Here is a 72,089-nt window from a genome sequence, read left to right as displayed (position 1 = left end):
CAATGTTCCTGAACTTCGAATTGTACCACATTTGTTTGAAAACACGGACCATCGCATCTCTCCCTATGTGTGAGTCTCCATGTATCAGTCTGGCCATCTTTCTTTTTCTTCTTATTCTGCAGCCTGTTGCAACCCTTTCAGTTCCTCCCAAGTTGATACATCCTCAAACACCATAAGTTGGCAGCTGTTTCCGACTCCCCCCAATTTGATGTTCAATGACATTCTATGTCTTGCATAATATTGGGCTACTTGGTCAGCATATCTGTTGCCTGCTGTCACATTGTCGTTGCCAGATTTGTGAGCAGCACACTTGACCACTTCCAATTCTTTTGGTAACTGAATTGCTTCCAGTAGGTTGTGTGCCACCTTTCCATTTCTGATAGGGGTACCTGAGGAAGTCATGAATTCTCTTTGCAGCCACAATTGGCCGAAGTCATGCACAACCCCGTAACCATACTGGCTATCAGTGTATATGGTTACTCTTTTGTTTTTCCCATTTTTACAGGCTCTTGCCAATGCAACCAATTTGGCTACTTGTGCAGATTTTACTCCAATTAGGTAGGATGTTTCTATTGTCTTTTCTAGAGTGACCACAGCATAGGCAGCACTTAGACCTCCATCCTCATGTCTTAAACATGACCCATCTACAAAATATTCAAGGTCTTCTATTGGCAAAGCTGTTTCCTTGATGTCTGGGCGTGGTTTAGTGCTAAATTCAGTCAGATCAATGCAGTTATGCTCGATCTCTCCCTCAACTTCTGCACCCTGTGTATTAGGTAACAAGGTAGCTGGATTCAGTATGTTACATCGGGAAATCGTTACATTTGCTGCACCCACCAGGATTCTTTCATACTTAGTCAGCCGACTAGGTGTGAGGTACTGGGTTTTTGTCCTGGTCAGTAAGATTACAACAGTGTGTGGGACATATACAGTTACCGGGTGTCCCATGACAATGGACTCACTTTGTTCAAGACTTGTGCAAGTTGCAGCTACTGCCTTCAGACATCCAGGCAATCCAGCAGCCACTGGATCTAAGGTGGCAGAAAAATATGCCACCGGACGTCTGGTCAGACCATGGATTTGGGTCAGGACTGAAAGTGCACAATTGTCTCGTGTGTCACAAAACAAGGCAAAATCTTTTGAATAGTCAGGCATTCCCAATGCAGGAGCTGAGCACAGACAATTTCGTAACTTTATCCAGGATGTCATGCTTTCATCATCCCACTCAACTGGATCCTTAGCTCCTTTCTTGGTCATTTTTATTAATGGTTTTGCTAGGACTGCAAATCCCACAATCCACCGTCTACAGTATCCTACTACTCCTAGAAACATTCTGACTTCTTTCTGAGTATGTGGCAATTCCATGTCTCGAATGATGCTAATTCTTTCTGAAGTGACTTTTCGGATACCTTTTTCTATCTGGTGCCCCAGATATTTCACTGAATTCTTACAGAATTGTAACTTGTCTGGTGATACTTTATGTCCTCCTTTACCTAAGTGATTCAATAATGCAATGGTATCAGTAACACAGTCGTTCCGACTTTTAGACGCCACCAAGACGTCGTCTATGTCGTGACCAAAACCGATTCTCTAGGCAAGATTAGTGATTCAAGACATTTTTTCAAAATCTGATTGAAAATCGAAGGACTCTCTGTGTACCCCTGAGGGTCACGATTCCAGACGTAGACATAACTGTCAAATTCAAATGAGAAAAGAAATTTGCTGTCTGGATGCAATGGGATGGAAAAGAATGCTTGACATAAGTCAATGACGGTAAACCATCCAGCATTCCATGGAATTTGGTACAAAATCACTGCAGGGTTTGGCACAATAGGACAACAAGGGACAGCAATCGTGTTTACCTTGCGCAGGTCCTGCACTACCCTGTACTTCCCACTTGGCTTTTTGATCCCAATTATGGGCGAATTACAAGGACTGCTCATTACTTCCTGTATGATGTTTGCTTCTAGCAATCTTTTTATTTCGATGGCAACTCCGGCTTTCACTTCTGCACTCATTTTATACTGCTTGGTATTTGGGTAAACTGCATTTGGTTTTATGGCTATTTGAATCGGGTCTACATTTGCCATTAGTCCTACATCTTTTCCAGTGAAATCCCACACCTCTGGTATCACTGTCTGTTGGAGCTCTTCAGGTAAGTCTTGTATTGTTAATTTCTTAATTTCGGAGTCAGGCCTTAATAACATTAATTTGTACAGTCCATCTTCATCTGGGGTCTGAATTTCAACGCCTTTTGGTGTGCAAAAGATGGTACAGTTCATTTTGCACAATAAATCACGTCCCAATAAGTTCACAGGACTGGAATCACAGACGACAAATCTGTGCATCTCTTTAAAATTTCCTATGGAAATCTCCATTAGTTTAGTTACTGGAGTACTAATTATCTGGTTTGACACACCCACTACTTGGATTGCTTCTCCCGAGAGGGGTAGGTTTGGAACGTCTGCTGTTCTCACAGTAGAACGGGTAGCACCCGTGTCCAATAGAAAGGTGACGTCATTTCCTTCAACCTTTCCTTCAATGTATGGCCCTGTCTGGTCTACCGGTAAGAAGGCGCCAAGTACGCACTCCTCGTCCTCCCCCCTCAGGCCCCGTCAGTAAGGTTCATCACAGAGGAATATATCATTCAACAGGAATTGCGAGGTTGCTGCATTTCTATCCTCCCTTTCTTCCCATACCTCGACCTCCTCATTCTGCTGATTTTTGTTCTTATAATGAGGTCTAGGTGCACGAGGCAACTGACTCTGTTTTACCTGTGGCTGGGTCTTTCGTGGCCCCTCTTTCTGCACCTGTGGATTTAAATGATTATTTGGTACATTACCAGTCTGTAAATTTGGACATTCGTCTCTCCAGTGCTCTATCTGACCGCACCCATGACAGGGAAATTTCTTCATGGCCTCTTCTCAACTCATTTTAACTCGGGGTTTCCCTCCTCCCCCAGAACTTGTGTTCAGGGTATTATTATTCATTTTACTTAACTGTTTTTCTTGTTGTTCCGCCAATTTCACTTGAGCCCACATGACTTTGTCCTTTAAGGCCTTTCGCTTATTCTCCATCTCATCTTCGCAGTACTTGGCGTACTTCAGGACCTCATCTACGGGTTTACCCTGCCAACAGATTTTGTTATCTCTAATCCACTGGGAGATCTCAGGTCTAAATCCCAACATGAATCGATAAATGAAATGAGTCATATCCTTCATTTCAATATTATCGATTCCACTGTAGGTCTTGAATACCTGTAACAGTCGTTCATAATATGAAGGAACAGTTTCATCACGATTTAGGGTAGTTATATCTATGCGGGTCCAATCAGTTTCTTTGGCTGGCACTTTCCCTTTCAAATATTGTATTACCTTGTAATACTGCCTCGTTACATTCGGAGAGGGAGCTCCTGTTCTTGAGTCTCTTTCATACTCGTCACTGGGCCAGTCAACTGCAATTTTACATTCTGTCCATAAAACTACAGATACTACAATGTCGAAGAACCCATCTAGGTCCTTCAGGAGGCATTTTTGAACTTTGACGAATCTCTCGACCTGCCTATACCACTCAACAGGCTTCTCTCTTAACTTCGGGAAATCATTGGTAAAGGACACAATATCCTGTCGGGACCATGGTACATGTACATATTTTCCTCCGGGCACTTCTCTCATGGGATACAAAGTTTCTGCTTGATCGACCTCTTTTAGGACATATTCAGAAGTCTTTGGTCTAGCCTTACTGTCTTCGTTTTTCTTTGCCCATCTGGCTTTCCATTTGTCTAAATCTCCCCATTTCTGTAATAGGTTCAGCAATTCTCTTATCTGCACCTTTTTCCCCCACACATTCATGTTTTCTAGGTCTTTGTCAGAAAATTCTGCTCTGTAAGGTTTTTGTAATACCTTGGATCGGCTAACATCTATTCCCATATCAGCTGCTGTGTCCATTAGTTTCTCATGGAACACTCTGGTGTTTCGGGTAAGGCTTTTGCATATGAACAACAACTCCTCTTCACTAAGTGTATTTAACCTGACCAGTCCCACATTCCCAGCCATCAGTTCTTCCAGCTCTATCCTTAGCTTGAAAATATCTAATGGTTTTGGCTGGGGAGTTATCTTTTCTAATTCTATGTTCCATAGATCTATTTCTTCCGGAGTCACTACTGTGGCACTTCGAATATCTGAAGCTGTCTCTATCAGGACTTCCTTTGCACTAGTCTGCGTTCTTGTTCGAGGTACACTGCTCTCTGGTTCCCTTATGGGCAGATCCAACAGGGAGACCACAGATTCGCATTCACTTGCCTGATCATCAACGATGAGAGGCTCTTTTCTGGGTGGTGCTACAGTTGGTGTAATAACTGGCGTTTTTGGACTAGCCTGTCTATCCCCATAGAGAGGAACAACTGGACCAATAGTCACTGGAATTGTCAGAGCTTCAGGACTAGGATTTAACAGCGATATTTTCTGAATGAGTTCATTTTGCTGTGTAATTAAGGCTTCCTTTTCTTTTTTCTGTAAAACCTTTTCAATCGGTGTTTCATATATTACTTCTGGAACTAAAGGAGGATACAGACTTGGAGCAGTTGGAACTGTCGTTCCTGGTCTCTAATCACCAAATGGCCTACAGTTTGGGAATGTTGTATCAGGCCTACAAAATCCCTCTTTACCTGCTGCATCTGTTTCACTGGCCCTTCTTTCTCTAGGGTGTCGAAAAAACGGGTTTTTCGAGCTCAGGGACCTAGATTCCTCATCATACGGTGGTGGATTTTTCATTAATAAATCCTCCAGGTATTCATCTTCTGAATCACCTGTAGACATTAGGTGTCGGGTTTTCTCTGTGCTTTTTCCTCCTACAGGTTCATCTACACCAAATACTGGAAATAGTCCCTCGACCATCATATTCTGTCTCCACTGTTTCATCTTTTTCTCTTTAGCATCTCGCTGCAATTTTGGGTACCATTTACTCACTCCCTTATCCATTCTGGGTCTGTCTCGCTCTAAAGCCTCAATCTCCCATTCTTCTAAAGCCTCTTACTGAGTCAATCTTGGTCTGGGATGTAAGTCATTCATTCGGGTCCTCAAATTAAACAAAATTCTACTGTTAAAGGTACCATCTAGGGGAAATGCTAGGATTCCGTCATCTTCGGTGTACTTTACCCAATTCTCCAGCCATGCACAGGTATGATACCCTTTGTCAAACATCATAAATGATGCGGGAGTATTAGGTGGTGAAATAATTACACCCTCTCTAGTTCTAATGGGTTTGTCTTTCTTGAAATAATTCTTGATCTTGTCAGCTAATGACATTTTTCTCTTGTTTCCGCATATATTGTAAGGTCTACCTCTTAGCATCTGCTCCTTATGGAAACCTAGGGGCATATTATCAAGGGGGTTTATCTCCGCTTTTTTGGCTTTAAAAGCCAAGAAAGCAGAGATAAAATTCTCTCCCTATTACCTAGCTGTCACTAACACCAGTTAGCTACAGCTAGTAGGAGATAGCGACCATCTTGGGCCCCACTTTGCATGTCAGTGATATTTATCACTAATGATATGCAAAGTGGGCGTGCCAAGATGTTAGCGACTGAAAACAGTCGCTAACATCGCTATCTCCTATTACCAACTTTTGGAGATATTCGCGCTAAGCGCGAATATCTCCAAAAGCTAACACCTGCCCTGAGCAGTTCTTAGCCATGTTATCCAATGGGAGGTGGATAACATGGCTAAGAGCATTAGCTCGGTAATGCATGAATATCGCTGACTTTTCAGCGATATTCATGCATTGCGGTGATTTTTATCGCATTTGCGATAAACCTTGGTAATACCAAGGTTTATTTGCGGTAAAAATCGCCGCAGCTCAGCGGTAAATTTTTGTCTCTAACCAAGCAATAGCGATAATTATCGCTATTGCTTGGTAATATGCCCCCTAGATTTTTCAGATCAGGTAAAAATTCGGGATACCACATACACCTCGTCAAGCTATCTTCAAGCTCAAAGTGCGTAATTTTGGTTACAAATGTGCTTCCAATGCTAGCGCGTCTTATAAATTTCACCAACCAATCAACACTGAGATTGTAAATAATTTCAGCCAATGGGAGCGCGGCCTTTCGTGAGACGCGTTTCTCGCGCTCCGGCACTCACCCCTCCTTTACAATACCAGCTCCGAAACACACCCGCTGTTTTAACCAATACCAGCGCGGCACAGAGTGACGTCAGTGCAGCTCCGCGACTGACTCCCTCCTTCACAAGGTAGCGGAAACTTTGATTTCTTTTCTTTTAAAGTGCAAGTGCTCTATTTAGTATACAACGTATAACATTCGCCACTATACTTGAGTGTCTAAAAGGAAAGATTTTGATTCACTACAAGTAAACCTCTTTTGTCTACTTTTCATACACTACGGATAGACCCTCCTGCCTACCCTTCACACAAGCATTAGAGAACCCGCTACTTCTTCGACTCATCCATTCTTTCCGGGATATATACTAAGTCTAAAGTTTCGCCAGCGAACTCCTTTGCTATCACTCAAGCTCCGATGAACCTACTACTCCTTCCTTGTGTGACCCTTACTAGGTAATATCACAACTGAAGTTTGACTAGCGAACTCGTTGCTATCATTTATTCAGCTATTCATTCAGAAAATCCTAATTAGCGCTTCCGGTTCTGCCTAACCATGCACTAATCTTCCTCACAGCAAGTGACCTCACAGCCGAGTGGATTCTGCTCACCACCCGCTATTCAATTCCCCGGGGATTCCAGACAACATAGAACAATCACTAACAATTTGTTAATCACATTCAATAATATAGCAGCATTTCATAAAATAATACTTTATAACATTTCAAAACAATAGCATTTAGATCGATCGATAACTGAAAGAAAATTTTATTTTTAGCAGCACATTTTATTTTTCACGGTTTCATCAGCAAATATCTTATCTACCTATCTTAACTAGTCCTAACCATAGCTCTGCTACCAGAAAATTACTGATAGAGCGCGCAGGTCACCCGACTCTTTAATTTACCAAATATACGCACTTGGGCCCATAACGTTTAATTTCTGTGTTTTATGACTCGGATGAACTTACACACCACTATCAGTAATTCTTGTTCCTCACTATTATTTTCATGTACCTGACTTACCAATCCGGTTCACAGATACCTATGATCACGACAGATCAGGAGCTAGCAGGGGTAGGAAGATAATACTAGACAAAATACCATATACATTTGAATAACGATTTATACCTTTGCAATAACCACAAACGCAAGAAGTTTTCAAATCTTTATCTAGTCATCAAGAATATTTCCTTATGCCATGAGAGTGAGATTTACACAGATCAAACTATCAATAACTAAAATCAGAAGCACAGTGTAGCTATGAATCAAAGTAAATAGCATTTGAGATTTGAAATTCAAAGGTTGGGAACAAAAGAACATGCTATTATAGTCTATAGACTTTCAATGTTACTAAAGGCGGGTAAAGAGAGGGAACATACTAATCAAGGTAACTCTCTTAATAGGCTATCAGTTTAAGTGAAACGTCACTCCTGTAAGTTTTATATCAACAAGTACTTATTCTCTAAAGGAGGGTAAGAATGGAACATACTACATACGCAAACAGATTGGAGGTTTGACTAAGGGTAGGGAGAAATATGGAACAGCTTTATATGAAGACAGGGAATAACATAGGCAAGTTTGCTTTATTTGGAAAATAGGAGAGAAAAGATTTTGAAAAGACGAACACCCACACAAATTATATTTACCTAGAACAAGATGAAGACTACCCTGGCCACGGGTCAGTTGGGAAAGGTGGTAAAGGACCCTCAAGGACTTAGGATGCCAGTAGGCGAGCAGGTACAGCTCATGGACAGTCAGGACAGAACCACCCCAGGATTCGGATCAGGACTGGGCTCATCAAAGGGTACGACCAACACATGTAGCTTCGGATGAAACGCCTGCGCTACGCCCTCCCTGCAAGGAATCTGCCAATAACCCCGATTGGTTCTCGAATCTCCCAGCAAAGTGCTTCGCCAGCACGTAAGGTCTCTCCACCCCAGACTGATTTTGGTGGAAGTTACGGACAGAGTGCTCCGCAGCTCTCTGTATCAATCACCTATAGAGTTCGTAGGGTCAGTGACTGGTCAGCTCTTCGGGCAAGTCGGACAATTTCTCTAGCTAAACCTAGGCTAGTTATACTGTTTTCGGGTCAGTGGACCACCCACAAATGTTGCAAATGAAAGGATCCCCAACTTTGGATTGGACACGAGATGTGGTTAGGTCATTGTCACCACCTAGAATTTGGTGTTCCCACAATTAATATTCAATTTCTTGAACCCACCCCTTCCATTCCAGTTCCCATGGCATAGGAATATGAAGACAATAGCGTACAGAGTGCAAGTATTACATTGTTACAATTAAAGGTGTAGATTCGAGTCTTCTCGCTGGGTCGTAGGTCGGTTCCCAGGAGCATCTCAGCTTCGGCAGCCAGCTGGCTGAGTTCCACTGCTGCTAGACTCGAACTCTCCCATCACGTGGTGTGTACCACACGGGTTTCAAAGATTGAGAAGCGCACCGCTCACAGGCCCGTATTTGTTCGATACATAAAAAGTAAGCGAAAACAATTTAGAAACACAGAAAAAATGAATACACTGTATACCAGGATTGACTATACTATATCCCTTATTTTGTAATAACTATAGCATTAGAAGTTAAGCAGAATGAAACAGCAGTGCAAAAGCAGCTGTGGCAAGCGAGTTGCATGTTAAAACAAAGCGGCCATGTTTGCAATACTGCGCATGTGCGAAATAATCCCTCCAGACCTGCGAGTGCGTCACATCACGTGGGTATAACCGACGCATTCGCAGACTAGAATCCTGCAAAGCAGCGATCAGTCAGTAGGCAAGCGTTGTTAGGATTAGCAAACACATAGGCAAGCGTCTCTGGGACACCCGCGTGTAGTGTAAAAGTGCAATATTAATAAACGAAACAAGTTGATTATAACGTTAATGATCATTCGAGGTTCATGAGTACAGCAAGTTGCGTAATGTGCGAATCCTTGATCCATCACTCTCAGAAAACCAAAAAACCCAGCACGAAAAACAGGGCGGGCGGGAGGGTAAAAGCTCGCGACCAGGGTCCCCCTCCGACTGCTGGGTCACTGCCACCAAAATGGTGGTCAGTGACCCAAAATGGCCTGTCTTAAACCACCCCCAGCCCAACCAGCCCAATGGCCAGCCCAAAGGTAGCCCAAACCCCCGGATCCAGCCCAAGCAGCCCAGGAAGCCACATGGTCTGCTAAACCCACCCCCTTTCCCTCCGGGCCCCAAAACAAACCCGGGGTGGCAGGCCTCCCGATGGTCGGCCGCCCCCCCCCAAAACCCCATTATTGCCGCAGTTCCGCTGTCACGTCATGTGACTAATTGTTCTGCTCCCTGGCGGCCAGGCCCAAAAATGCCTGCTATGTTTTTGCCGGGTCGACAACATCCCAGCCCTGAAGGCTGTGATGTCATCGGTTCGTCAAAGACATAGCTGGAAGGCCCAGTCTCCACCCTCTGATGGCGTGGAGGTTAAGTTATCCCCGGGCGTTTTAAATGCAAGCCTGGGATCGCTAACCCTCCACGTCAATCAGAGGGTGGAGGAGAGCTTTTCACAGTGTCACCAGGGCGCCGTGAGGGGGTTTAACTTATGGAACGGATAATTCCAGGGACGCGGTTGATCTGGAAAGCAGATCAACAATATGTTAGTCATTGTATCAGGTTCTATGTTAACGATTAACGGTGAACATCAGTCGAAAAGACCGGGGCGATGTAAGTCTTACCTTGAGTTGAGTGTGCCAAGGAACCCTCACGACGGATCACTGTGTTCAGGGTTATGGACACGTGATCCTGAGGCTGGAAGTGAATTATAAACTGTTGTGACCCAATTATTGTAGTCAAATGGATTGAGAACTGATTCATTACGCTCCGAATGTTCTTTCTCACCGCACGTCTGGTGAGCATTTCCTCTATCATTTACACCCTTTTCACTTGCGTTTCGTACAGGGTGAATAGGATTACTCAAATTGCTTGTCTGATCTGACGGTATATAAAGATTCTTATAGACACCTTTTCTCTCCCTCATATCACCAGATACTTTAGAACGACCTAAGTCACCCTGATTGTTCCAAGCCCAGCCGGGTTGGAATTATCACCGGCTGAGCTGTAAGCTCTATGTTTTTCTCTTTTCTCACAGCTTGATATCATTTCGCTTCACCCCCCCTTTCTCTCTCCCTCCATTCCTTATTTCTATGCACAGCCTCCACGTGCACTTACCCTTTAAAGACATTCATTTTACTACTGTCCTTTACTATTTTAATGCCCACTCACAGGATATATTTTTTCCTCACTACCTCTTCTGTCTGTTTTTCCATTTCCTTTCTCAGACGATCAAGACATTCTGCGTCTATATACAGGTATAATGACCTTTGTCTTTCACATCCTACCCAACACCAACGCATGGCCCGGATTTATTCTCACTCTTGTACATAGGGCATATCGAACCTTACTTTGTTGAGTTATGTGCACACCAACTATATCAGCACTTGCTGTCACCAATTTTGTACGTGCATCCTACACATGGATTTACTCCACTAAATGGTGTTGTAGGTTTCCACTAATTCAGCTGCACTCCAGTTCGAAATAAACAGCTGCATTTTGAGATTCTTTTAATGTTGAGTGATGATGTATGTATCACTGCTATCCCTTTTATCCTTTCCAAGACCTGAGGAAGTTGCAGAACTATTTTCCACATGCGACAAAACACGTCGGCTGGTTTTCTTCTGGTCATTGGCTTTTAAGAAAAATGAAAATCTCCGAAGATATTTCCTTCTTTGGATGGCTATTATACTGTAGTGCTTGTATATATTTACATACTGTCTAAACCTACTATTTATACGTGTCTAGGTCAATGTTTTAGGATGTGGAGGGGGTTGATCTTTTGTGCCTGTGGTGGGCTTTGACATTCTCTGGTGTTGGGTCTTTGAGGTTAGTGCATTTTGGGAGGATTGCAGACTTTGTCTGTGCCGCCTCAGTGTGTGGTGGCGGTGGGTGGTGAGGCCCTCTTGAGGCTCTGGACTGCATGTTTAGTGGCTCCATGGCATCTTTTGTTCTTCAGGTGTGGCTCTGGCTGGGCTCCCTTTTCTGGTGCAGGCTGTGGTTCGACTTTACACCAGGTCAGAGCAGGTGTTAGTTTCTTAATGCTAACGCACCTTACCGCCTGTTTTGTGATCTTATCACCGATCTGGCTGGTAGTTGAGAATATTGCGGAGTGGTGTTGTCGTGGCTTTTTGCTTGGAAATGCCTACTCTGCATCTCATTAGCGATAGTTGCAGGGGCTCATCTGTGGGGATGTTTTTTACAGCAGCTATCGCAGGTAAACTGGTGCTATGGGCTGTAAACACCAGCTTGTGAATGGGGCGATAAATTTATCGCAACTTTGGCTGTGATAAAATGCCGTTAACTCGGCAATAGCTGCTTGAAAATATGCCCCAAAGTTTTGAAAAAAACATCAAAGCAAAAAAAGAAGTGCAGACAGGGCTGCTGCCAATGCCAGACCTATTAGCTTTGCCAATGCTTGTTTGCTAACTTTTCCCTCATTGGCAAAATCAATATGGCAGGCTTTAATGTGAAAAACATAAAAGTGTCAGAGGGTCTATACGGTCTATGTGTGGTTCATTAAACTAATAGAACAGTGTCAACTCATCTAACAGTGATAAAGAATATTGGTGGATACCAGTGATCACTCACAGGATATCCATCAGTCACCACACGGAACCGCCCTTCATCATTTGGCATTCCTGTTGGCCACAAAGATTGGTACACCACTGGCTCAAACGGGGGGTCAGTTGGTATAACCTCCCAAGAGCCAAGTGATGGCCAATAGTGGTAGAGTGTCACAAACTACCCATCAATTGGATTAGTGGGTGACTGATTTGCAGTGCTGTGAGAAAAGGTGTGTGAAAAAGTGAGTGAAAAGTATAAAATTGGGCGAGGGAGCAGAAATAAGGCAACTTTATTAGGTTCTATGCTCGCTCCACCAATATTAAAAAAGCAGCATAGGTAGATTTAACAAATATCTACTCTGATGTAAAGATGGTCAACATGTTTCAGCAATCTACTAGGGACTATAGAGTCCATTGCTTTCATCAGGACCGGTTTGTATTGAGATGCTACTGCAAACAGTGAAGTGATGGATAAAAATCAGTGACAAAATATTTGCATTGCTGCAACATGAAAAAAGATCACCTGATGCTATAGGTATATTCCTTTGTTTGCAGAAGATATATTCGTCACTACAAGACAAGAAAAAAAGACACAGACTAATACATGTAAAATGACCACATACATATAGACTAAGCATCATGTTTGTATTGCACATTGAGCTATAAATCAATATTCTTGATTTGATCACACATTGGTTTCACATTTTCTACACATGTGGACATATAAATATGATATTCTCATGTTGCTGAATTACTCCATCTTACCATTATAGTTGGAGCAAATGGCTCCACCCTGCCTGGCAACGGCTCAGGACAAGAGGGAAGCACCGCTCTAGTAAAGGAAGCAAAACACAAACACACAAGTATGTAATTGCCTCTCAGTCCAACGGAAAATAAAACACATAGAAGGTACCTACAAGGAAATGACTCATATGGAGTTGATAAGGGACCATTGGTGTTTTGAGATGACCCAGGCGGGAAGATAATGGACCATACTTGATACATCACAGATGTATCTTCTCTCGAGAGATATATCATGGAGCTATTTTCAGGAGTTTAATGGCAGCATAGTCACATTTATCCTAGGGTATGTATCGTTTAGAAATTTGCCTGCTTAGTAATAAACGCGCCGAGGTATCGCCATTACCCCACATTGATGTTGCTCGTGGCATTTAGGATAAACAATGTGAATCTCGGCGTCCTAGATGTCAGAGTAGCAGTTAGCCCAGAGAGAAAATCACTGACGTATGAGAGACATCCGCCAGCGTTAGAAACCTAGTCTATAAAAAAGGCTAAAACCTCGCGCTCCGCTTACCTCTCCGTCGGTACTCCTACACCTCCATCTGAGCCGGTTGGGGAGGTGCCGGAGCGGAGACGGCAAAGTATATTTAAGCTGTGTCTTGATTGGTCGGCCACGGTCACCTGACCGGGTCGTCGTGTCATAGAAGGTATATTAGGGGTATATTTGAAAAGACCAGATATTCCAATCAGATTCTTAGATCTAGGTATTCAGAGAATAATAATGCTCTATTTGTACATCAAATACAGAGAAAATTTGACTACTATGTGGCTCGCATCCTCTGACAAATGTGGTTAAAGAGCGGACCATGGTATATCGTCATTTAAACCACTCTTATTGGTCTTCAATTTCAACACCCATTTCTGTTCTTTGCGGAGAAGGAAATTAGTGTGGTCTGTTACATGGGAAGGAATATATGGTTGTTCAAGCACAGTCCATGAGAAAGCGGTGGGGGCATGTTGTTTCTCAAGGAAGTGTGTAGTGAGTTTGGTTGCCTGTCTCTTGCAACGGATCGTACTCTTGTGCTCGGAAATTCGTAATTTTATTTTTGGAGTTGTCATTCCTACATACTGTAGACCGCATGGGCAGGTAATCAGATAAACCAATTTCTCGCTATTACAGTTGGTGAATCTGACTTGTCTCCAAGGTCTATTCGTACCAATATCAATCTCAGTTGACCTGGTGGTTTGTGGGCAAGCTTGGCAAGACCCACATGGATGATGCCCCACCACTGGTGGAAGATCCCAGATAGTGCCAAGAGCCCTTGGCACTTTCATCTGGGGTCTGGTATGGACAATACGATCCTTCAAGTTTGAACCACGTTTGAAAGAAAACAGAGGTGACTCGATTGTTCCTTGTCCAGAGTTTAATATGGACCAATGTTTTTTCACTATCTTCTGTATTTTGTTGGATAGGGTCCCAAATGTGCTAACACAAGTCAATCTGTTTGATGCAGCTTTAGGCACTGAAGGTTCTAACAGGGCTTGTCTGTTGTTGTTACTTGTCCGTTTGTTTCACCAGTCTCGGAGGGTATTTTCTACATTGAAGTTGGTGTTGTAAAGCCTTTGCATGTTTCTTGTAGCTTTCTTTGGTGGAGCAATTTCTCTGTACCCTCAGGAATTGCCCATAGGGTAGGTTCTCTCTAAGGGATTTATGGTGATGGCTATCAAAACATAGCAAGGAGTTTTTCGCCATTGGTTTTCTTTATAATTCGGACTGAAGGCCTTCAGATGTAGAAAAGATCCTTAAGTCTAAAAAGGCGATCTCAGTTCTACTTGCTTCTATTGTGAAGCGGAGAAAAGTATTCCTGTTGTTTAACCAGTTGAGAAAAGACATAAGTTCCTCATAAGGTTCCTCGCCACACAACCAGTATATCATCGATATACCGTTTCCATAATCTTATACAGGTGACATATGGATTGGTGTCAATAAGGACATGCTCTTGCTCAAAATGGTGTACATACAAGTTTGCCAAGCTGGGAGCAAAAATGCTCCCCATGCTTGTTCCGGAAGTTTGTAAGTAGATAGTCTCCTCAAACTTAAAGACATTTTTCTTCATGGCCAGAGTGGCACAGGCCATGATGAAGCTCACAGGAGTGATGCTATCTAGATCGCGAGCCGACAAGAGAGAGGAGATGACATCTAAAGTCTCATCTTGTGGTATGGATGTATAGAGTGATTCTACATCAAACGATACAAGATGGTCATTGTCTGCATCAAACTGTATATCCGGAAGTAGGCGAAGCACGTCTGTTGTGTCTTTAAGATATGTGGGCATTTCTTGCACCATGGGGCACAAGAAATGATCGACGAAGGTGGAGAGAGGTTCCAAAATGGACCCAATGCCCGAAATTATCGGGCGGCCTGGTGGTGGCCTCTGTGTTTTATGTACCTTTGGAAGGCAATAAAAATAAGGCATAACTGGATGTTCTGTAACCAAAAAGGCTGCTTCCTGCCGAGTAACCCACCCTTCTGTGAGTGCTTCTTCCACCATCTCAGTAATTGTTTTCCGCATATCAGTAGTGGGGTCTTCTCCTAAAGGGCAATATGCCTGTCTGTTGTTAAGTTGTCTCAGGCACTCGTTCCGATAGTCACTGGTATTCATCAGGACAATTGCTCCCCCTTTGTCTGCCGGTTTGATGGTAAGTTCTGTATTGGCAGACAAGGACCTCAAGGCATTCTGTTCAGCTTTGGAGAAGTTGAAAAAACTTTCTTCCTCTGTAGAGAATAGTGTTTCAATGTCCTTTTCTACAGCCTGTTCAAATGCTAGTACTTGCACTGGTACCATATGCGGGCCAGGATTGAAAGTAGACTTCTTCTTGAGACCAGTGTTGCTATTTTCTGAGTCTGGTTCTTTCTGATCTGATTTAGAGAAGAAGAACTGCAAACGGACCTTGCGAAAGAATTTGGCCATTTCTACGTTTGTTTCAAAGTGGTCATTTCTGACGGTGGGCACAAAACCTAACCCTCTGTTGAGGACCTTATCCTCCAACGGGGTAGTGGTGTAGGAGCTCAAATTGATGACGAGCTCGCCTCCACATTCACTTGGCCTGTTGTCTTGTTCTTCGATGCATTGCTCCTCAAGTTCCTCGTTGAGGGTGTCAGAGGGCTGAAGTGCACCTGGGGTTGTTGACCTCTTCTGCGTCCCCGGGGTCTTCCTCGGCCAAACCCTAAAAAAGGCAGCTGTCCACCATAATTCCCTGCAAAATGCGGTGGTGGGAAGGGACCCATCGGTTGTTGAAAGGGACCCATAGGTTGTGGGAACATTGGATTGCCAAATTGCCATGGGCCGGGTTGCCACCATGATTGATTTTGATTTTGGTTGCCTCTCCAGTTCCTCTGGTACCTCTTGCCTCTAGCTCCCCTTTGGTAATTGCTTTGATTTGAGGAGTCAGAATCCGTCGAGTTATCTTCAGAAGATGATGATCCATAAGATGACTCATTCCTTTGACTTTTTGTGTTGAAATCTGGCGGTACATACGAGTCACTAGTATAGGGGTACACCTTTTCAAAGCTGAATTTCTCAAGGTCCTTTTTACATTTCGCCATTTTGGTGAATAGAGTAAAATCTTTAAAGTCCTGATTGCTCTTGTTTGATTCATCTTGACCCTGTTTTAAAAGTTTACTGGTCAGGGTTGTCTTTATCTGGGATTCCAGGACCTGAATCTCAATTAAGATAGTGTCCATTATTCTTTGTGATGTCTGTATGATTAAAACCAGCCAGTCCCTGGTACACCTCCAAGCTATGAGGGACCAGTTTTTCAAGAATTCCTTGTCCTTGAGGAACAGTCTCGGGGCATTAGTCACAATCAGACCCGAAGTTGCACAGTTCTTTTTGAGATATTGGGCCATAATAGCCCCATGTAGAGCTGTCCGAGTCTGTGATTTTTTTTAGACCTAGGATTTTACCCCAATCATCTGTACTGTTATTGGGAACTACTGGTATAGAATCTAAAAGATTAGGTTGTTCATTGAGAACCCGCTGCACATCATTTTCGTCAAACGCCAAACCATGGTTGTCTGCCATATTTATCAGAAATCCTAAAGGTACCTACGTAGGCCTTATACCATGAGACACACTACTGAGCTGCGAAGTCCTACCGTGCGTAAGACTGTGCAAATTATGTTTGCAGAATTATTGGATAGGCCCGCAGCTATGCAGCTGCTCTGAAACGAGAAAACAAAAAGGTTGGAGGAGGACCTGAGGGATTTTTAAAGACCAAACAAAGACACATTCCCTAACTGAATACAGAAAAACATAAAAGTGTCAGAGGGTCTATACGGTCTATGTGTGGTTCATTAAACTAATAGAACAGTGTCAACTCATCTAACAGTGATAAAGAATATTGGTGGATACCAGTGATCACTCACAGGATATCCATCAGTCACCACACGGAACCGCCCTTCATCATTTGGCATTCCTGTTGGCTACAAAGATTGGTACACCACTGGCTCAAACGGGGGGTCAGTTGGCATAACCTCCCAAGAGCCAAGTGATGGCCAATAGTGGTAGAGTGTCACAAACTACCCATCAATTGGATTAGTGGGTGACTGATTTGCAGTGCTGTGAGAAAAGGTGTGTGAAAAAGTGAGTGAAAAGTATAAAATTGGGTGAGGGAGGCTTTAATGTGATTCACAGCATTTGTGCATACACCACAGGTAGAGATTTGTGAGTGCCAATGTTTACGTGTGGTGATATGTCGGAGCCAGACCTATTGACTTTGGTAATGCTTGTTCAAGAGTCTGATACTGCTTATTATGCCCAAATATCTGCTCCAGTAGTATCTATCAAACTTGTGCAAAGAGCCCACCGCAAACGAGAGCACTACGTCAAAGTGGTAACAAGATGGAAGGCGTTCACTCAAGAAAGGCACTCCACCAAGCAGGTGCACTTATACCCTCCAGCACCTGTAAAATATTGTTTGCTTTTTATATATTGAAGTTGTAACGACAATCCTACGTTGGGCACTCTAAAAAACTGAGGTTGCCCTAAACCAATTAAACAACAGGTATATATATATATATATATGCCTCTTGTTTGCACCCGTAGTGCACTTTGTTATTACCATGTGGTTTGCAGATGCATGCACAGCCCCTTCAAGAAATTGTGCACAGATGTCCTCCCAAGAGGGTATTGCCTCATTTGCAATGGGGCTTTGCCTTTGCCCTTTATATCAGCATCATATCACCAGTTGTGGCCGGCATGACTCGCGGGTTGGGGTCCCATGAGGGTTTGCGTGGAGATGGGGGTATTTAATTTAAAAATAATAATAATAAACGTACCTTCACTGGTCCTGCGCAGTCTCGGCTCCTGGCCAGGTCCCATGGAACATGAAGCAGGCAGCCTCCCTCCCCCCCTAAGCCAATCACAACGCTGCACTGAGGCATGAGGCGCATGTTTTTAGTGAATGCACGCTGTTGCATGCGGCAGAGGGGGTGCTGGGGTCTGGGGGCTTCAGTGGGACCTGACTCGACTGGGTGGTAGGAGTAGAAGGTGGAGGGGGATCACCAGGATTTGGTTGGCTGGTGGCCTGATTGCGACTTGTGGGCTGTGGACAGTTTATCCACCAGTTATCAGGGAGGTATAGCTGGTATAACAAGGAGATACTTGTGAGCTGCCAGTGAATGCACCAGGGAGGCACCAGCAATAGCAACAGCAGGAGAGGCATTTGAAGTTGGATCACTTTTGAAGTTAAATCACAACTATCTAGTGTGCAACTGACTTAGCCAATATAGACACTGAAATACAGAAATATAGCCAATGATCACTACAGGAATGCACCAAACAAGATCAAGATCAAAAACACAGAAGGAGCTGGAAATGCACATCTTCTCGATTGTCTAGAGTGAGCAGGCAATCAAATGCCTTAGAGGCAGAACATTACAGTAAGTGATAGAGGGGTGAATTATACCCCCAGTGGGCAAATACACAGCCTTCAAAAAGGCCATCTCAACTGGGGAGATATCCTCATTTGATGAATCACTCACCATGTTGGGATGAAAACCTGGATCCATCATCCTTTGCCCCAACTAAAACTGAAATTCAATTAGAAGAACAACTAACAAAGTTAAGAGACCTAAAGGCAGAGGATTTGGGATTAAATCTGAGAAACAACATGTCTCTGCATACTAGGCAGCACTTTACTAATGTCAACTACTGACAGGGGTTCCTATATCAACACGGAATTTATAGCAAACAGAGAGCCCAGACAAAAGAATGAAAATATTCCTTGCCGGTTTGTGATAATGGAAGAGGTCTATCACATGGACCACCAACAATGGATACTGGTCTCTCCAAGTCCATCATCAATTGATAGGGAGTGTCATAAATGTGCTCTATTTTATTTATTTATTTATTTATAGATTTATAGAGCGCATGGCTGCCCGTGAGCGTCCCAGCGCTAGTGAGAGAGATAGAGCGAACAAGAGAGGGAGATTAAGGGAACAGCCAGGTTTTCAAAAGTTTACGAAAAGAGAGAAGGTTAGGAGAGCGCGGATGTCCATTGGAAGTGAATTCCACAATTTGGAGGCATTGTAAGCAAAAAGGCGACCCCCTGATCGAGCCATTTTGATCCTGGGTGTCGAGGCCAGATGAAGGTGTGTGGACCGAAGAGTTCTATTAGTTTTATTAGGGACAATAAGGTCTTTTATGTTTTATGTTTTATGTTGCTCTACAGAGCAACATAAAATACTGACATACATTGGAAAGAGTGGGACCAACAAAGGCTTGGGTCTGGTTACTACCTGGCCTAGACCACTCTAACTGGATAAACAACAAAAATGGCCAGGTACATACATTCAAAATATTAACATTAACACCACGCCTAGCCAATAATCCTAAGCAGGCAACATTTTTCTTTCTGATAGTTTTTTACCGATTTACATATTTTTTCTGTGGAGAACCCCTGAATGTTGTGGAGGGTACGAAACGCGTTGACTCTACGCTGGAATAAGAATTTTTATGGGTGTTGCAGAAATACAGTCTAAATATTTTTTTCTTGCAAATGAGACCCTGATAAAAGAACCGATTTCCAGTGCAGCTGACAGGCAGGCCTATGAAAATTATTAATTGGCCGCTTGTCTTTATATATGATATTAGGACTGGTGCCCCATAAATGTAAAATTTGGAGGCATTCTTTCCCCTCCCTTGTGTTTATATATGGTGTCTATATGAATGTTTTTCCATTACGTTTCCATTGGTTGTTGTATGAATGTATTTCATTTATTCATTTGTTTATTGTTTGCAAAATGTGTTGATGGTGTCCAATGTTTTTGACAACAGTGTCTCTTTTTCGGACATTTTTGAATTGAGAAAAAATATGTAAATAAGTAAAAAACTATCAGAAAGAAAAACGTTGCCCGCTTTGGATTATAGGCTATGTGTGGTGTTAATGTTAATATTTTGAATGTACGTACCTGGCCATTTTTGTTGTTTATCCAAACATTGGAAAGAAGCAGGAGGTATTGGTTCACCTCCCCCTATTGTGCAAATCAGACCATGCAGCAAGAGATAAATGTAGTAATGTCTTCTCTATCTTTAAACTCTGTTTATTGTCATTCCACATACATCCAGATTAACATTTGATTATCACCAAAGGGGTCAAGGAGCAACTAATGGTTAGTAACAGACTTTGTAAGGACGAATTGCCAGAGAGAATATGGTGTCCACCATGAAATTAATTGGATTGCCAATCCCTAGCACTTGGTTGCAGCTAGAGATGGATCCATAACAAGAGGTGAAAGTCAACATAAAATTGAAGCCTGGACACCTAGAATGACACCTAGGAAGATCCTGAATGTTCCTGGTTCTGTTAGCCTGGATAGCCAGCATAGTTGTGTTGCTGTCACAGGGCAGAGTAGAGTGCCAAAAGAATATTCTGATCCATGAGCAATGACGTTAAGCTCAATGACAAAGCTTCTGACCCAGGTGGTGGAGGCACTATTAGGATCAGAATGTAAAACACTAAATAGATGGTAAATCGTTGATTTTGTGGTGACATAATAAAGAAACTAGGAACCCTGCCAAGTATTCTAAGTACCCTGATATCAGCTTGAAAGGGATATCAGGATACAGGTGGTAGGAAAAAAAGAAGAGGTATCAAACTTAACAGGAGAAGTGAGCAATCAGGACTTTAATTATAATTTATTAGAAGACTATCAACAGCAAGTTAACCAGAAGGAACCTGATATGAGAGAATGTAATAATTGGCCATCTGCCACGCAGCATTCTGATATCCCTAAAAAATTCCATAAATTGGGAAGAGGCAGGAGTTATTAGTCCACCAACGGGGCTAGCAAGAAATAATACCAAACAAGACGGCTCCTCTTAGAAGGATTGGGAAATACGGTCAGCAGCAGAGCAAAAAAGGCTGAAGCAATAAAATAATGTGTCAGAAAAGACTGATACAGCCATGGAAAATGAGCCGAAACCTCTGCTTTCAAGGAAAAACAAAATAAGACTAAAGAAACTCTAAAAAAACAGAAAAGGAACTGGTAATAATGATCTCTTGCACTTCTTTACAGAAACATCCAAAATAATTCAGCAGCTGGATCCTAAGGAGCCCAGGATTAATCAAATCATGAAGATGTAATTGATACTCAATCAGCAACAGCAATAATCTCGACCACTCTGGAGTTAGGAATGCAGGCAAAGGTAAAGAGTAAGGTGCACAGAATGAAGCAACCTGAATTGACTGAGAAAGAGGAAGTTCATGGAAGATCCCCTCATTTCAAACTAGATGAAGATATGAATTAAGTGAAGCAAAGGGAGGACACCTTGCACATCAGCAACATTGGAGATGTGGATACATTTTCTGAAATTCAAGCAACCTCAAATAAGTCATATGTCACTAACAAACAAAACATTGGTTTCCAGTGGAACTTGTTATGGTCAATTCAAGCGGTAAAATCAGCCCTGAGTAGTAGAATACATAAAGTTGAGGACAGAACTACGCGGTCAGAAACCTTGATATATTTGAGTGGTGTTAAGGAAATATGAACCATCAATGGATGTAAAGCAATCGGTTCAGCATCTTCCTTTTCTGAGTGTTGCCAAACACAGGAAATAATTGCAGAAAGTAAGGTGCTGGAGAACCATGAAGACGTAAACCTCACCTCTTCGATCAGAGGTGCAGGGGCTCGATTGGGAACTCAACAGCTTCCCAATCAGTTAAAATGGGAGAACATTTGCACAAATAAAAACACCAGCAATGATTCACAAAATAAATATACAAGGGACAATGAAGTCCTATTTGTTCCACAATACCCAAGTGAAGCAAGCGTTCATATTCACTACAGGGTTCTCTCTCATCTCCAAATCTTTGCAGCAATTCCAGCATTACCTATAATTACATCCAGTGACATTGATTTGTGGCATTCATCGTACACAGTAATAAAGTCTGGAGGTCACTGCCTGAAATACCTAACATTAGTTGTGTGGATCCACAGTATTGTGAGCAAAAATATTTCCTGAATGGTGAATTGCTATCCCTTAAGGTATCCTGTACAAATATCCCGAACCATTGAGACTAATAGTAGATCAGGGTTGTATGGGAAACAAAAGAGAAATTGGTAAAGTAACACTTTTTAAGGGAAGCATGTGGAGCACAGTACAGCATTAAGCAGCTAGAAAATGTATTAGTTAATAAAAAGAGGATGGGGAACAACCTCCTGACCACAGAACTATCTATCATGAGGAATTTCAAGTGCCAGTGCCGGAGGGATGGGGCTTGCTGACAGCAGCAATTGTCCATCAAGTACTACACGTTAACTAACCATGGAAGCTCAAGAAGAGGGACCAGTTGGCAGCAATCAATTAAGAATTCTGTCCTGGAACATTGCAGGAGAAACAAAACGCACTTTGAAAACTGATTTAACATCTAACATATTTTATACTCATCTGCCTTCAAGAACTAGGCGCAAGAGTGAAATAAGTGTAAAATATTTTATTGCAAGAATGAAACCAGCAATAAAGCTCCTTGAAAAATGGCAGACTCCTTGGTGGCCTTGCAACATATATCAATGCATGGATGGAATATACATGGAAAGTGTAGCTTTTGGCTACATTCTCACTTAAAAAATAATATTCCAGAATGCCTGTTGTACAAATATTTTCCCCAAGACCCACTGAGGAATAAATTAACTCAAGACACATTATAAGAAAATATAAAGAACCAACAGTGGTTTCTTCCAAAGCTCGAAATTATTATTATGGGGGCCATGAATGAAGTACTGACAGCTGACTGTTTACTGGAGGTGACACTAAGCGAACTATAGTGTTTTTTTTTTTTTAAGATCCTGAACTTGGTAATGAAAAGTTCACTGGTTGGAAGAAACAACAAAACGTTTTGGGCTTCCCTCCTGGAACGATGATTGATAAACTTAAAGGGTAGATTTCCTCCTGACATTCCTGCAGAGGCACCTCTCATTGTTGGAAAAGCAGCAAAGACATTGGACTACTCTTTAATCTCCCCTGGCATGCTGGCACGAACTGCTGCTTTTCAGCTAGTACCTTGTGCTACAAGTGATCACTTTCAGTAGGTGATAAGCTTAAATTGGGGAATGAACTATAATGATCGTCTTATGGCAATTTCAATGAAGAATGAGGATGCCGGATTGCGTAAAATAAGATGGAATTGGCATTTGGAAGCGAAGTGCGAGCATTGGAAATCAAGCTATGGGCCATCCTAGAGGTACTGAGGCTACAATAAATAAATAAATAAATAAACAAGACTGGGAAGTAATAATTACTTCAGTTTGGGCTACAATAATAAACTCACGTTTAGATCATTTATAGCATAACAAAAAAAATAACTGTTGCAGAAGGTCCCCTGCCATAGCTCAGATGACAAAACTTGGTACATGGAGGAACTGAAAAAGCTTCAAAAGGAAATAACTGAAAAAGGCAATCAAACAGAAATCTAGCTTGTGTGTATGTTTTTTATTTAGATTATAGTGTTGGCTTTTACAAAATAAACAAGGGCATCCTATGGCAAAAGCTAAAGGCTTCGAATATCCCAGACAAACTTTATGTCTTAGACTTCGAATGCTTCATACTGACACTGGGCTCAAGGGTTATCAATGAGAATCCCTACAAACCTATGGCTGAAACAGGGCTGTTTGCTGGCAACAGTTCTTTTTAATCTGTATATGGTGGATCTGTTGCCAGCAACAACCACATTAAATATCTATTTGCCCATACTAGGGGCACAATGTATTCCATTGTTACAATATGTGGATGACACCAATCTGTTAGATCAGTCTGCAGTGATCCTGCAATGGAACTTAATCTGCACAAAATTAATAAATGGAATGAATTGACACTAAATCTGGCTAAAACCAGAATAATGAAGTTCGGAGTACGCAAGACAAAACACACATGGAAGATAAACGGCCAAAATATATCTATCACAGACTGCTATCAATATCTTGGAGTATAGATAGACTGGCAAATAGCATAACAAGTAGATTGAAAATACTACATATTCATGACTGTTACCTTAAAAAACACCTGTGGTAAATGTACGGTAGTTTAATGAGGCTGACGAATGAAATATTAGAAATACTGAAAGCACAGTTGGCACCAGCATACTATATGGGCCATCAACGTGGAAATCAAGATTACATGATGAACTGGCAGAATCTATTCGGATATAATAAGAACTGTATTCAGGCTATCCAAAAGTTCACTGTTTAGCCAACTAACACTGTAATTTGGCGTAGCCAATATATCAATTTAAGAAGATACTCAATGTATCAAATATTCCTTCCGACCAAGAACATTTGAACATTTTCAGAAAAATCTGATCTGGAAGGAACAACATAAATATCCTAAAATTCACACAGCTAATGGAATACAAAATAGGACCAGAATCTTACAAGATCTTAGGAAAGACTGGGATGTAGGGACGTACCACGGCCATTTGAAAGCTCAAGTAAAGGCAAGAGGACAGCTGTACTCTTATAAAAAAAATATGGAGTCTTTTGAAAAAACTGTTTAGAGGCACTTTATTGCAATCAACACAAGAGTCTCTGATCCCTCAGCCATATCGTTTAAGAAATATGAAACACTATATTCGTCTGAAATTTATCTGAATCAGATTTTTGTTATTCCCACTTAAATCATTAAGGGGCACATGCATCAAGGTAGGCGTTTGCGATTCCTTAATTGCGATTATGAAGGAATCACGAAAGCCTATGCATGTAGGAATCGCTAAAAAAATAACGATTCCTAAACATTCCTTAATTGCGACTCGCAAATTGCGAGTTGCAATTGAGGAATGGCTTCCCATTCATTCCTATGGGCCTAGAGGCCCATAGGAATGAATGGGAATTGCATGCGCAATTTGCGAGTACCCAATAGGTACTCGCAAATTGCGCATGCAATTTCAATGGTGCAAGGGTGCCAAAAGGACCCCCTGTTGCACCCCTGAAAATGTAATGTGAACACATGTTGCACACACATGCCCCAAGGGCATATGTGTGTGTAACCAGGAACCTTGAAAAATGCACTTTAGTGCATTTTTCAAAGTTTTTACAAATTACCGTCAAGCTCAAATTGATGGTAATTTGCCAACCCTATTTGCAAAATCGCTATTTGCGATTTCATCATTCATTGCATTAAGGGAATATTAATTTGCAATTCCCTAAATACAATTGCAATTAAGTAATCGCTATTTTTGTGATTTCCAAAATGCAAATATACCGGTCCTAAAGGGGCAGATTCTGCAAATCTGCCCGTTTGTGACCGTTTTTTCACTTGATGCATGTGGCCCTTAAACCATGGAAACATCCCTCTGACTGTGATTGCTGTCGTCGATGTGGGTACAGCGAAGAATCTTTGCCACATATAATATGCACATGTCCACACTTTTTGAGCATAAGAAGGAAATACCTGCGACCATATTTTACATATTTTAACAAGATCGGCATGAGATTAGTGGAGAATGCATTTCAGGTATTCCTGCAGGGATTTGATGTCCAACTATCATGTATGCTCATAAAGTACCTGGAACAAGTAGAAATCGAGTTGCACAAAACTACCGATGACAGTTCATGGGTTCCCTTGTCCCATTTCCTGAAGACGTAGGCTGAGAATACAGGCATCTGGAATAAAAGTAGGCTGGAATGGAGAATATATTTTCTTTTCTACAAAATCCCCGTGAACTTTGGCACAGTTAGCATTCGTAGACTTGCGGTTAGTGCTCATAGTGTTGCTGCTCATCTAATTGTGCGATTTATTGATTTTATTTTAGTACTATTACTACTTGGATAATTTTCTAGATTTTATGTTAACTCTAAAGCATGCACTTCAGGATGTATGTTTTTAATGTGTTTTATTGTGATATTCTTTTTTTTATTAACCAAACAATAAAATTGATTGGCTATTCATCACTACTTCACAAGGATACATATAACTACAGATTCCTCACATTTTAAAACCTCGCAAGTGCCAGATTGGATCTGGAAAGTGTTCCTGCCCTAGCTCCTGCACGCCACAAGGTGATACTACCTTCTCTTCTAGAAAAAAAGCTTCCTGTTCCCTCCATACCCCCTTTACAAACAACAACCCCACCAACAGGCTCTTGTGTACACTTACCACCTGCTCAGAGAAGCAGCAGCGGCTGATAGAAACAAAAGGTGGTGGAGTGGGTGGAGGGGCACGGGAGGAGGAACATGGGGTGTAAAAATACAAAAATAACACTTACCTGAAGCTGCCGGCTGCATCAGTGTTCCTCTGCTTCCTGGTCTCGGCTGACACTGGGACAGCATCAGAGACACCCTGTGCAATCCCTGCGCTGCTCTCATGCTAGTACCAATATCATGAAAGCTGCAGGGAATTGGCCTGAGTGGACTGGTTTAATGCTCATTCAGGCACAGGGAGTCTGTACTCTTTCTTCAACCTGTCTGTCCAATACAGCTGGGTTGGGGAAACCTAACTGTGCATGTCTGTTTGGCGGGCCTAAGCCTGTTGACCAAACAGACATGCTTATTTAGAAGTGGACACCTACTCTATTCCTTCTCCATTCCATGGCCCGGCCTTGCCCCTTCCTCCCCACGCAGTCTCAGCCAGTAGCTGAAAAATAAAACAATAATTAAATATTGTTTTATTTTTCCGCTGCTAGCTCTGATCCAATAGGGTGATGCTCCTCCTCCATTGCGGAGGAGCTGCTACTCCAGAGAAGGTAGTAAATGTGTGCATTAAAACCACATGCAAGGCACCTTTGGTTTGGTTTCACAACCAGAAAAATTGGCTACTCACAATAATTCACCATTTTATCCGGTTTTCCTCATAATTCCATTGTAATGCAGTGATTTTACTGGCCAGTAATAGTAAAATTGCATGTGTTTTTACTGCAACCTTAGTCTGATGCAAAACAGAATCATGGCCATAGTGTTTTGATACAGAACAGATTAGCAATAGTGGTGTCAAATGATGGCATTGTCTGGTATTATCAGTATCAGACCCTGAAAATAAGTGCAGTCCACCACTCTGAGATTGACAGCAGCTACCTGTGGATTGAACCAAAATTCAATACTGACAGTGCTGGAGACTGCAGTGCACAGGGAGGCCTGTGGTAAGAATCGTCCTCAAGATGGCGGCAGCGGGGGATGACTTATGGGATCCGTGGACTGTCGCTGGCTACAGTAGCTATATCCCATGCTGGGAATTGATACACATCTTCTGGATTGCAATTGAGTGGGCTGGGTCCACCTTGCTTACCATCTTTGGCCGACCGGTGTGGAGCTCCTGCCCACACTGGTGGTGATGTTGAGCAGTGAGTGTGCCTACAGCCACTATGTTTTTCTGTGGCTGCTGAAACAGGCACATAGGGCCCAGGTGCTCCGATTGACCGGCTTGCTAATCAGGAGCTGAGGAGGTGTTCAGAGACTCAACCAACAGGACCTCTGCAAACGAGTTGTGGCAGACAGGAACCTGCTCTACATCCCTGACACCCCTCCCGGAACTGTGGGGGCATGGCTCCCTAGCTCCTCGCAATATCCCCGAGGGAGTGACTTCATTGGCTCTCTGCCAACGCCTCACATTGATCATCACTCCCGTGTGATTCATAGCACCCACCTTTAGGCACAAAGAATTTGCATAGACCTGGTGAGCCCTTCTGCTTTTAGGCAGTAAACTTACTTTGTTGCTTTGTCCCAGGCACTTCATTACCCAACCTGCTCACTCTCAATCCTGTCGTATCGCGGGCACTAACTGAGACACTTTGTGACCACTGAGAGCCATATGAACTACACCATAACTGCCTGAGTGCCTCTGGGCTCTAGTAGTGCCATTTTACCTCTGCCAAAATGACACCATTTTCCGCTGAGCACAATATGGGAAGGACAATGCCTAACAATCAAAATGTTTGTTTGATGCAAAAAAAGGCTAGCATTGTACAGATAGCAAGCCGAAATAGAATGATGCCAGGGGCGACTGAGGACCCTGATATAAAAAAATTGCTGATCTGCATGCAGAAAAGCCTCACATCTATAGACACTAAAATGGATGCCCTCACCACTAAGTGGATACATTGGCTACCATTCTCAACAAGCAAAAGGAGTCACTGCCATAGAGTCCAGAATATCCACTCTGGAAGATAATACGGTAAGTAACAACGAAAAGCTCCTTGATGTGGTAAACATCCTCAGTCTCATGAAAGCAAACAAAAATGAGGATTTGGAAACCAGATTGAGGTGCAACAAATCTACATATAGTGGGCATCCCAGAGTCCATGGACAAGGCCCTGTGGCTGACTATGTTGAGGCCCTGTTCAAATATTTGTATTGTGCTGGATGCTTTTACCACCTATTTGCTGTTGAGTGGGCACATGGCTCCCTTAGGCCTCCTGGAGTAGCAGCTCCCTCTATTGTAGCCCAACTACTCAATTGTAGGGACCGTGATGCAGTATTGAGAATGGCTCGCAACAACCGCATACTGATACCTGAAAACTCTACTATTTTGAATTTTTCAGATTTCACCATAGCGGTGCAGGAGGTGCGATGTGAATACCTGCAGACGAACCACAAAATGCACCAAGCCGGTATACAATGTGTAATGCTGTATCCAGCACACCTAAAGGTCACTTATCGTGGAAAGCATAACATTTTCTCCTCTCCTCAAGATGCTTCACTCTTCATCAAGAGACTCAGTATGGACACAGGTGGAAAATCTCCCAGAAGGTAGAAGGAACAGGAACAAGGACTGATCACTGTAGAGTAGGCTGGTGCTTAGTTTGCTTCGAGGTCACCTGAGCTGGACTGGTGCTGCCTGAGCAACCCCTGGTTGAATAGCCCCTGCTGCTGCATTCGATGCTTATAGCTATATTGTTTATTTTGCTGTCAAAACCAATGATTTCCATATGCTCTTAATATCATTCAGTAGCAGGTGTGGTGAGTATATTATGTGATATACTGTCAATATAATAACCTGTGTTCGTACTGTTTGCAATGTTTAGGCGGTAGCACTGCCTCCTAAGGTTGTGTTGACAGGCCGACACTCTGGATTCCCCCACAGGTTGACCCCATGAACAGGCTCTTGAGTACACTTACCACATGCGAGTCACGCCTGATGTTAGATTTTCATGGTGTGCTAAGTTGAACTAGTTCTGATTTAATGTTTATGGGTGAATTCATTGTTGTGTATGGGTGGCTGGTGTGGCAGGTGTTCGGGATTTGTGCACAGTTGTTTTTACACAATGTAGACTGTTTGCAATTGACTTTGATTTGGTTCTTTTGAGGCATGTAGATCTGGCTCACTTTAACATCAGGACGAGTCCCCAGACACTAGTGCTGCTGACAATGCATCCCTCGACACACTCATGATTCAGGAAAATAATGGGTCATAGACAGTTCATTTCCTATCCTGGAATGAACAGGGACTGAATAATCCCCATAAGGACTGACTTGTGCTCACTTGTACACCTCTGTGTTACGTCATATGCCAGTTATAGTTTTCGTCTGAATTATTCTTCCTTTTCTAGGGGTATGGCCGTCTTGGTCAGATGAGGTGTCCCCTTTCACCTAATCCTTGAGAAAAATGATTCTCAGGGACATTATAACTTAGTGCAGGCACACACTGCTGGAGAAATGTAAGACTCATCATCGCAAACAGCCCCACAACAGATGACCCTCACTACCATAGCCAGCTTTGGAACAAATATATGTCTCTCTCCCCCCACACTTTATTATAAGGAGGTGATTTCAACCTTGTCCTCAATAGATCGCTTGACTGCTCGAATGCTGAAACAAGCTCACATCATGCAACTGCTGCATAGCTCGCTCAGATTCTAGACACTAACAGTCCAATTGATATTTAGCAGCACAGATTTCCCACTACTAGGGAGGAAACACATGTTTCAACTGCACATGGGTCCTGGGCTAGATTGGACTTCTGATTTGGATCATGAGATTTGAGTGGCTATACCAAACACACCAAACAGCTCTCACACATATTATCTGATCATTCTCCAATTAGGATCACATTCATAACACCATTTTCCAATCATTGTGCCTTCACTTGGCAGCTCTCTCCCTACTCCTTACTTGACATTTCCTTCAAAGAGGAGGTCCAGGCTGAACTACTAATCTATTTTCGTACTAGTGAGTCCGATTGCGTCCTCTGGGAAGCTTTTAAAGCATACATACATGAAATATGCATTGCCAAGCAACACAACATACGCAAATCCCTCCAAACAGATCACATATGCTAGAGCAAGATATTCAACACCTAGACCAGCAGTATACATGAGACCATGAACCCCATTCACTTGGAGATATCAGAACCAAGATAATAGAATTCACTGTCCATGCAGAGTAGGAGGTCAAGCATCTGCACCAACATGCTCAGGCATACAGCAACGCTGAATGACTCTGCAGAACCTTGGCCATGCTGACTCATCAAGCCCTGCAAGCATATGAGGTGCTAAACTTTACCAGTGATAACGATGCCATGCTTTATGACGCTGAAAGTCAACTGGCAGAGTTTGTTGACCTTTACACCTCATGCATTTCTTGCACTCCAGAAGAACATACAGCCTGATTCATGAAGTAAAATTGCGCCCGCAATCGCTGCGAAAATGCAATTGCGAGCGCAATTTCCGTAATCGTCATTCAACATCAAAATTGCGAACTCGCAAACACATAATAGCGAATTCGCTATTATATTCGCAGAATCCCGGTAGGAGAGCATTAGCGAATCGGAAAATGCGACAAACCACAGATTTTGCGAAATAAAAAGCGAATTCGCTATACAGTCGCAATCGGTATTCATGAAAAATTGCAAATAGCGAAAAACCCAAAAATCGCAGTTTGCGCCGCGCAAATTAAGGACAACTCAAAGCAGGTGGTAACCATAAAAGCCATGCAAAAATTACATTTAAAAAACCGTTGACCAATCACCAACAGGTTCAGGCCTGACCAATCACACATAAGGACAATCAGCAGCAGCAGCATAAGGAGTTCCACAATGCCAGGAATGTACGTGGTGGTGAGGCGTCGAAGGCTACAGCGATTAGCACGGAGGAGACGCAGGATCCAGGACAGGATTTTCCGCCAGCGGGTCACCTTGCTGGGCCAAACCAGAGAGCAGATATATGCAAAATACAGGCTGAATGGGGAAATGATAATGCAGCTAATACAGGACCTTGACCCCCTGATGCAGCACCCAACAAGCCGTACCAATGTGGTGCCTACACATGTGCAGGTATTGTGTAGCCTGCACCTCCTGGCCTCTGGGAGTTTCCAGGGGATAGTAGCGGCTGCTGGGGGGATATCCCAGCCCACCATGTCACGCTGCCTCCACACTTTTGTTGACGCCATGCTCACCCAGCTACACCGTCACATCAAATTCCCCGCCAGCCAACAGGAATTGGACATGACCAAGCTACAATTCTACAATGTAGCCCATTTTCCACATGTACTCGGATGCATAGACTGTACCCACGTTGCCATCTGCCCACCAGCTGCCACGGAGTATATGTTCCGCAATAGAAAGTCCTACCACTCCCTCAACATCCAGATGGTCTGCAATGCTAAGACATACATCACTGACATTGTCGCACAGTACCCAGGGAGTAGCCATGACTCCTTCATATTCCGGCACAGCGGCCTCCACACACGACTGGTCAGGGGAGAGTTTGGGGAAGGACACCTACTTGGTAAGTACACTTTGTCGACAATGTCACATTGCTAAGAAGTAACAGCGCAGCACAGGCAATCACCATCTGCTCCTCTCATTCAGGTGACAGTGGCTACGCCCTCCGTGAATACCTCCTGACCCCATACCTCAACCCTGCTACACCCCAGCAACGGCGCTACAATATTGCACACATACGGACAAGGAATTGCATAGAAAGGACATTTGGCCTGCTCAAGAGCAGGTTCCGCATACTGCACAAGACAGGTGGGGCCATGTATTACAGTCCTGCAGTGTGCTGCCGCATTTTGGCTGTCTGCGCAATACTACATAACATAGCAACCAAGCGCCGGATACCTGTCGACATCTCTGGCAGTGAATCAGAAGGGGACAACCGGCCACCTGCACATTCGCGCCATGCATGCGGGGAAAACCCAGCTGAAGGCCACAGACGTCGCAACCACATCACAGTGAACAGTTTCTAGTGCACCCTCTTCCCTCACCCCACAAATCACTAATGCATGCAAAATGTAATAATGACACAACGCTAATGTGTGTAGCAAAATAAATGTATTTGTTTAAATCACAAAAAAGGTACCAGTTCAACTATCTTCCACTAACAGTATTACTGCATACTGCAGTGTCAAAGGACAGGGCAGGCTTAAAGTCAGCCAGTGCCTGTTATTGTCTAATGTACTCAAGTGCGCCTCCTGCGCGTTCCGCCCAAGCGCCTCTGAGGCGCATCGTCTTCCGGGGCTTCTGGACCTGGCGTGGGCCTGGTGCTGCGGCTGAGTGGCGGGATTTGTGAGGCAGAGTGGCTGCTGATGCTGGATGCCCCCTCACTAACATCATCACCCCCAACAGTGGCAGGTATAGCAGGAGGGTGTAGTGCCGTAACCGCCGTGGTCAGGTGCTCCAGCACCCTGGTCATGTCCTCACAGCACTGGACAAGTTGGTGCTGCTGTGCTAGTGACCGCCGCGACAACTGTGAAGTTGCATTGGCAGCAACATAATTGGACCTGCTGTAGGAGGCCAGCCGGCTCATGAGCTGATGGTGGCGCCGGCGTGCTGCACTGCGCTGTGTAGTCATCGCAGCAGTGTTGGCCTCCATGGCTGCAGTCATGCGGGCCATTCCCTCCCCCACACCTGCCATGGCTGCAGTCATGTTGTCCATGCGGTCCCCTATACCTGCCATGGCCGCCGTCATGCGGTCCATGCGGTCAGCGACTCCGGCCACATTGCGCCCAATCTTGTGGAGCTGGAGCTGAATGGCACCTTGCTGCCGTGCCTGGCGCTGATGTATTCTCAACATGCGTCTTTCGACGCTCATACGCGCCAGCCCCTGTCCATTGCCCCTCCTGCTTGCTGCAGTGGTGTGCTGGCGAGACCTGCCACGCCTGCTCTGCTGGCCTGACACTGTGGCTGGCCGCTGTGTCGCAACCGTGGCGGGCCCAGATGTTGTAGCACCAGCTGCTGGTGGTGTCACAGCTGGCGTTGCTGGTGCGGCAGGGACTGGAGGCACACTAGTCGTGGACCTGGCTGCGGCTGTAGGTGGTGCGGCAGTTGCAGGGGGCACAATAGTCGCTGGCCTGGCTGCGGCTCTAGGTGGTGCGGCAGTTGCAGGGGGCACAATAGTCGCTGGCCTGGCTGCGGCTGTAGGTGGTGCGCCAGTTGCAGGGGGCACAATAGTCGCTGGCCCGGCTGCGGCTGTAGGTGGTGCACCAGACGCAGGGGGAACACTGCTGGTGGACCTGGCTGCTGGTGTTGTTGCAGCGGCAGGGGCTGGTGCCTGTGTTGGTGGTGGCACCTCCTCCTCCTGGGCCTCCTCATCAATTTGCAGCCTTTCACTGTCGCTGCTTTCAGCGCCACCTGTGAGGGTAAGTGGACGATCATTAGTTGCATGTATCTGGCAGACGTGCAGTTGCTACATGCATGCTGGGTGACATTCCCTGAATGGCTGTGGCTTTGCGTACTTTGGAACCTGTCTGGCTGCATTGTGGTACTACTACATTGTGGCCACACGACATCTCCCACAATGCTTCAGGGCATTCCCTGATGTGCAACAATGGCATGACTATGGGACATTAGGGGAGCCTATTTGGTCATGGACATTCATAGGGGACAGCGTCGCAGTCGCATGCCACTTACCTTGGGTGTCTTGGGTGGTGCGGGATGAGTCGAGACGTGTGAAGCCAATGCACGCCTCCCTCTCAAGGGTGTCTTCCACCTGGTCCTCCATGGGTGTGTTGGGAGGGACTGTAGGTCTGCCACCTCCAGTGCCCGACGACTCTCCAAGGCGCTCCGCCACCTTCTCTTTGGCACGACCTCGGAGGTCTTACCATCGTTTTTTCAGTTCCTCTAGTGACCTATCGGCCACACCCACGGAGTTGACAGTGGAGGCAATCCCCTGCCAAATCCTCCGTTTTTCTTGCTCCGGGACCCTCCTGGAGTCTTTACCAAAGAGTTTGTCGTGGTTGGCCACCACCCCTTCAATCAAATGTTCGAGCTCCTGCTCAGAAAATTTGAGCTTCCTCTTCTGCCCTGTGGTGTTGCTGGGGCCAGGAACAGGTTCCTCTGACATGGCAGCAATGTAGTTGCAGAGTACAAATCACCAGAATAGCAGCAGCTCTCCCACTTGCTCCCTCGAGGTCTGCCTCACTGTGGTGAATGGGGGTGGGAACTGGCTGCTTCCTGTTTGTGATGTCATTACTGTGCTCGAAATGCGACTTCCCGTTTTCCCGATCTCGCGATTTTGCGATCTCGCAAATAGCGATATCGCAAATAGCGATATCGCTATTTGCGAGTTCACAATCCTGGCGCGGGTAGCCGGAAATAGCGATTTTTCTGCAATTATCGGTAATCGCAAACGGAATTTGCGCCCGCGTGCGAATCGCATTTTTTTATCGCTAATCTTCATGAATTCAGATTTGCGATTTCTCAATAGCGATTCGCAATTTTTCGCTATTACAGAATCGCAAACCCCGTTTTTCATGAATCAGGCGGATACTCCTTATTTCATATTTCAAATGCATTTCCATTGTATGGATCGAGGGTCCCTATCATCTCTCTCTAGATGCTCCATTCACACAGGCTGAAATCACAGCAGACATTGCCGACCTCTCCATCAGTAGGGTGCCAAAACGACAGAACACTGGTTTAATTTTTTAAAGCCTTCTATCCTTAATTAGCTCCTGAGGCTCATCTTCAGAAGGTATATAATTTAATGAAACACCACAACAGGGCACCCTCCCTCTCTCTCTGTGAGGTTATCCACCCTCATTACCCTTCTAAAACCTGGCAAAGCACCCTTCTATTCTGATTTATATAGGCCACTTTCGCTTATCAATATTGATACGAAAATATTAGCCAAAGTTCTTGCTAACCATTTGTTTTTGCTCTTACCTTACCCGGTCCTTTTAGATCAGGCAGGATTTACACCTGGAAGATCCATAACTCACAATTTATGAACACGGTTTGCACTGCTCTATCAAACGAACCTGGAGGACGAGGTTGTGGTGGTCTTCCTTGATACCGTCAGGGCTTTTGACTCATTGGAATGGCGTTTCTTGTTCAACGAGAGGCCTAGCCGCTCAAGATTTTGAGCATTGCTGCTATTGCACACAGACTCACAGTGCACACTATTGGCTGCGGCCACCCCTGTACATGGCCCACCTGGCGGTCGAGCATGATACAGCTTACCTCAACTCACTGAGTGCTCTCTTTGGGCAAAAGCCATAAAGGATTTGCACAGAAAAAAAACATAGCCTGTACCCAGCTGGCCGGGGATGGGCTTAATAGAAGAATGGCCTCTCCCACATCAGGCATTCACAAACGTTCCTCTGATTCTGCTTAACAAGGAGCAGACTGACAGCTCTTCAGTGCCTGACTAAAAAAACATTGGGGGCCCTTTCCTTTACAGGACTATCTACTAACACATGATGCATCTCTTCAACAGAAACATATGGCTTCTGTTAGATACTATATAGAAGGTATTGTCCGCACGGTGTACCCGAATGGGTCCTTAAATATAAAAAATACAGGAGGCAATATGTGCAGGCGGCCTGCCGTTGACTGTGAAAACTGTGTAGAAACAACATCGCCTCTCGCATGATTTCAGTCTCCATTTACATTGTATGCTCTTTTTCTGATTTATAGGACTGCCCTCTGAACGGCTTTGTGTTTTGAAGTTTTATGAGGGAAAAATTAATTTAAACAAAATGCTCTAACAATTAAACAGCGCCTCCACAGGACATGCTAACAATTAAACAGCGCCTCCACAGGACATGAAATTCCTCACTTGTTTAGGTCACTTTGACAGACCATGTGGCTTCCTTGAAACTGATGGCTGTTGCGCAAAGGTGAGCCAGTAGGTAGTGTCTAGCGCAGGGTTTGTTGAAGAGGTTAATCCTCCAGTACACATTCCTATGTGTAGACAGCAACACAGAAGTTGGACATCTAAGATGTGTGCTTTAGGGTAAATGCAAAACAACAGTCAATCATCCCCTTTTGTATCGCTTTGCTTTAGGGTAAACCACACATCTGACACATAGGTTTATCAGGCGATATACCTCTTGGCCCTTTGCTTGCCCTTGGTTCTACATGGCGTAAGATGTGAGGTAAAGACAGATCATGCTACTGTTGCAAATCTGACTTTGTGCCAATCCTATGCTTTAAGCACTGGCCTGCCCAGACATGCCCCTCCCTTGCATACAAAGGGGATGACACAAAGACGTTTGGGTGCAGACTACGGGTAAACCTTTAGTGCAAAATAGCTTTTGCCCTTAAGTTGCTGCTGTATTTTTTGACTATTTGGCCCAGATTCTCAAAGGTTCAGGGTCGGGGTTAGTGTTACGTTTTTTAACGCAAACAAACCAAAGCAAACTGTTATTAGAACATTGGAATCTTGGGAGCTCCATTGAAAACAATGTAGTGCTCTGGGCTTATAATGGCTGGTATAAGCCTGGAGCTCCAACATTCCAATGTTTCTTTGTTCACAGCTCTGGCTGTGAACAAAAGGTTCAGGGAGCCTTGAGGGGATTCCAATCCCCTCACGCTCCCAAAAGGCTTTGTTTTTTTGTTAGAACATTCTGAACTCGTGACAGAATGTTCTAATAGCCTTATAGCCCTTCGTAGATGGGCTATACCGCTATTAAAGTCCCTCTCCCTTGTTAAAGGCCCTTGCCTTCGGCTCGGGCCTTTAACGCTGGAAAGGGCCTTTAATATCGCCTTTGTGATAAGCATTGATGATACAGCGCTTCACGTTGATGAAATCCATCGATAGTCGGCGATAAGATAAACATCGCTAAACGCGCTTAGCGATGTTTATCGCTATTCGTTGTTAATATTCCCCTTTGTACTTGCAGTATCTGTTCTTCTCGTGTTACCCTCTCTGGACCGTTATGAACACATGTATGACAAGTGAAAGAGCTTGCAGCCCTCTACTCAGACGGAGATGTTGGAGACACGATTTCATGCATTATATTTTAGGTGTCCGTTAGACAACAATACGGAAGCAGATCCTGAATTTATAAAAAATATTTTATTGCACGATGGGAACACATTCTTATCTTACATACTAGAGGCACTTGAATTTTGTTGGCATGCTCACAACTTGGTGGCCAAGACAATAAGTAAAAAAACACAGGTGAGGACCTACATGCTGAACTCCAACTTCCTGAAGGAAAGCAAAAAACATGCAGCATATTAGCAAGAACCTCGTTAAAAATATCGCCATTTTAGCGGCAGGAAACTGCCGCTAAAACGGTGATAATGGGCTTGCTAATATGCGGTATAGAATTCCAATAGAAGCCCAGGTTAGATGTGCAGGACATCTAACCTGGACTTCTTTTGGAATTCTATAACGCATATTAGCAAGCCCATTATCGCCGTTTAAGCGGCAGTTTCCTGCCACTAAAACGGTGATAATTTTAACAAGGTTCTTGCTAATATGCCCCATGAGTCTAAGGCAACAGAAGAAGGGCTGGATAGTTCTGCAGCACTTTCCTGCAATGTCACATGTCTGTGCGCCAAAGCAGCATGCTAAAGTGAAATGTCACATCTACACAGTTAAGGATGGTGAGAGCAAAGCATTGTTACCTGGTAAAATGGAACAGCTTGCACCTTCGCATAGAGGGGTGGAGGGATGGTGGTGGGATAGGATACAAAGTTACATGTATACATATAAGAATTTAGAACACTAGACTGCATCATTGTTCGTGTACAAGAATATCGTGGCACACGAATATCGTAGACAAAATGCTGAGGGGCAAAATATTAAAATCTGAGGGACATATTATCAAGAACAGCGTTAAACATTATTGCTGGTTTAGCGGCAGCGATAATGGGCTTGATAATAGGCCCTTGAGAATTTCAATAGAAGTCCATGTTCTGGTATGAACATGGGCTCTATTGGAATTCTCGAGTGCATATTATCAAGCCCATTATTGCCACTTTAGCGACAGTTTTCTGCAGCTAAACCGGCGATAATTTTCACGCTGTTCTTGATAATATGCCGCTAAGTGCATATAGGGAAAAATAGATCTTCTTTTCTAAACTCCAGATCTATATACGTTGGGGAAAAAAAAGAAATATATATATATGTATATACATATATGTGTGTAAAATAATATATCTCTTTAAACTCGTCTCACACCACTGGAATTCCGTTTTCCAAAGAGACAAGGCGCACCCAGTATCGTGCTGAATCTTTATTGATTTTTCTCGCCCAGCACCGCCGCCATGACGCGTTTCGGTCCCAACTCGGACCTTGATCACATATATATATATATATTATGAACTGGAGAATTCCAATAGAAGCCCATGTTCATACCAGAACATGGACTTCTATTAGGTACATATATGTGGACTTAGGCAGAGAAAATCTATACTTACTTTTCATTATTTTGTCTACATTCTTAGTGTCCCACGATTATTTGTATTCAGTATTCAGGATGCATGCCTAATTATAGTCCACGTGGAAAGTGTGAGGCTGTCATCCCCCATAATCCTTGCAACAAAGCACTTGGCATCTATCAGCTTATAGATGTCCACCAGCAGTGATGTCCTCCTCTCATTATGGATGATCAAGTCAGCTTTTGATGCAGCACAACCTTTTTAGCATGTTAAATAGGTAGCTGACTAAGCCATACAGTACATGACCCATAGAAGATCGCGGGAAAGGTGTGAAAATTGAAAAATAACCTGCAAGATTAGGCAGAAAGGATGTTATGTTTGTTGTACCACTTTCTAGATCTCTCTATAGTTCTAGTATGTTTCCTCGGCTGTCCAGGCACCTCTCGACACTTTGTCCTAGGACATGGTTTCAGAGCTTCAAAAAGGCTTTAAAAGGAAAGCTAGTTGGCAAAAAGCTGGGGCTCAGGCTACTCAGATTGTTGATGGAAGCTGTGAGCACAAGGTTGTAATATTGAATAATTATAGTCATCTCAAGCCCTCTACAATGTTTAGTATAACCAATGGCTCTTTTTTTCAGTTCACTGGAATAACCATTGCTACCCAATAGTTTTTTGTGTGCTCTTGAAGAAACTACCTTCAGAAAAGACTTCACGATGGTCCTCGTTGCATATCTTAATGTTCTTCTCTGTCTGGCAAACAGATCGTACACCTATTTGAGATTCCTCAGCTTTGCACTGATCCACTTTGCAGCTGATAGATGCAGGTAAAGCCAACTATCTTTTTTTATTCCATCAAATTCGGTTTAATCAAATTATAGTCTATATCTTTCTGATGCATGATGTTAAGGACCTCAATACTGGCATGTTCAAAATATGATTTTAAGAGATCTTGTTAGTCCCTGCAGCCCTCGAGTCGCTTTCAAACATCGCGGAGCACCCATCTCAGGTATTCAATCAGAGTTCATTCTAAATGAATGAGTTAAACAGGAAACGCAATCCTCTGTACATTCTCTGGTACACCAGTCACTCACCTACACGATCTAAACACACTATTGGACCTGACGTTCATCAGTCCTTTTGGCAACTGTGCAGATCATGTAGCTCTCTTGTGATATCTCCTTCAGGTGAAGAGCATCAACTCTGCCATGCAGGATGGAGTAAAAAGTATTTTGGGATGGCTGAAAAGATCTTTAAATGAAAGTAGTGGAGCCAGAAAAGACTACAAAAAGCATACAGATGACAAACTAGACCAATAATTCTGATCCATGTGTAGGTCAGAGTCCTTAAGGCTCAAGCCGCTGAGAGGCAGTAGTTCTATGTCAGCAGGAGATGAGATTTCCACCTCTGCCCAATTGTGATCCACTTCCTCCTGCAAAGAGAAATCAAGATAGAAAAGGATTATACTGGGGGTAAAATAACAAGCCTTGGCTATGGAAAGGGGACTACGACTGGTACAGGGTGGGGCTTCTTTGGTGAATCAATGTGTGAGTATGCCTGGGTTAGGGAGGATGTACAGGACTGTATGGCATGGAGGCAAATGTGCGCTAAAAAAGAGAGCAAGGAATTCCAAGTATAAGTTACATTCTACACGACAAGCTGTGTATATGTGTCGGAGTGAAGGCCAAGAATAAATTAACTTGAAGATTGCGTTGCCCTCTCACCACAGTAGATGGGGGTTTCACCAGTACAGGTTTAGAACAATCTATGGTTTCTTAATAAACTCTTACTCCATTTACCAAAGGGTTTGTTTGGTAACAGTCCTTGGTGGTCCATGTGGAATTGAGCCTATTATGATACTTAGCACTTTGTGAGGGTCTGTTTTCAATATTACCCTAGAGTTAGAGTAGTGTAGACTGCAAATCAATGAAGCAATAGTGTGATATCATCACAGGCGAATGGGGGTCTTGTGCTGGGAGAACACAGGAACCTCTAAACTGGCACTTTGTTCTAAAAGTACATGAAAGTGTTTGATGTCCCACATGAGCCCTGATTTATCTTGCAGGGAAAAAGTGTTATGTTTTAGGTGAGGTCCTGCTTTAAGAGGTAGTCAAAGGGTGTAAGCTGGGGCTCTGCTTTAGGAATAGGTGGCTGCATGTGCACTCTAAGGAAAGGCCTTGACTTTAGGTGAGCGCCTGTGACGTTTTAGCAGAGACTCTGCTCTAGGAGTAGTTAGAAGCAAGAGTGTGTGATCTCTGACCTGGTGGTTTTTGTGGATGAGGATGAATTAATGTGGCCATTATGCTGATTTTCTGTACTGTGACCAAGTGAATTTTGTCTCGGTTGGTTATTACTTTACCTGACAGGGCTTCAGCACAGCAAAGCTCTGGTGTCTCCAGTCAATCACTTGGCCGTTATTGCCCTGAAGATGCAGGTCTTCTATGAATGACACGTGAGATGAACCGTGGCAGGGTAAGGTAAGTCGCTGAGAGGTGCGGCGGCTGAACAGGCGAAGAAACCTGAGCTGAACTGGGCCAAGACCAGGATACATCAGGTAGGAGAAATGATCACTGCTGTTAGTCAGCTGCAAATGTAAACACAACAAAACACACATATCACCATAGAGGCACTTTTAGGTCAAAGAGATGAAGGACAAATATTTATCTTCTTTTTGGCTGACTGCAGTGTGTTCCTGCTCTTCCTCCTACACAACTACACAGTTCATTACTGTTTCCGAGGACAAATTCAAACAAGTTTGACAAGGCATAATATGCAGAATTCCTGCAAGCAATATTACAGATTCTTGTTTTCTAAGAATATATCTTGAATACGTTTTGGTTCAAATAGTGAATTTTTCGCCAATCATGATGAAGTGAATCAAGCCAGGATAGAAGACAGGATTGAATCTATATTTTTTCAGAATTGTAAGCATCATGTTCTGATGGATATTTCTTCCCACAGATATGTCATATTTTCAATATCTCCCAGCCACCAGAGTGAATCAAGAAAACTATTCAATAGCTTTCCCAGTGCCACCAGGTGGGACTACGCGAGTCTAGTTATGACTCTGCCCACCCATTATGTGCAAGTGCTAATCTGGAGCTCTTCTTCTGTATTTACTAAATGTCCTCGTTTCTCCTACAGTAGCCGTCCGCTTCTAAGGTCTCAAAGTTTAAACTCTGCCACTGATGGCAGAAGATGTCTTTGTCCAGCTGCCATCTGCATGTGGTAACAGGCTTTCAACCTATCCTTTGGCCTGAGACTCCTCAACATCCATCCAAAGTCCATCAGCGAGTGGAAATCCAAAATATTTCTGGCTTGAGTATGTGTCATTTGTGTTCTGGTATGTTTAATTAATGAGATTAAAGCGAGTGTGTGACCAGCTGTTAGTAGGTTTTGTGGGGGTCAAGAAAGACAAAGGGATGACCAAGTTTACTATTTCACGCTGGGCTACCCTTTATATAAAGATCTGCTATATACAACATAACTATAAAACTCCCTCCACTGACATTCACCTTCCCTTTATGATGGCAGTGGCTGCATCTATTGCATGTGCCAGCGGCTCCTATTTGCAGGGTGGCCACTTGGAGCCAGATGTGCGACCCTTTTTTGCGCTCGTGAACACGAGATCTGCCCATTTGCGATCGCAAAAAAATGGTCCTGGCATGTACAAACGAGATTTTGCGAGTCACTGACTCGCAAAATAGCATGTGCGACTCTCGCTAATATGAAGGGGCGTCCCTTCCTAATAGCAAGTCTCAATTCCATGTACTATTGTTTTGCGAGTGCATTGCAGACCGCAAAACACTTGCAGTTTACCACCTACTATAGGTAGGCAGTAAACCACTCGCAAACACGAAGGGGTCCACAGGGGACCCCGTCCTCTTTGTGAGTGTGTGCAAAAATATTTTTCAAGAGCAGGCAGTGGTCCACTGCCTTCCCATAAAAAATGAAACTGAAAAGTTAAATTTTTCTTTTTTAAATGCATCCTGTTTTCCTTTAAGGAAAAGGGGCCGCATTAAAAAACAAACCAGCTTTATTTAAAAAGCAGTCATAGACATGGTGGTCTGCTGGCCTCAGCAGGCCACTATCCCTGGGAGTGCTAGCCATTCCCAATGGGGTTGCAAACCGCACTTGCTTCAAGAATATTGATGAGGCACGCAATTTGCCATTCCCATGGGGAATCGCGAACAGTGTCTGAGACACTGTTGTACATTCACTTTAGTGATCCTCAAATTGCGATCGCAATTTGAAGCAATTTACGACTCGCAAAATTAAACGGTTGAACATCTGGCCCGAGTCCTCTATATACGTTTGCTAAACTTTACTGTCTGGCAGATCAGGTGTGCAGTGATGGATAATACTCAAGAGTGAATCTATATGATTCCCCACACCCTTTGTTCGACTGATATGCAATTTTAAAACTTTTTCAGATTTTCCTTATAGCATCATGGTATAGATCGATACACAGCAGTTCTATTAATTTTTTGAATTTTCAAAACTGCCTTTGTGGTGGAAATTACTCCAACCCATAGTTGCAAAGGAGGGTTGGGAAGTCTGTTTACATAGTTTTACCCAAACAGGGTGGTCCTAGATCCTTCTATTTTGCAAAAGAGGGTGGGGACAGGGACTCTGCAAGCTAACGCAGTGGTCGCAGCCTTGGCTCCAGAGAAATGAGTGTGCAAGCCCACAGGTTGTTGCTTCTTGACCAATGTATAGCAAACCTTTATGCAGAGAACTATCCATCATGAGATGGCCCTTTTATGCACAGCCTTTCCTTTCTTTGCCATGACATACCCAACAAAGAGTTAATTGTCCACCCAAAACTCTTTAGGATGGTCCATGTAGAACAATGATGCTCGTTTTGGGTTCAGGCATTGGAGTCTTTCCCCTTCTTTAGAAGGGTGAGGTGGAGCAAAGAAGGCAGGCAGGGTGATATTTTGACCCACATGAAATGGTGTCCCTACTTTCAGAGAAATGAGGCATGAGTTCTCAGTTTGTTTGAATAGAATGCTTTCTAGTGAGGGTTCGCAGACACAGTTTTCTGACCCTCCCATCCAATGTTATGGCCACTAAAAAAAACATGTTAGTGGTGAGTAAATGAAGTGGACAGTTGTGTAGAGGCTTGAAGTGTGCACACAATAGAAAGGTCAAGATCGATTGAGTTCCCACTGGGCCATAATTAATAGCTTTTGTTGGTATAGGTGTTGGTCCCCTTAGAAAACAAGTCACAATGCGTGTCTTGAACAAAGAAGGTTGGACTGCAACCACAAGAAAGCCAAATAGCTGGAAGATAACCTGGACAGTGCCCCAAGAAGAGTCCTGCTGGGCCAGAGAAAGAATAAAAAACAAAACCTGGAATATGGACAGAGAAAGAGGGTCAATAATCTTGAAGGCACGCCCTGTCACAGATTTTTCCCAATGGCAGACACATACCATCTGGATTGAGGGATGCCTTGTTGACAGAATAACATTGCAGACTTTAAGGGAAAGCTCAAAAAATGTCAACTGTTGCCGCTCACTCTCCAGGCATGAAGGTGGAGCGTGCGCATGTTTGGGTGCAATACCCTGTTCTTCAGTAGCAACAGAATATCCTCCCAAAGGGGAAACCTGATCGGGGGGTGCTGATGCTCATGCTCTGGAGTTTGGATGACAAACTCTTTGTGCCCAATCCGAAGCCACAAAAATGACTAGAGCCCGCTTGTTCCTGATCTTCTTGTGAACTCTGGGCAGGAGTGGTATCGGTGGAAAGCTGTACAGGAAGCCTGCGCTCCACTCGAAATGAAAAGTACCTCTGATCGAGAGCCATCTTAGAAACCCCAGCATGCAGAACTGCTGACATTGTGTGTTTTTGAAAGTGGTTAGCATATCTAAACAAGGTTCTCCCCATTCTCAGAAGAGACCTTGCACCACCTACGGATAGAGATGCCTTTCATGATCCCCTAGGAATCGACAGCTGAGTTCTTCCGCTCTGACATTCAGAGAACCCTCCAGGTCTTGAACCACCAGGGAAATGCTCTGATGTTCCAGCCAAGTCCAGATACACCTGGCCTCTTGACGCAGGGTCCACAACCCCAACCTGCCCTGTTTGTTGAGGATCGGAATGTGAAAGTAGGTGTTCTTCAAGTCCAGCACTACCATCCAGTCCCCCGGGTCGAAAGCAGACTGAACCTGAGCAAACGTAAGCTTCTTAAACTTGTACTTCTTCAGGGAGAGGTTGAGAGGGTACATGTCTAGAATAGGGTAGAGGCTTCCATCCTTTTTGGGCATCAGAAAGTAGCAGAAATAGCAACAACCTACATCTGATGCTGGCACCCTCACAATTACTCCTTTGGCCAAAAGAGGCAGAACTTCTTGGCGGAGCAAGGGGAGATGGCCCTCTGTCAGCCAGTCATGAGAAGGTGGCATAGGTGGCGGGGTTTCCAGAATGGGGATGGAGTAACGCAGCTGGAAGATTTGGTGTACCCCCTTGTCAGATGTTATAACTGCCAGTGGGGCAGGTGATGGAAAATCTTGCCTCCCTCTGGGTGCCCATTCTGGTATGAGGGCAATCTAAATGGGTTTAGAGGCTGCTGCTGCCGGGGAGTCCCAGGTGATCTGTTGGAACCACGTTCATGGCCATAAAAAGGCTGGTAAGCCTGTTGGCCTTTGTGACTGGCTGGGTAAGGACATGGTTGGTACCCTTACCATAGCTGTGGAAAAGGCAAAAGGCAGGCTGGGGTTGGCAAGGGCCATGGATTGACCCAAAGACCTGGCCATAGCCCTACTGTCTTTCTAGCGTTCCAGCACTGAGTTTTTGTTATCTCTAAAAAGGAGAGAGCCTTCAACGGGCATGCCCTTGAGGGAAACCTTGACATCCCATGATAAGCCAGTGGTTCTCTACTGGGTGTAGTGCCTGAGTACCACCAACAATGCAATCACTCTGTCTAGTGAGTCAATCGTATCAAGCCCGTATGGTATGGTGAACTTTGTTGCATCTCGCCCATCAGTAATAGCTTGGGTGAGTATGGCTCGGAACTCCTCCGAGTCTATAGGCAGCACTTGTGCAACCGAATCCCACACAGTGTATTTGTATCAACCCAAAATGCACGCAGTGTTCACTGACCGCAGTGATAGTCTGGTGGAAGAGAAGAACCTCTTGCCAAAGGTAGCTAGCCTTTTAGGCTGCCCATCTGGTGGAGTGGTAGGGAATGGTCTTGGGAGCTTCCACATGACCGAGATCTTGAACATTATGGATTTATCCAATGTCAAGGAGCTTTAACAAAAGTACCTTAGGATTCATGGTGCCATAGTCCTCGCAGGTCTTGAAGTGATCGTCCTGCTCCAAGCAACACAGACAACCAAGTGAGGGTCTGTCACAGACATCTGCCTGTGACAGGCACCACAGGACTTTTTAAGGAACATCCCTTGTACACCAGGAGACCAATCTAGTTGATGGCATGGAAAGAAAATAACTGATGTGGGGTGGCTTCTGTAGAGGCAAAGCGCACGTGACAACCGAAGTGGATGATGCCGACGTGGAGCCAAAGGAGTTACCTGCCTGCGCGCAGAGGTACTGCTCAAGATTTTCCTGATCCAGTTTAATGCCTGGGAATATTCTAAGGTAAGGAATCTGCTACTAGAATTCTCTATCACATAGACTGGATTAGAGAGGTTTCAGAAAATAATGCAGGTGGTGGGCAAAAAGAGATCCAGCCAAAGGAGATCCAGCCAAAGAATCAGAGAAACATAGAAGGTGATATTTATAGTTTATCAGGTGCATACCAGATATTATTATATGAGTGTATCACTGGAGATCAAGGACATGATTATAACCAAGGGAGTAGTGTTTTTAAAACAATGTATGACTGATCTAAAGGAGCTCAATATATTATTGCTGAAAGCAGATCTGAGGAGTTTGCTCTGGGCAATTGTACAGAGGTGAGATCAACAGAGTAAAGCCATAGTTTATCAGTAAGTTTTATCAGTAAATAGGCATTACTAAAATGCATGCTCAACAGACTACACATGTTATTATAGATAGCCTGGAGGGGGATTGAAACACTCACCTGGGATGAAAGTGGAGTCAAGCAGGTGGCACCACCAGCAGTGAAGTTGCACAGCACTCTCAGTGAATCGAACGGAGCACCTTGGTTCGGGTCGATAAAGTAGTAGCCTGTGGGATACTTAGAATTAGGCAAGAAGCAGCATAGCCCACCACATCCTAGTGAGCTGTTCTTCATCCTTCCACATGCAGGTATTGCGCACATACACACAGGGCAAACAAATGCAAACACACCCAGGTGTAAAGGGAAGAAAAGGACAAGTAGTATCAAGGGACAGAGCAGGTGAGAAAGAAAGTTACAGGTAGATGTGAGTCACCTCTCACTTGAGGTGGACTCATAGTTACACAGGGTGAAATCACAATCACAGTTCTCGTGCACTCGATCAACCCATAAATGTCTTAACATTTCTGATATACCATCTGTTAAGTTCACGTTGGTTAGCCGAAGCTCAGCGCACGTGGTGGCTGGGTTTTCCTTTGTTCCTAAGGAGAGCCACAACAAAGGAAAGGATGCCTGATCCATCTTCGGTGAGGAATGATTGGTTGAGGCTGGACTCATTGATGAAAATGTCCCCTGTGATGGCCTCTCACGTGGTTGTTTGTGCTGTACTCCTCTACTTTGGAGTTTCTCCATTGGTGTTGTTGCCCTTCTTTTACTTGGGATTTGGAGACGGTTCACTATGTGTATTGATCTCATACCAGGTACTGTCTTCTTTTCTTGCCAGTAAGTTGATATCTTCCTCTGTTTAGATACTTTTCTTTGCAGTAGCTTCGGGACAGATTGCTTCACTTGTGTAACCTCCATTTGTACCAGTCTCGAACCAGGTTTGTTCATGACTACTGACCCCTGCCTTGGGATGGATCCTTTTCTCTGTGCTGTGTTTTTCCTTTGTGCTGGCTTTTGCATGGAATTCCTCTTCTGGGCAGACTCTGCTTTATTTCTTGAGGTTTCCCTCAGAGGTGTTTGTTGGGTTAATTTAGACTGCAGCATAAGATCCTTCACCTTTTTGGGATCTGAAAAAGATTTTCTATTTGGTATTGACTCTTTGTTTTGCACTCTGGATTTACTTCTAACTTCTGATTCCCTTGTCCGTGCTGGTTCCTTAGTGGGTTTCTTACTCCCTGAAACACCTTTCTGTAATGTTGTCCTGAACATGCGCTCCTCTTTTGGCATCAACCTTGACTTCATCTTTTCCTACAATAGAAACGGCAGAATTGATCATTTTCCGGACCACAGTAAAAAATGCTCTGCACATGCGGGCACTCTACCCCACCCATGCTCGTGAACTAATTTACCAATCCCAAATTCTCCCCATAGACTAGCCAAAATGAAGCAGGAATCACTAAACACTACCTTTTGTTGTCCTGTCTGCCGTCCTTCTCCTGGAGCACCTGGTTGCCCGGGAGGACCCTGTAGGAACCAAATAAAAAGTTTTATCACCAAGAATCCAGTAGCTAGGAAGATTTTGTGGGTTTCTCACTTTAGGTGATATCAGTCCAGGTCTCATGAATATAGTACCACGGTGCTTCAAGCTGGGGTAAGGGCGCACACAACACTCAACAAATAACAAGAAGTCCCAAGTTTAAACACATGCTCTCGAGCTCTCAGCCCACAGTGTGGGGCAAGGATAATAGTTCCAGTCACCGATGCTAGTCCAGTTCTTCTTTATTTATGTATTTCATTCTAACCAACACGTTTCATCAACATACTTCTTCATGGCTATACATTTCTGAGCACAAACCATTCAAACTCTCAGACTGTTTATTGCTCTCCATTTAAAGACAAACCAGTAGGTCCATGTTCAGACTAAGACTAAGTAAATTGTTAAACTTCCTAAAGCTTATGTGGCACTCCCATACACGCAAAGGGACGGAGCTCTGCAAACGTTATCAGGGGCCCGAATGTGAGTGCAGATGGTTTTGAGCTCACTCCTTCTGTAAACTTAATAACAAATAAATGTTATGCCAGGCTGTTCTGAAAGCACAATTAATAGTGACACCAGGATTTGGCAGATAATCAGTAAATCAATGAAAAGTACATTTGTCCTGCCCATTACTGCATTACATAATTGTTTACATTGCACATATTTACAGTTTCAGCAACACAGCTAACTTATGTGGCCTGTATTTCACATGTTTAGCAATTGTCAAAGCTCAGGTTGCAGCCCAGATCTTTAGATTCTGAGCGCTGCTATTTAGCCACTATGCAACAGCATAAAAGTGATCATTTCTTTCTATAAAGAATAGGTACAGATTTGCACTTTTAAAACAAGAGAGAACAGAACCCGGATCATGACAATCCTGTTACAGTAACTCTTGTCGCGTTCCCCACAAGTAAGACACCGAAGTCGGAGCGTTTGGTGGTATCTCTTTATTCATGGATTGCCAAGCTCACTCTAACTTGTTCCCAGCGTCCTGTTTCCCTTTCCGGTCCCCGCCCTTCACTGCTTGCCTGCCCTGTCCCTGGACAGAGGTCAGGCGTAACGACACGACACCTCCCCCTTTGTTAGCGAATAAATTTAGCGTCCACCATCTCTATAGTTCCTCAATCAATCACACGGGTCTGCAGGCCACCCGCTTAAGCTATGAAGACACATATCCAGTTCCATGGTGTGACTTTCCCTTGCCTTGACAAAAGTCTCCTTGACTACAAAAGTGCATCTTTGAAATTGCGGAATGTCTTGTGTGGTCGTCTTGTTCCCAGATTCATGGTGGTTTCCGGTAGACTCCTGGGTTATCCGCTCTTCTTCAGTCTCCGAGGCGATCATGATTTCCCTTTGTGAGGTGACCGGGAAGGGCTCAGCTTGATGACGGCATTCTGTCTTCCTTTGTGGCTCTCGTTCGATTGACGCTTGATTCCTTTCATGAGAGGATGTTGTTCTGGTTCTCTTTCGAGCACCGGCATACAATTTTACTTCCTTTTGTCTTGTCCAGTCGAGGGAAGCACTATCCTCTTGTTCAGCGTCATGCATACCATACAGTGATGCACCGTTTGGAAAAATCATTCTAGTTTGGTTCGGGGACTCATTTGCTGCCGCTGGTTGTCTCACCCACTCACACTCGCATTTGGGACTGATGAACCCTTTGACTATCTGAGCACGTGCATGTTTCCCTCTCATTTGATGATGATTTGTCTCCGTTGGCACGTCAGGATTTTCTTGCGGGGTGACTGGATGGTCCTTTCTCGTCCGGTGTGTAATGTCCTTTGTATCTGTTTTCATTCGGTAAGTCCTTTGAGTCAGTCTCGCTGACCCCATCAGGGGTGACGGTATACTCTTTATGTCCTGACATACCTGCGACTGACATGACAGGTTGTCTTGTGGGGTGATTGGGTGTTCATAGACAGCAGCGTGAGATAGGTTGTTCTTGATGGGACGAATGTCCTTTGGTTCGATGGTGTGTTCGGGTGATTGATGCCGTGAATGTTGTCGGAACCATGACTCAGTCGACCCGAGGGATCGAGCAGATGTGCTTTCTGAATCGGAGGAGTCTCTTGCTGATTCCCTTCGAGAACGTTCCTTTGGGTGTGTCTTGGATGGTGGATTTCTGACACAGGTGGGCCGTGACGGGCTGCTTCCAGAGTCGGAGTTCTCTTTAGGATATTTCTCCGGGTACCTTTCTCGAAGTGGCTTCGGTGCCATCTCACTGGGGAGGTTGTTTGACAACCACATGTTTATTTCTTGTGTTTGATCCCAGGGTACTTCATCTCTGCCTCTCTCGTATAATGATAATGGCCTCCTTTCAGTTTCTTCGTTGTCTCGGATGTTGTGGATGTGTTTGTCTTCCCTTTTCCGGTATCTGAGTGAATCAGTCCGTCTTCTGCGGCTTGCTTTTTCTTCCCGCTTGTCTTGTGCGTTGACATCTGTGTTACGGGTGTGACCGTGTATCGATTTCCAGTGTTGACGTGACTGGTCCAGTCCTCTATGGTTTGTCATTCTTGCATCTTTGCTGGGCAGGCTGTCATCTGGTCCATTGGTGCGGTCTGTCCCACTTGACACGTCCTCTGCTTCAGAATCGTTTTCACCATATGTTAAATGACTCCTTGAGGTTGAATCACTCCTTGAGGTTGTGTCAGTGTCACTGTCGCAATCCTGGGTCATCTCAGTCTTTTGTGTTGACTCAGAGTATTTCATGTCTCTCCCGTTGTCTGGTCTCTGGTCTGCCTTCATCCTCCCTGTTTCTGGTTTCGTTTGCTTCTTGGGTTTTATTTACAGACATGAGAGATATTTCTTTCCTGGTATTTTTGTGTCTTGCACTCGGGTGCACTTCTTTTGATAATTCTCTTGCTTTGACCCGCACTCCAACTTCGGCCTTCCTGATGATTTCCTTTAGCGACCACTGTCCTCGAAGGATCTTGCGCTTTGTGTTGGTATTTGAACAGCCTTCAATTACACGGAGTCTAATTGCTTCCTCATTTGAGAATGTGTTGAAGTGGCAGCATTGTACCAGGCTTTTCAGCCTTGTGATGAAGTTTGGCAAAGATTCTCCTGGTTTCTGCTGGGCTGCATTGAAAACCATGCGTTCATGATCCACGTTTTCTTGTGTGTTGAAGTGAGTGCGTAGCGTCTCTTTGAGGTGTCTATATGTCTCTGTGTCCTTTGCTGAAAACGTCCTGACTAGGCGTCGGCCTTCGTGACCCAACAGCTGACGTAGTAATAATAGACAGTTGCTATCTTTTTGCTCGCCGGTTGTTTCGAGGAATGCATCTAACAATTCTAGCCACCGGTTCCATCTGAGACCCAAACTCTGGCCACTGGACTGTGTCACTGGGGGTGGTATTCCAATGCAGGGTTTAGATTTACGTGCCTCCTTTCGCACTGACATGATGGGGGCAAGTCCTCGTACGCACTGTCAGGTGTGTCCACCGGTTTCACCTTTCCTTTTCACTACCAACCTGGCTCGGTGTCCACCCTCAGCGTGACCGGCTCAGTTGACCTCAGTGAGTTCCATATGGCTGATACTCAGCTGCAGCATGCGCGGCTCGTGTCTCAGGGATTTCTGCTTTCTGTAATGTAGCGTGCTGGCTGCAAGTATTGTGTTTCCTCAGCGCAGGTACGTGGCGATGTCGCTACCTTGTTCTCGTATACCTTTTCGCGACTAGTGCAGGTTACCAGTCACTTAATTGACGAACGGAAGCTTCCTCGATTCTTGTTTATTCGTGTTTCCAGGTCATTCATTTTCTTGATTTCCTCCAATTTCAGTTGCTTACATTCACGTGGTGTTGGAGGTTTACCTTGGGACTTGTACTTGCTCAGGCTTTGTTGCGTTTGACACTTGCGTGGGCTGGGGCTTGTTGCATTTGCAATTGACGTTTGCTTGTGTGTGTGGCATTCAGGACTTGCGGTTGCTTGTGTTTGTTTACATGTGAAACTTGCATTTACTTATGCTTGTTTAGTTCAGTCTTTGCAGTTCCTTGTGCTTGTTTACATCTGACGCTTGCATTTGCTGATATTCGTTCACATTTGGAATTTGCATTTGCTAATGCTTGTTATGTTTGTCGTCGCCTTGCACTTGTCAACGTTTGTTTACTATGGCTCTTGCACTTGCCTGTGCTTACTATTCAACTCAGCTTGTCTGACCTCGGGATGGCCGCTTAATGTATTTAGTAGGGGATGGTAGCAACTCTGCCTGACCCAAAGATGGCCGCCATTGTGAGAATCTCGTTTCTGACGAGATTTCGGGTCTCTCCCACTTTCAATTTCTCATTATCGGTGCTCACTCACCATACCGGCTGTCAGGCGGTGGGACTCTCACGGAGGTCAGGGCTGCTGTACTTCTCTGCTGAATCAGGTAGGACTGGGGTGGGCTCCCAGCGTCCTTTGACTTCTCGCTGCGTTACTTTCCGCGGCCCTGCACACCCTCACGCATCGGGGGTGAGCACTTGCAATGTTGGTGCGCGACGGCACCTATAGTCTTGCGCTTATCGGCGCTCCCAGGCATTCACTCCTTCAGGTTCTCTGGGCTCCGGAGATGCGTGGCTGGGTCATCAGATCATCTGCTTGGCCCCCACTGTGGTCCTTGTTTCTGTGGCACCTTTCGTGCGAGCTTGCACGCTCTCGGCAGCTCCCGACGTACAGAGTGCTTTCGTTTTCGCGCTCTTCCGCACAGTCGGGTGATTGGCTGCAGACTCGCCGGTTAACGGCCGTGCACGGACGGCTGGGGCTGCGTTAGATTGCGGTGGGTATACAGGGATCCCACCCTCGTCGCCAGTGTCACGTTCCCCACAAGTAAGACACCGGAGTCGGAGCGTTTGGTGGTATCTCTTTATTCATGGATTGCCAAGCTCACTCTAACTTGTTCCCAGCGTCCTGTTTCCCTTTCCGGTCCCCGCCCTTCACTGCTTGCCTGCCCTGTCCCTGGACAGAGGTCAGGCGTAACGACACGACAACTCTGTTATTTCTATAGGTACTCATCCGATTCAAAATAGCAATTGCATGAGTCAGGTGATGCAGTAGTTACCACTGACATTAAGGAACATCATTTTTTTCACTAAAACAAAATCTGAGTTGGTAGATATGTTCTACCTATTAATAATGGGATGCTGAATGTATGCTGCCCCCAAAGGAGGTTGTGAACGATAGGGTGGTTTCAATAGGGCAATGCAGTTGTCTTTGAAATGACAAAGGCTGAGCATGGAAGAATGAAAATGAATAGCCCCTTGCATATTAACAATGATTGACACAGCCATTAAGTCTTAGTTGGTACACCAGGACCCAGGCTTATTTGCTTTGCCAATGTTTGTTTTTATTGTGTTATTGTTTTTGGAAAACACACTCATTAGACGGTGTTTCATGCATGTGTGTGCATGGCTGACATATTGGAACACTTTGTTATTTGCTTACAGGAAAAAACACATTCCAAGGTAGCTTCTCTGTGTGCTCACATATAGGCAACCTTCTTGGGATATTTTAAAAACCATTTAAAGATTGCCATCATAGGATGACAATGACCAGAGACAAGGGGAGCTCATGTGCACAATTAGGAGGATAACTACGTAAATAAAGAGCAGGTGCAGGATATGGGTGGAGGAGAATGGAGCAAGGATGAGGGAGAGAAGAAAAAGTTACTTACCCTAAGTAATGCTCCACTCTGATGAATATTCTATCTACTCACAGATGCTTGACCCTTCGAATATATCCTGGTTCCAGACTGGACCCAGAAGCTTAAAACAGCAATACAACCATGAGGTGGTAGGTGGAATAGTGTGTCTCCACGGTGACTCCGTTCTAGAGAACACCACAGAAAGCTGATTGTCCACCTGATGGTCTCTGATATGATTGATGCTTAAAGCTCCAAAGGATGGAGCCTCTCTCCTCTTTTGAGGGGCGAGGCAATGCAAAGAAAACTGGGACGGTGATGGACTGCAAACAAAAAAAGGGGTGACTTTTGGTCCTTAACACCAATTTGTCTGAAAAAAAGATTGTGTAGAGTGGTTGTACTTAGAGAGCCTGAAGCTCACTGATGCAATGAGCTGAAGTGATCCAAATGAGGAAGGCAGTTTATAGTCAGAATACGTGAGGATAAGATGTGTATCAGTTCAAAGTACACATGAGGAAAGAGAGGATCAAATTGATATCCCACTGAGGCATCATAAAAGGTTTGAGGGAAACATATGTGTCAACCCTTTTAAAAACCTCATCACAACTGGTGATTTAAACACCGATGGCTGAACCTGCAAGCACACAAAAGGCCAAAAAGGCCATCAAATAACCTTTAATAATGCCCTCTGAAAGTCTTTGCTGGGCAAAACACAAAATAAACAGCAAAACATCCAACAGTTTGGCTTCCAACAAGTCTGTGTTGCGGACTCTACACCAAGCCACAAATTAGTCCCAGAACCTGGTGTAGATGGATTTTGTAGACGGGTGCCTCACAGCAAGGCGACATGCATGACCTCAGGAGGTAGATGGAATGGAGTCACCTGCTGCCACTCAATCTCCATGCATACGGGTGCACATTGTGCACACTCAGGTGCTGATTCCTGCCCTGTTGCTGCAACAGTAGATCCCCTCAAAGCAGTAACCTGATCGTAAGACAGATGCTCCTGCCCAGAAGTTCCATGTACCAAACCTCTTTTGGCCCAATCTGGGAGCACTCTGATGACCTGGGTTCAATCATTTCTAGTCATTTTCAGGCAGCAAGGCAGGATAGGTAGGGCCAGAAAGGCGTATAGGAGCCCTGTGCTCCACTCTAGCCAGAATGTGTCTTCTAGAGAGAGCCTTCTTGGAAACTCCAGTACCCCCAAAGTACTGACATTGCACACTTTCAACTATGGCGAACATTTCCAGCCAAGGTTCTCACCATTATTGAAAGATGCCCTGCGCCAGCACAGGGTGTAACCACCATTCAGATCCGCCAGGGGCTGTTGGCAGAGATTGTCTGCCCAGGCATTTAAAGATCCCACGACGTGCTTCACAACCAGGGGATGCGCTGATGTTTCAGCCAATACCAGAGGCGAAGAGCCTCCTGGCACAGGAACCAGGATCCCACTCTGTCCTGCGTGTTGCAGTGCCACATGGTGATGGTGGTGGCCATGATAACCTGCACCATCCTCCCCTCGATAAACAATAGAACGGCCTTCAATGCCAGGTGAATAGCATGCAACTCCAACAGACTGAGGTGGAGTCAGATTTCTGCCAGGGACCAGATTCTTCTGATCTCCACCTTTCCAAGATGACCTCCCCACCATGGCCATGAGGCATCTGTCACTAACATCAGCTCTGGACAGGGATAGCTCTGTTGCTGGTCTAATTGTGGTCGAGCAGCCACCATTGCAGATGTCCCACAGTCCCATCTTACATCTAAACAGAATCTGACCAGTTCCCTTGGTGCTGGATCCACTGTGATTACTGCAGAGCCTTCATATGCATCTGGCATGACTGACAAGCAGGATGCAGGAAGCCAATAGGCCGAGACACCTCAGAGCCAATCTCACTAGATCCGGCCTCCTACAGGGTGGTTGTGCACTAATAAGATTAGGTTAAAGTGGCTTTAAGGCTGATACTGCTGGGTGGTGGGGACTGGGGGGGGAGGGGGGTCATTGCCCCTGGTGAGCCGGATGTTGTCTGCCCAATTCCCATTCCTGGCCCTGAAAGTACTGGGGTACCTGCAGCAGTAGTAGGGGCGGCAAGCATTGCCTGTACATTAACCCTCTGAAGTATCCTCGAAAGGGGCAAACGTGCTGAGGAAACTATCTGGCAAGAGCAGAAAGCCCAGTCTATCATCCTGTGGCTCAGCTTGCCTTAAAATATTACGGAGCAGAATCTACCTTCTTTCCAAGCAGGCAAGAGTCATCAAAAAGCATATCCATAAGGAACTCCGGGACATTCCCAGAGAAGCTTGCAGACCTCTTACAAGCATGGAGATGGAGCACCACACTGGTGCTGCCAGCTTTGCTCAAGCAATCGTGCAATTTTGAGGAGAAATAATCTTATCAAGTCAGCTAGGAAAATAGGGGGAGTGGGCTCCAGATCAGTGTCAGAAGGCAAGGAATGAAAAGAACTGACATCAACACACAAAAGTGGCACTTATAAGCAGCTTAGTTCATCACGTCCTGGTGGAACAATGACAATGCAGAGCTACGCAGTGTCACCTAAAGGTACATGGGAGCATTGCTGTTTTAAGCTTCAGGATCCAGTCTGGCACCTGAGGATATACTAACGGAGAGGAATCTGCGGTTTGAAGTATCCATCTGAAAAGGATGGAGCGCAGGGGCAAGCAGATGCAGGTGACAAGACAAATAATTAAACACAGAAAAGCAGAGTTATTATAGTCTGCAGATGGTCTGATATCCGCTGCGGCGAATACAACTTCAGAAACTAGTCCTCGATGTACAGCAGAACAGAGATCCCCAACCTGCAAAGATGCACCACAATCACTGAAAACTACGGGTGGGCTGAATTTGCGTAATCGCGTTACGCAAATCTCTGCGAAACGGTAAAAAAATCTCTGCAAACACGCAAAAATTCTGCGAACACGCAGAATTGCTTGTTCAAAATGCTTTTTTACTGTTCGCAATTGCTGTTTGTGTGCTCGGGGGGAAATATCTCGTGAACATGCATTTGAGAACGCGAACAAGCAAAAAAATTTGCGAAGTCGCGGAACGCAGAATTTTAGACATTTTCGAGGTTCTCCGCGGCACGCAAAATTACACAAATTACACAAATCCTGCAAGCTGAAAGGAATTTACCGGCCAGGCCTACTGAAAACCCCTTTGGGAATAGTCGAGGGGATTATGTTAGCCCAAATGGAAGGACCACAAATTGATAGTGGGTGGATCGCACCACAAACTGCGCGTACCTCATGTGCGCTTGCACGATCAGTGCAAGAAAATATGCATCCTGCAAGTTGCAAGATGCCAACCAGTCTTCCAGTTCCAGAGCCAAAACAACCTTTCCAAGGGAAGGTATGTTGAATTTCTCCTTAAAGAGGATGGCATTCAGAATGTGAAGATCCACAATGGGATGAAGACCACTGTCTTTCTTGGGATAAAGAAAATAACATGAGTAGCATCCCTGGCTATTCCTGTTCTCTTGAACCAATTACACACCACCCTTGCTCAACAGTGCAAGAACCTGCTGGTACAGATTGCAAGCCAGTAGCCTGGGGTAAAAGAGTGGTCCACTACAGACTAGTTTGCTCTGTGTGACAAAATGGAGTTCATTAGTACCTCAATGAATTTGAGCAATGGATCAATGGCAGTGGATCAAAACAAACAGGAAACCTTTACCATTATTTGGCCTAAAGAAAATCCTTATAAGGTCAAAACCATCATCCACATTCCATGGCATACTTCCTCATAGCTTTAGTATCTCAACCGCACTAAGGGAGCACTAGATATCATATGGTGGAAATGGGTGGGTTAAAGTTGCCTTAGGTTATCCTTCCAAATGTAATGTTAAGATTTCATTGAAAAGATTAAAAGTACTCAAGGTAACATATAGGGAACTAAATATTTCCTAAATCTGTATTTATCTGCCAATCTAAATGGGACAGGATATTACCTCTGTGATGAAACATGCCACAAAATGTGCTTATAAGTTTAAATCATAAGAGAAAATAATTTTTTTGAGGAGACCAACTAATGGTTATGCGTCTTCTGTTTTGATACGGTTCGCTGTACCTTTTTAGTGATAATGTTATTTGGGAGGATTTTGTAGAAATTGCTGTTACTTTCAACCCTTGGTTAATATGTAGCCCAACAGATGTCCATAACAGGAACACGTGTGGCCAAAGTTGCGAAAGTGTCCTTTTCACAGGTGGAATGCATCCCCAAGTGCAGGGCATTTGATTTAGAGAACTTTCCAGCATGAAACAGCCCTCTTGTGGAACTCTTATACTTCTTCTTCTGTCACGAACAGCAGAGGTACAGGTGGCAATCCCCTGGTTCTCTTGATGTTGAAGCTTGGAGTCTGCCACTTGCCCAAGCAATGTAGACCCTCCACCTCTTTAGTTGGATGTGCAGAAGAGAAGAACACAGGTATTGTGGCATTCTGTCCCATTTGAAGTGGTGATACATCCATAGGCAGAAAAAGGACTACATCTGAGGTATCCACTTTCCCAGAAGGAAAGAGGTGAAAGGATAATGAGAGCACCTGAAATTTACTCACCGACAAACCCAATATAAAGGTGATGAGCAAAACCGCCGTCAAAGCAAAAAACCTCAGAGAACAGATGTGCAATGGCTCAATAGGTGGTCCCATAAAAAAAAAAAATAAAGGACCACATTCATATCTTTGTGGGGCATGACAAATGGAGTGGGAGGAAACATATAAGTCAGTGCTTTCAAAAACTGCATCACAATAATCAACCATGAACAATGAGAACTGATCAGACAACACCAAAAATCTGCCAAACCAAAGGTATTCTTTGTGTACAGAGCAAAGCGGTGCCTGGCCATAAAAAGTGCCAACTGTAAAGAGGCAGAACATACCTTAAGCAGATCAACTTTTTCTTTGGCATGCTAACTCACAAAACGTTACCCAATGGCAAGAGTAAATGGATGAGAGGCTGGGGAATAACATCCACAACCTCTTGCTGTGACAGGAGGTCCTTCCTGAGTGCAAAATGAAGAGAATGTTCCAGAGGTTTTCAGTGCCAGACTCTACTTGCTCAGTCAGGAGCAATTATGATCACCTAAACCACTTCACTTTTCTCAGAATGTGAGGAATTGCGAGAGAAGTGAGAATGCATAATGCATCACACAATTCCATCTCATGAGGAATGCATCCACAAAAGCTCCTGGTACTAGAAACTGCAGAGCACATAACAATGGACACCAACCATTCTTTGAGGCAAACACATTCAACCTAGGCACAATCCTCCAGAGAAAATGAACTGAATAGCTGCCTGATGGAGAGAGACACCTGTCAGGATTAGCAAGAAAGTGTCTGATAAGATTGTCCACCTTCCCATTAAGAAATCTCATTAACATCATGAGTCATGGTCCAGCACCACAACTTCTGCACCTGTAAACAGCGGAAGAAAGCCCACACCGCACTGCTTTTTGGCATACCACATAGTGGTCAGGTTCTCAGTGACCATCTGAACAGCTTCTCACTGAAATGAAAGCAGGAATGCCTTGCAGGTCAACCATGCCACATGCAACTCAAGAAGATTGATAAGGCACTTCAATTCTGTGAGGGAACAAAGATCCTGAATCTCTACATCCAAGCAATCCCCCAGACCAAGGGAGGAGGCATATGTCATAACAGTGTTCATTGCCAGTAGTAGACAGAATGGTGTCCACAGTGGCATATGGTTCAGTACCCCCAGTCAACTGTCCCGGGTTTAACTCATCACCATTCTTTAGCTCACTCCACCACCCCAGTTCAGACATGGTCATATGCAAATCAGTCTGATCCTAGCCTCGTGGGAACAGTCCAACCCGAACTGCCAAGCCATGTCTTCCCTGGACTGGAAACAAGCATCTTGGGACCGGTTTCAGGTTTGTAACCCTCATCAGCCAGGCTATCTTGAATCCAGTGGCAAAGTGGTATCGCTTTGTTCGCCCTAAGTTGGCAGGGTATGCCCAGACATGGGTCCCTTGCTCACTTTGGCACTGGATTCAAGATAGCCTGGCGGATGAGGTTTATGAACCCGAAACCGGTCCCAGGATGCTTGTTTCCAGTCCAGGGAAGACATGGCTTGGTAGTTCGAGCTGGAATGTTCCCATGAGGCACGGGTTCAGACTGATATGCATATGGCCATGTCTGAACTAGGGTGGTGGAGTGAGCTAAAGAATGGTGATGGATTAAACCCAGATCAGTTGAATGGGGGTGATTGTTTGATTTGCTTAAATGCTCCGTCCATCATCCCCTTTGGTATACTGTAATGTTAACATTTCATTATGATGACTCAGGTTATATATTTTTCCTTTAACAGTGCCTCTGCTAATGAGAAAAGACCTCAAGACAAGAAGGGCACCTTTTGATGGTCACGTTTTTTATCATATTATAGCCCTGACTACAGAGTAACAGTTGCCATCTTATGGTCCTGAAGAAGGATTGCTCACACCCACTTGAGGCGCTATGATTTAGGCTGAAACATGTTGACCTAATCACAGGGTTGAATTATCCCCCTATTTATTTTAACAATACACATCAGGAGACAGGTATAACGATAATAAGTCAACCTTAGAGGTATTTTTATTAGCCCTCCTGCATCTTTAAATATATAAACAAGAGGGTTCACCCTACCCTCATTAGTCCCTTCCACATGGCTCACTTGCCATATGAAGACTCTAAGAGCTCCCGTGCTGAGGGTTGCAGCCCATGCCCATGGGTGTGAGGAGGAGACCTATGAAGACGCATGCCACCTGGCAGGTGGGTGAGGGCTTTCGTCCTATAAAGGGAATCTCCCCACTTCTGTAAGAGACCACAGAGACGCTCGGTTCATAGCTATTAAATTAAATATTCTGGCCAATTAAATCGATAAATTGTAAACCGGTTAGTGTTGCTTTGGCATTGCTTTTCATGTTTCCTAAATTGTGCCAGAACAGGCAAAGCAAATAAAGGCAACCATTTATTTTGAAAATGCATTTTCTATAATTTCAAGATTGCCTCTATGTAGAGCGAGGGAAGTATGGAAAAGAAGATTTTCATTCTTTCAAGACAGATACCAGGTTGAATAACTCAATGTGCCGGCCATCTTGAAAATACGGAAAATAGACTTTCATGATGGTTGGCTGCTGCTAATTGCTCTACCAGTGCCAGAGCAATTTTAAAAGCATCTAGCATTGGCAAAGCCAATTGTGTTGGTGATAGCCAGCATGGAGGAGAAGGAGAGGTGTGGCAGAAGAGAGCTTGAAAGCTGGGAGAGGGGAGAGAGAAGCAGAGGAGTGGAGAGAGAGAAACAGAGGAGTGGAGAAAGAGATCCATTGGAGATAGGAAATAAAGTACAACTCCAACTGCTGTGCTCAATGTTACAGGCATGGTAAAAAAACAAGAGACAGTGAGTGAGGGCCTGGGGGAACGTTGGAAGAGCAGTGACGGCCTTCGATGTAGAGGGCAAGAAGGAGCAGGACATGCTGTATTTAATGTAATTATATTTTGAGAAACTATGAACTTCAATTATGTGCAAAAGGTGGTATAATTCATGCCTTTTTTCTTATCAATGAGATGTCATGTGATTTAATATGTAACCCACTAGAAGCAGAAGGGAAGCAATTGACTACTTCTTGGAAGAAGCCTGAAGAAGAGGGCGCAACTTCAAATTTTGAAATGGATTGTGATTGAATGAACTTTTCATGATAATGAGAATTTCATTTCCTTTTAAAGACCCATCAGATTGGTAACTGAATAACTTTAGCGTGTGCAATGAGAACTTTGTGACGTTACTATGAACATATTCTCAAATGCTCTTCTAGCATGCAACCTTATAGTCAAAGTTTTGAATCCCAGGAAGGCAGACTTGCCAATCAACCTCGTCTAAGATGTTAATGAGCAGCAGTAAATTTAGCAATAGTCATATCCAACATTATTTTTTGCTTCATCGCGTGGTCATCCTCTAATTAGTAAGTCAAAGCCCTATGAACTGCAGGATCTAAAATTCAACACTTTACCATACACAATCAGGACCCCAAGACATTTTTCATGAGGAGAGGTTTTTATTATCTCAAGCTTTGTAAGGTCAATACAATGGAAACATGAGGTACAATGACTGCCAACTGATCTCATTACTGGTAGTAGAATTGTTCCTTAGGACAGTCCTCTATTAAGCCTGTCAGCCTCTATTGGCTTGGTCATGAGTAGATTGGCTCGAGGAGTCATCACAAAACGTTTTTGTGTGCTTCACTTCAGGCTTTTAAGTCCATCCTATTGACTCTAGTACCTATTAAGAACACCACCAGATAGGAAAAGGAATCTGGGGTGTTCTTCATAGGTAATAGAGTTCGGGCAAAGCTCACTTTTGTCTCCAACTAGGTGCTAGCATCTATGCACAGGCAGGAGTTTGTGCCTGATCAGCTATTTGCTCACCAGCTGGAAGTAGGGGCTTAATGTATATGCAGCCTCACAAAGAACTGCATCCCAGTGCCCACAAAGCTCTGAACAGCCAAATCTCCAAATCTATGCCCTTTAACCCAAAAGTGGAAAAGCTGGATGTTAAGAGCAGACCCTGCATATGGCAAACCATTTAGTCATTGGTATGGCCTTCTACTCCTGCATGGTTCTGCCACTTACTTGTTTTCCTCGAGTTCCTTTGGGTCCGATGTTTCCTCGTAGACCCTTCTCACCCTGTGGAACAGAAGACATACTACCATTAGACCTGGAGTATCTGTTCATGGCTACTTGTGAGTAGGAAATAATGGTGGAAATCCACAATTGAAAAGAGGAATTTTTAACTCCCAATATACAGACACAGAGATCAGACACTTGCACAGTGAAATAGGGAGCTAAGCATTACACATGGATGGACTGTGGAATAAGGTTAATGGAGGATGAGGGTGAAGAAAAATCTATTTAGTCAGCCCACTACATCTCAGCACTATGTCTGCATGGATACCTTACTCATTAATACCAAGGCTTAGAGACACCCTCCATATCAATGCCAGTAGTGGTGCTAATACCACGTATAGGGTGTCCTTTCACAGAGGCTATAGTGCGTGCTCTCCAATGTGTAATCACTGTAAGCCATACTCTACAGCCTATTCTAGGGCCTTCCTGTGACTACAATTTGAGCTCCTGGTGAAAACTCAGCAGTACTACAGCTTGCAAAGATCCATTGTCTGGGAAACATGTCACCAGTGCTACCTCTTTAAGGGGGCCCGCTTTTACTGACGTAGGCTCACTCCCAACGAACCTAGAACTCAACAGTATTGGAGTGTCATGTAAGGCATACTCACTGCACTTTACACAAGTAGCTTATCATATTCACACATCAAATCAATAGTACATAAAATTTGACACCCTCCACCAACAATAAATCCTTATCAATTTATCGTTCTCTGATATTGAACAGGATCCTCCCAAGTACTACAACTGCAAGGATACCACATTTAGATACCAAACATTGTGGAAGAAGTGTGGCGCAGCGGCCAGGGTGCCTGACTCCAGACCCCGAAGTTCATGGTTCGATTGCTGGCGGCAGGTTAGCCCAGCACCATGTGACTCTGGGCAATAGCTCACTTAATCTTCCTTATGGCCCCCAGCGCCATGACACCTCTCCCGAGGTAGCTGTGCACTTTACAAATGCTGGTATTTAATTTAATTTCTCTTCCATATGAGAGCAGTGTAGGTTCTATGTTAACAGATGGCTCTTACACCTGGCCAGGTTCTATTCAGTATTAAAGACATCTAGATAACACTCACAACAGTCTATGTAATGATCTTTACTACAGCAACTTTAAAAAATGATGGCTGGAATACTGAGCATTGTCAAACATTCACCCCCAGTCACAGATCTGGGTTAAATCCCTTGTTGTTTTGCTCACCATGCCATCCCAGTTTGGACCCAGTCATATGCAAACCAGTGTTAACCCTGCACCCCATGGGAAAAGTGCAGCCCGAACTGCGAGGCCTGGACTCCCTAAACCAGAAAACAAGCTTCCTAGGACCGGTTTCAGGCTTTCACCCTACATCAGCCTGGCTAGCTTGAATCCAGTGAAAAGGTATGCATGGGACCCATGTCTGGGCATACCCTTCCCACTTAGGGCAACTATAGCAACATAAAAAGATGATAGACCGAATGCGGAAATTGTCAAACATTCACCCTCAGTCACAGAGTTTGGTTAACTGGCACCAGGATGTTTGTTTTCTGGTCCAGGGGGGACCTGGCCTGGCAGTTCATGCTTGACTGTTCCCATGGGGAGCAGGGTCAAGACTGATTTGCATATGGCTGGGTCCGAACTGCGTAAGCATGGTGAGCAAATGAACAACAGATTTAACCCAGATCCGTGACCTGGGGTGAATATTTGATAATGTTCAGCATTTCGTCCATCATCTTGTGTTGCTATAGTCATGCTAAGTGAGAAGGGTATGCCCAGACATGGGTTCCGTGCTCGCCATGCCACTGGATTCAAACTAGCCTGGCTGATGATGGGTGATACCCTGAAACCGGTTCCAGGATGCTTGTTTTCTGTTCTAGAGAGGACCTGGCCTGGCTTGAAATTACGGGCTTGACTATTTCCTTTGAAAACAGGGTCAAGACTGATATGTATATTGGAGGGTAAAAAGTGGGGTGGCATGGTGAGCAAAACAACAATGAATTTAACCCAGATCTGTGGCTGGGGTGAATGTGTGACAATATTCAGCTTCCGTCCATTATTTTTTAGTGTTGCTATGAGCTGTACTACGGCCTTAATGGATCCAGCACTCAATCACAGCAATAATACTACAGCATCATTGATACCACACACAAGCACAACATGTCAGTATTTCTACTGTACTATAGCCTTGTAAGCCCCACACTCGTGGATAATAAGCTAGGCTCACCTATACTATAGACTCATATGCTTCTTAGTACGACAGCTTTTAGAGACCCGACACCATTCACATTGGCCCTTGATACCCCAAGTGATAGCAACCTCCTTGAAGTCAAGTATGAGGGTTAGTAATTGGTACAGGAATGCATTACCTTAGCACCTGCAGGTCCCTGTTGAAAAAACATAAATATTTAACTTTACTCCAATTGTGCAATAGGTGAAATACAGCAGTGGACATCAGAACACATTGTGGTTTTTAAAAGAGACGAGTGCAACAGCTAGGATATGAACACACTGTGGTTTTTACAAGAGGTGAATACAGCAGTTAGTGATAGAACACATTTTCGTGTTTACAATATGATTATACTTTCCACTATAGAAAAATGCAAGGTGAAACAGCTGTGACAAGTACAGGCACACTCACTATAAACACAGTCTCACTTAAAAGTGCCTGCTATGTCCCTAAATATGCACAAAAGAAGTCCTGGTGCTAATATTCAAATGAATATATAAAGTGATTGCCATAACACAAGAGAACAGAACATTTATTGTATTAGTGAGGCAAAATGTAGTTCCTCGCACAATAGGTCTCTTTGGTAAATATAACAATGGATGGTGTGAACAATGCCATTTCACATGAACATAACAGTTGCTGTTGCAGTATGAGACACCTATGATTAGTACAATCTAAAATGTGTGCTTGCCAAGAGTCAGTCAAATGGTACGTAATAAGTAAGGGATGATATTCCTGATGATTTTACCTTTTTAGTGAGCTTACGAAAGTCAACTTAAATTATATTAAGGGTCATAATCAGCCCTCTTGTTTTTAAACTTTGCTATGAAGAATCTAATAAAGAATTTACTTTTGGTTTACAAGAGCCAAATTTAACATGGAGGTCCTATGTTCCCACATATTGTACAGTTATGACAGTTTTCTTGTTTCTTACCAATGCAAGCTTGAGAATTTTTCTTGTTGGAGTTCTTGTATGTATCAAACCTCCACCACTATCCTTGGGGCTCCCCTCCTGCACCTTAGGAGGATTCATTTTGATGCAGCCGGCTAACAAATATTAGTGGTGGTGAGGTCAGCGTCAGTGGAGACATTGATGGGCCCGGAAATGGTGCCAATGGAGGAGCTACTGGTGAGGGTCTCAGCACTGGACTATCTACGGTCTGTACAGGTGCTTCCTAAGGAACAGTGGAGTCACATGGTGCCTGGGGGCACCTGATGGCAGGAACCCAAATGGAGCTCCAAAAGGTCCTAAGGGGCCCTACGGCATGTCAGAGAGAACTATCACATACAACCATATCTCCATAATTCCATGGAGGAAAAGAGGTGGATCTGGATAAGCCAGTGTTGGTACTGCATATGAAATTGGTGATGGAGGAGCAAGAGGAAGTCCCGGTATGGGCAGCATCAGGGGGACTGCTGGAGGATGCTCCTCGGTGAGATAATATCAACTCTCTCTGGCACCGAAGACGACGTTTTGGGAGGTGGAGTATGTCAACAGGACTTACCTCTCGACCTCAAACAGCATTGAGGGGAGTCATATCAGTGCTTTATCTTTTTTTTTGTTTTTTTTTGGTTACTTATTTTTTTCCTTAGAGGACTTCAATGAAGGAGAGGAGAGCAACTTAGATCAAGACTTCGATCTGAATTGCAATCAGTGTTGAGCCATATATTTGTAGCCGAAATGAGCCATAAAAGGTTTACCTCACACTCTTTTTTGGCTTCGGGTGCATGAGTCTGCATTTCTTGCATGACCTTGAATCGTGTTTCAACCACAGGCACCATACAAAGTCCTTGTGTGGGTCTGAGAAGGGCATTTTCCATTAAAGCTGTGACAGGGCTTCATTCAAGACTACTTCAGAACTGATATTGCTTACGCACTGACTGGGACAAAAAAAAATTGAACGGAAATTGAGGACAGTAGCTCCACATCAAAGGGCGCAGATAAAAGGGAAATTATGTCTGTTTATCCGGGTGGGCACCATAAGGCTCCAGTGGTATGACCATGGTGGAGCCAGCACCTTGTTAACAGCACGTAAGAGGTATGGAAATGTTTCTGGATCTAATCTGGCACCATTGAATATTCAGCTGGTAAGGAATCTTCAGGTAGAAGCATGCATCTGAAATTAAACAGGCCCAAGAAGTGTATTATTGAAGGGAAGCAAACACTTTCAGACTACAATGGAGAACTGCAAGACCTCTGTCAAAGTGTTAGACATAGCCTCACACTGGGTATACGTAGTTCCAATGCTTCTGCTGCTTTTCATACCAATGCCGTCAAAAAGTAGATCTCTTTTGAACGATAGCCAAAGAAGAAAGGGTCATGCCCTTCTGAAGACAAATCCAGATCACTTGCACTTTGTAAATCAAGATATAAGCTAACATCAGTGTTGTAATGGCGGAGGAGGTTATCAACCTCTCAGTCATCATTTTATGCAAGGCCTATCAGGCATTGCAAAGGCGATGGTGTTGGACCCAAAGAGTTTTTCTATCTTTACAAATTTATGGGCTCAAGGAAGATGGTCCCTGAACAGCTGGGCATTGAGGTGGGCTAAATTGAGTTATATTTTACAGTGAAAGTACCAGAAATATAAATATTTAACAACATTGTGCTTTTAGAGCAAAATATGGTTTTCTGGTATCTCGCATGATTTATTTCATGTGGACATGCACTTCAGATAAAGAAGTATAGCGAGATTCCAGCAGTAGAATAGTTCAAGCAAAAAAAAGTATCTTGGCATGCAAAAATTAAGGAAAATTGCATAATGCGAAATCTAAGGTAATATCTGGAACTCTGCATCAGTCAATCAGGACGGTACTTTGAAGGACACTGAATACTTCTTAAGCATGGAGGTCAGGGCCCGTGGAATCACTGAGTCGGGAAGCATCAGGGTCAGAGTCACTGGATTTTCCAAACCCAGTGGAGCAGGCTCAATTTTTGGGAGTGGTTGTGAAGGTTTTGGAGACACACTTAACAAAACTGCATGGCATGAGGAAAGTCCGTGACTTGCACGGCATGAGCAATTGGAGTTGGGAATTCCAGCGTCATTAATGTTAATGCTAGGATGTTTCTCTGATGAAAAAAAAGAAACCGGTATCTGGACATGGGTTTGAGACTCCAAACGATTCTGAGACCATTCTCTCTGGGAAGAAGAGTATTTTTGCTTCCTGTGACGCTTTTTGAGGGTAGATCATTTTGGAGATTGTACCCCGTAATGAAACTTACCTCTCACTGGAAAGATGTGACTGTTGTTGTGTAACTGCAGACTTAGGCCAACAATAGATTAGAGTCACATATTCTGATAGTCTTAGGTAATTAAGGAAAAGGATTCATAGCCTGATTTGATCCAAAGCACCACATGCTAATGTCATGTGCATCTTCTTGCAGCATCTGCAACAAATCTTATGAGGAGACATTTGGCCTATTTGTTTTCCAAAACTGAGTAATTTCTCAGTAAAAAACTGAGAAAGCTTTAGAGCTCATTGATCAAACACAGAATAGGAGGTACTGACACCAGCATGACTGAAGCCAGATGAACAAATTACTTACCTTTGGTAAAACTTATCTGGTAGATTCTCTATCTAGCTGCAGATTTCTTACTAGAGGTGGGTGGCAAACTACGCTCCACCAGCAGAGTTCCCAGAGTTTTACCCACTCCGTTTCAGGGAAACTCTGCAAACTGCCATGCGGCAGAGTTTTTCTTGCAAACGGCTCCCCAATTTTAGGTTGGCTAGCATGAGCAAAAGAAATTGATCGCTAGGACAAGTCCTGGTACGATTCCTCAATGCTGGCGGTCTGAGCAGGGCACTAATGTTCGTATTAAGAATACTGCTACTCGAGTAGAAAACTACTTGAGCGGCAGAAAGAAGCAGTGCCTTCTGGTATGGTGCATGGTGCCTTTTGCACCGATTTTACAGCACAAAACAAGCTCCTGGTGCTACAAATCAGGGCAACATGACAAAATGACACAGCCCGCTGAGTTTTTCTGTAACTCCACAAAGTGAAAATCTGTGAGTTCTGCCCTCCCCTATTCCTTACCTTGGATTATTTGCAGGCGTCATACTGAATCTGGAAATTTTCTAGCAGTACCCCTGCCACCAGTAGGTGGAGTTGTTCAGCTCCATATCACCGTTGGCCATCCTGGAAGTGGTGTGGGCGGTGCCTATTAGGCACCACATCAGTGCACTGATGTCAATTTCTTTTCACGGCTTTCCACTCCAGAGTCATGAGGGACACTGACAAAATGGTATGAATGTCTAAGGCCCTTAGTACCCGGAGGACTAATTCTCATACTCAATAGCTCAGGATACCAGACTCTCAGTGCTCAATATGGAGCCACAAGATTGACTTGAGCCCGGTCAATCCTGATCTACTTGAGAACTTTGGACAGAAGTGGTATTGGCAGAAAGGCGTACAGGAGGTTGGAGCTCTACTCAATACAAAAAGCGTCCCTGAGGGAGATCTGTCTTGGAAACTCCCTCATGTAAAACTGCTGCTATTGCATTGGTGGTTGTTATAGACAGAGGGGTCCCCAACTGGTATGGAGTAGGTAAGAAAACATAGAAATTTAAAGAATTTTTTACAGAGAAACAGAGATTCAAAAAAGAAAATCGGAAATGTTTTAGAAATGCAGTGTTTTATTCACAGTGCACTCCTATCATCATAGTAGAATTTTAAAAACCAAAGTAAATAGGTACTTTTCATTTGTTCATGTGCCCAAAGAAAGAAAAGGGGAAAAAAGGGCGAGGTAAAGTTAATAAAAAGGTTGTGACTCACTTTACATTCAATTGTGACATAAAGCATACATTTAAATTCATGTATAAGTTATTCATCAATGATCCCCATCAATAGGGGTCGCATACGATATACATAAGTTAGAACATTGTTGTATATTCAAGCTCCTATGAAGCTGTATAAAGCACGCTGATGGTAGGAGTTGACAAAGGTAGATAGCAGTCTACGTTTTGACCCAAGGTTTTGTAGGATGATTGATCCTTACAGCGCGGGTCTTCATCAGGACATGTGGGGGAAGGGGAATGGGCAAACCTCCTAGGGTTAGAAAAAATAAGAACTAATTATTCATCAAGGGCTACAAGTCCCTATGTAGCCGTAGCTGAAGAAACCGCTCGGGAAAATGCATTAAAAACACTGAGGACTAAAGAGGGAAGCGTGTTATCAACAAAGGTGCAACATATTTACCTGCCGCAAAGTACAGGTCAAAGAGTAACAGGGGTGGCCAAAAATAGCTCCGGAATAATCTGAAGGGATCGAAAAAATCGAAAAAAGTGGGTCAGGATCGTTACAATTACACAGTTCAGTGACCAACAGTAGGTTGGGAGATTGTTGCGGGCTTTACCTTATTTTCTGATAGACGGCTGGGATAGTTCAACAGTCCGTATCTAGGAAAAGGAAATGAAATAGCGGGACCAATGAATTGTCCGTTCACCATTTGGTAAGGGATCAACAGAGGATTGGTAAAAGGTTCGCAGAACGAGCTTACCCGTTAACACAAGTTTGCCGGGTCCACAGGGAGGTCTCGAGGTCGATGGCATCTCCCGTAACCAGGAAGTAAGGCGGGAGGGGGCGTGGTAACCTTAAGTATGCTGCAATGGAGTGAGAAAAAAGACTACTTCGCGGCGGTTGCTAGGTGACCATCCCGTTGTGGGAGAGCATCGGGTTGTTTTAAAAAAGGGGGAGAGCTCCTCCGGGTAGTGTATTACGTTGCACTGAATTACTTTCCTGCATGAACCTGCCACACAAGGTTTAGATGCATAACACATTCCGAATTTAAAACAGTCAAAGGTTTGGGTAACTTGTTCCGCTAGATCGCTTGTCAGCATTAACCTACCGACATGGCGGTTTAAATGCATGTCATAGCATATTCCAAATTTAAGAGCAAAAGATTGAGGTAAAATGATTTCGCTAGATCGCTTGTCCGCATGAACCTACCGACATGGTGGTTGAATGCATACCAACTCACAGAATATGATCAAAATGGAAGACAGATTTATAATGAGATTTAGAGATTAGCCAGAGAGCCCCTCCGGGTAGTGTATTACGTTGCACTGAATTACTTTCCTGCATGAACCTGCCAAACACGGCGGTTTAGATGCATAACACATTCCGAATTTAAAACAGCCAAAGATTTTGGTAACTTGTTCCGCTAGATCGCTTATCAGCATTAACCTACCGGCATGGCGGTCTAAATGCATGTCATAACACATTCCAAATTTAAGAGCAAAAGATTAAGATAAAATGATTTTGCTAGATCGCTTGTCCGCATGAACCTACCGACATGGTGGTTGAATGCATACCAACTCACAGAGTATGATCAAAATGGAAGACAGATTTATAATGATAGAGTGAGATTTAGAGATTAGCCAGTTGAGCAAAAGTGTTTTCAGATTCATTGAGCCCATTCTGTACAGAATCAAAATAATTTATCCATTTCAGTTCCCTGACATTAAGAATGGGGGCTATATTGCCACCCCTAGGGCCCAGTTTCACCTGTTCTAGTATGACCCACCTCAGGCTTTCAGGTAAGTGGTTTTCTTTATTGCAGTGTTCTACCAGGGGGGCTCCTTGCACCTTGCACCTGACACGGCTGCAGTGTTGTAAAAACCGCACTTTTGCACGTTGCTGTGTCTGTCCAACATAAGGTAAGTCACACGGACAAATAATGCAGTATACCACATTGGTGGTGTTGCAGTTGGTGTGTGACTTAAGTGTTACTCGTAGTTGTTTATGAACAAATTCCTTTGTCTGTATGGTCGCAGGGCAGGCCTTGCAACAACCACATCTAAAGTGACCCACAATAGGTGGAAGGTTCCACATTGAAGTGATGGTGGGTTCATTCTCGGTTTCAAGGAATGAGCATACTACGTGATCGCGAATGTTCTTAGCCTTTTTAAAGGAGTGTAGTGGTAGGTCTTCACTGTCGAGGTCCTCTGAAATTAAGCTCCAATGTTTGTTAATGGCTTTCTTGATTGAGTTGCTTTGGGTCGAGAAAGTTGTTACACAAATAAGGAGCTTTTCATTATTTCGCTTCCGCTCATTAGGTTGTAGCAAAACTTCCCGGGGATTGAACCATGCTCTCTTCCTGGCTTTCTTGATCAGGCGCTTGGGATAGCCGCGTTCTATCAGCCGTTCCATGAGGTTTTCGGATTGCTCCATATAATCCTCTTTCTTGCTGCAATTGCGATGGATTCGCAAGAATTGCCCAAAAGGCAGATTGTCCCTCAGGCCTCGTGGATGATGGCTGGAATATTGGAGTAGTGAATTTCTCTCTGCTGGCTTCCTGAATAGAGTTGTGTGTAGTACATCCTCCTCGGCGATGATGGAGATATCCAAAAAATTGATAGCTTTTTTATCAAATTGAATAGTAAATTGGATATCTTGTGACCTCATGTTAAGCCAGATGAAAAAATCATTGATTTCAGTTTCTGTTCCAGTCCAGATTAAAAGGATATCATCTATATATCTCATCCACATACGTATGCTGGATCTACAGGGATTGATATCATTCAGTACGAATGTTTCTTCGTATGTTGACATGAAGATTATGGCTAAATCAGGCGC

The 72,089-nt window shown here is 44.1% G+C and overlaps 1 protein-coding gene across 1 annotated transcript; it reads right to left on the bottom strand.

Annotated features, from left to right (window-relative positions):
* Positions 1-39,817: 39,817 nt before the first annotated feature.
* LOC147747753 (uncharacterized) lies at positions 39,818-47,769 on the bottom strand. The gene is made up of 4 exons (XM_086936357.1): positions 46,998-47,769; positions 46,585-46,691; positions 40,896-41,120; positions 39,818-39,968 (listed from the first exon to the last, which is right to left on the bottom strand). Exons 1-4 carry the CDS (start codon positions 47,767-47,769, stop codon positions 39,819-39,821), a joined length of 1,254 nt encoding a protein of 417 aa, XP_086792483.1. The 3' UTR covers position 39,818.
* Between the last annotated feature and the right edge of the window lie 24,320 nt (positions 47,770-72,089).

Source organism: Lissotriton vulgaris, chromosome 1_1 (assembly GCF_964263255.1).
Source record: "Lissotriton vulgaris chromosome 1_1, aLisVul1.2, whole genome shotgun sequence".
Taxonomy (NCBI): Eukaryota; Metazoa; Chordata; class Amphibia; order Caudata; family Salamandridae; genus Lissotriton; species Lissotriton vulgaris.
Note: the sequence above shows the minus strand (reverse complement) of the source record. Positions and strands in the feature narration are given on the sequence as shown.

Coding starts and splice junctions, on each gene's coding strand:
- LOC147747753 (XM_086936357.1), bottom strand. CDS start 47,769: ATGAAGTCAAGGTTGATGCCAAAAGAGGAGCGCATGTTCAGGACAACA. Junction 46,692..46,997: donor CAACGTGAACTTAACAGATG/GTATATCAGAAA, acceptor AGTATCCCACAG/GCTACTACTTTATCGACCCG. Junction 41,121..46,584: donor TGACTCCACTTTCATCCCAG/GTGAGTGTTTCA, acceptor TTACATTTGCAG/CTGACTAACAGCAGTGATCA.